Raw genomic sequence first — 72,089 nt, 5'->3', positions numbered from 1 at the left:
AACATTTGACAATTAAGTTAAGAATGACTCAATACTAAGGTGTGTTTTTGTTTATAGGGTCTTGCCTATTTGGGGGGCCTTTGACTAGTTCCGAAGGATACGTGTTCTTAATTCAGATTGTGTGTACACCCAATCAAGCTGATTGTCTGGGATTTGTTAACACAAGTCAGTGTTAAACAAAATCATCACTAATAATGGAATCAATGTGTGGTGAAGAGGTTTTCAACTAGTGGTTTTATAATCCCAACGAGGCCTGGTTCTCGATAATTTTACCGAGACGAAGTCGAGGTAAATTATCAAGAACCAGGCCTCGGCAGGTTTTAACCACTAGTTGAAAACCGATTCAACACACTTTGATTCCCATTCATAAATACCTTTTCGGTCAAAAACATCAACATTTTTTGGTCAAAAAGTAAAATAAATGCAAAAATTATAATTGTTAAATGATTTCTTTCAACACAACACCCCTCCAGCTATGAAATGGTAAAGCCTTCCGCCGCCCTCGGGTAAACAACTCCTTATAAGGGAATGCTGTGCGCGTCGCGCGTATCGCGTGATGTGGCACAACTGTTTTAGCCGTTGCTCTCGACCAATAGGAATGAAGAAACTGTCTTATAAGAACAGGTGCAAGGTCGCGTGTCACGCCCATGTTTCAACACTTTTTACTGGTCATAAACAAAGGTTTATACACACCCACGTGACGCGCTCTCCACCAATAGGAATAGCGAAACTATCTGAGGTTTGTATGAATGTAATTTGAAAGCACAGTGTTCTCCGTGGTTGGGGAAGGTGGGTATGGCCCTCAAGCTCTCAGTTGAGAATCAAACCCACGACACCAAAAAGGTCTTTAATCAGATCAAGTTAAATATTTTACTATTGTCGTGACTGAGGCGATACGAGCACTTGACTCAAGTTCTTGTGTTTCTGTTCAGAGTGCGGATTCAAGTCCCGGTCGTGGTATATCCTCAAGAAAGACACTTACCAACTACTGCTGTGTCCTTCGGATGTGACGTAAAGCCATTGGTTCCGTGTGTTGTGTATAATGCACGTAGCACATCTCGTAAAAAGTAGGGGTTCGCCCTGGTGTTTCTAAATTGATTGGCCGTATTTTGCGACACAGCACTTTATGGTGCTAAGCAAACAAATTTGTCTCCTTACGGGAAAATACTGAATGTTGAAGCGTAACTGAATGAAGGATCATAATATGAGCGCTATAAAAAAAATACATATTAATATACTATTACGAGCACAACCAAAGGGCAAGGAAAACCATCAAGAACACGTGTCTGCTTCATAGCAGGCAGTTTCCATCCAACCATTGGAACGAAAGACAAATTGTTTACAACTATTCACTCAGACGAGAGATTGTCTGTAGTGTTTGGTTCGCCCCTCAATTAACGCCGACCAGTTAACACGAAGAGCAATTGTTTATAAAGACGGCTCAGGAAGAAGCCTTCAGCTTAACTCAAGAGTTAAGTATAATCACTGTTACAGAATCCCCCCCCCCCCGGACGAACTCCCCCTCATGCGAGTAATCACACGCTTTACGACAGCAACGACAACATTATAAAATACGACCGGGACTGAGGAGCAAAAGAAGATGGGTTGAAATAGCGCTCAGAGCGGGGCGGCTGACACGGTGGAGAGAACCTGTCACGCCACATCTAATCACGGACTGCGACCCGATCCTCAGATAATCAGGCCATAACGTATACATTTCTACGGAATTACTATAAGGATGCTATGGATAGTGCTTTGCCATTACCCACCAGGGACAACTGGCGAAGAAGGGTAGAGGGGTAGCTGGTCAAACTGTGACATTAGCCGTTTCAAACCCTGTCCCATTTTGTAGATGGTTAATGTCACCCGATGTTTATGTAGCACAATATTTGTTGTGTGGAAAGAAGACACCACAGCATGATGCTGACATGATCCGACACTCACACAAAAATGACAGTCGGAGCCCTGAGAGTGAAGCCTGGACTGAACTGTGTCAGGGAAAACCCAACACCAAGATGGAAAAGATACACTGAGACAGACATACAAACACCCGACATACAGAAAACCAAGCTATAAATCACAAACAACTAAAACAACTTTTGCGAAAGTCGAGCTGCGCAGAGTGTCCCATGACGATCAGGTTTTCTGATAGTGCTACTTGGCCGGTATTTGTTCTCTTTCTGTTCTCAAACATTCTAATGTTTCTCAAACATTCTTAAGATAATCCGCCTCTTCAGTACTTAATCAGCATGCAGCATCTGAGTCCAGCTTTCTCCGGCAGACGATCAGAGCATACTGATCGAAACATCAGGTTAAAAAAAAAAGCAGTTCTTTTCAGAACCACCCTAACTCATTTAGAGATTACCATTAGAAGGTGTTACCCTCAAACCTTACTCTATAATTTGTCCACAATGCAAAGCTTAAAACTCTACTCATTCTCAAGTAATCATGTTTTTTTACTACAAAGGTACACGTTAAAGACCTTTAACATGGAATCATCTAATCTAACACCCGAAAGGATGAAGGCCTAAAATAAAGCCGACTTTGAAAGAATGGGATTTGAAGCTATCATTAGCCCGATGAGCCATCAGACCGAAGTGCGTAGACACCCATTAACACCGTACATCAATATTAGGAACACATTGAAGGCAGTGGACACTATTGGTAATTACTCAAAATAATTATTGGCATAAAACCTTTCTTGTTGACGAGTAATGGGGAGAGGTTGATGGTATAAAACATTGTGAGAAACGGCTCCATATGAGATGCCATAGTTTTCGAGAAAGAAGTAATTTTCCGCGAATTTAATTTCGAGACCTCAGATTTAGAACTTGAGGTCTCGAAATCAACCACCTGAACGCACACAACTTCGTGTGACAAGGGTGGGTTTTTTCTTTCATTATTATCTCGCAAGTTCGATGACCGATTGAGCTAAAATCTTCACAGGTTCCGTTGAGAAAACACCAACTATGAAGGCTAGTCTTTGACGATTACCAATAGTGTCCACTGCCTTTAAAGACATTTTACATGGAATCATCTAACTACAGAAAGGGTGAAGGCCTAAAATAAAGCCGACTATGAAAAAATGGGATTTGAAGCTATCATTAGCCCGATGAGCCATCAGACCGAAGTGCGTAGACACCCATTAACACCGTACATCAATATTAGGAACACATTAATGTTAAACACCAAACAAATGTGTTTAAAAGGCACTTGTCACTATTGTTAGTTGCTCAAAACGTTATTGTTAGCATATAAATTTATTTGGTGGAGCATAGGGAGCTGTTATTAGTACACAACATTGTACAAAACGGTTCCCTCTACAAAGTCACCGGTAGTTTCCGAGAAAGACCAAATTTCTTACTCGAATATTAAAAAGCTTTAGGCCTGAGGTATTTTAATATTTCCATCTAACTAAACACAAAGATCAAAAGCACATTTTCTTCGTCATTATCCTCTTGCTACTTTGATAACCAATTGACCCAACAAGGAAATCTTTGGTCGACATGAACCCCAAAAGGAATTAATAAAACGATTACTAGGACAATCACAGCAGGATCACACGAACAAGACCTGAGAGCGTAAGATTGTGAGTGTTGCAGTCACTCGGAAAATAATCTGATACAAAACTGTATATAAAATGCACTTTAATGTGCGTAATCAGGACAGTACAATCAAACTAGCTCTAAATATGACAAAATGCGACAAGACGATATAACAGGTTCCCTTTAAAGCCCAAAGCCAGTTCCCCAGTCATCAATCGACATGGGTAGCTGGCAGTGGAGCCGAACCGTGGTTAATTGCCCATGGTTCGGTGTGGGCCATTACTACGTCTCTTGCGTAGCAACCCATTTATGTGTACAAGAGTATACTGCAGCATCTGACGAATGGTCGTTACATCTGGGAGGATGGATGTGTGGGCAACATGCGTAGTAGAGGATAGATGTACAGCCCCCTTACGGAGAGGTTTTATTCCCTGAAGCTCTGCCGTAGACGTTTAGCACTTTTTGAATTCGGCCTTTGGCGCAGCACAGGTGGCCCAATTTCATGGTTCTGCTAACCGCCGAATGCTGCGCCGACGATCACCATTCTACGCTTGCACGACAAGTGCCGAACTAGGGCCGGATCCGAATTGGTGGCTACGGCCCCGGCTACGGCCGGATCGCCGCGTCATCATGCATTGAAGTATAGGACACCCTTAGCAACACCCCTGGCAACGGTCGTAGCCGCAGCCGTAGCCACCAATTCGGACACGGCCTAGGTGCGTAGAATGCCTAACGTGTAGTATGCACGCGCACAAGCCAGAGAAATACGCTTGACGTAAGCGCAGAACTCCCCACTCAAAATTCTTACTCACCCTCTCCCCCTTCCAAAATTACATATTCGACAAAAGGAGGAAACAAACATGCATTAAAGAAGGGTTTGATACGTAAAAAGCCCTTTAAACTGGTCATGTATAAATTATAAACATGATTGTGTCTTATTGCATGCCCCCTTTGGGCCCATGAAAATGTCTAGTTCAATTAAAGTTCACTTCAAATGTCATGTCCAGAAAATTTCCCTTGTTGATCATGCTCATAACATCAAAATAACATTACATTACAAAAAAAAACGGAATAAAAAAAAAATACGCAAAACAATTGCATTATTTTGCACCCAATAAAACTTCCAATCTAGTTACATTAATTTTATCTGATTACGTGCATTTGACTCCACCTCAATGACATGCACTCGTAACCACAGAAACATCAACTGGCATTCCTCTAACATGCTCGGTACTCATCAAAATGCACTCGAGTGCACTCAGAGCTGAAACTAAGGACCACAGAGTGGTCGATACCTCATTTCAAAAGCTCAACATCTTAGAAAGTTCGTGTTTGAATGATGCTCTAAATGCTCGTAACTCATCAACGTGTACTTGTGCGTTGTTGTGGACTCTAAACTTTTTCTACTCAGACCTGGAACATTGTTATTGTATTTTAGATGTTTAGATGTTCTGCACAAAAGCTTTTTATAGAAATTGGAAGGTATGTAGGAATCGAATATGAACAGCACATTTGCCCTCATTGTAGTTTGGAGGTTGAGACTGAGATCCATTTTTTACTCAATTGTCCATTATATACAGTGCTCTTAGGGAACAAATGCTTAACTTTGTGAGTGGAAACAATGCAAATTTTCAGCTGTTTACTAACAGTGAACAATTTGAACTTCTTATGAGTTCTACAGATGAATCTATTATTAAATGTGTTGCCAAATTCGTCTTTTTATTTATGAATTTAAAAGAAAAACATAATGTCTGATAGCCCTTGTTGACTTTATTTTTCTCCTGCCAATGTATATTAAAATAGTTCACGTTTAAAATGTTGATGTACTCTCCCCGGGGTTAAGGGGTGTGTTCCAAGTTGGAATAAAAAACAAATGAATGAATGAATGTTATATATAAAACTACAGTGAGCCATAGAAAGACGAAATAATTATGAAGATAAAGTTCGCAGAGTGGTCCATACCTCAGTACAAAATCTTCAAATCTTAGAAAGTCTGTACTTGTTTGTATGATGCTGCAAACGCTCGTATTTCATCAAATAATTATACTCAAGTGTTGTGAACTCTAAAGTCAATCTACTCAGAGCTAAAACAATGTCATTGTGATATACAAAATTAAAGTGTGCCATAAAGAGAATATTCATTACGAAGACTTGAACGCAGAGTGATCGACACCCAACTGCAAAAGCTTCAAATCTCAGAAAGTCTGTGTTTGATAATCTAACTGCTCGTACCCCATTAAAATGTACCCGAGTGATTTGGACTCTTAAGTCCATCTACTCCGAACTGAAACCACAGAGTACTCGATACCACATTACAAAAGCTCAAATTCTTTGAAAATCTGTGTATGGTGTTCTACCTGCCCGTAACTCCCTAAAATGTACCCGAGTGATTTGGACTAAAACGACTATCTACTCCGGGCTGAAACAGTGTCATTGTGATAATATATGAAACTACAGTGTGCCAATACTGCGGTCGATACCTCATTAAAAAAAAATTCAAATGGCAGGTAGCCTTTAAAGACACTGGACACCTTTGGTAATTGTCAAAGACCAGTCTTCTCACTTGGTGTATCTCAACATATGCACAAAATTACAAACCTGTGAAAATTTAACCTCAATTGGTCGTCGAAGTTGCGGGATAATAATGGAAGAAAAAAACACCCACCCTTGTCACATGAAGTTGTGTGCTTTCAGATGCTTGATTTCGAGACCTCAAAATCTAATTCTGAGGTCTCGAAATCAAATTCAAATATGTTAGTGGATAATTACTTCGTCCTCAAATTGACTACGTTACTTCAGAGGGAGCCGTTTCTCGCAATGTTTTATTTATATCAACAGCTCTCCATTGATCGTTAACAAGTAAGTTTTTATGCTTACCAATAGTGTCCAGTGCCTTTAATTAAGACCCCGCGTAGAGAGATAGCGTAGTCCCACCATTAATCTAGGACAGCAACATTTTTGACTATTGAACTGAGGCTCATGTTGGTTGAAAATATGTCATTGTTATTTAGTACAATGCGACACATAAAGTGTCTCATACAGTATCTTATTAAATCTCATTTAAAAATCCTCAACAACAAACCCTTCATGTTACCCGACAGTAAACCCTTGACGAACCGAGCCGCACAATATAATCAGAATAGGGAGAGAGGGTTTGAATTCATTTCCTCGGGCAATACCGAAATCATTTACATGCAAACTAATTTTAAAGCCACTCCTCCTTCTTCATGCTGAGCGAGAGAGACCCCCGAGGCAATGTGACCCGCTGCCGCCGCAGACCAAAGGCAAAGTCGAGTCTTTGGGAAAGGTGGAAATCGGAGAAGGTGACGTGCACCTTGATACAATGCCAGAACAAAATGTAGACGAACCCCTCGAAAAGTTACGGGTGAAATCAGCTGCTGACACATATTCTCATTTAAGTACCCACTTGGATGTAAGTGTTATTTCATTTTCACGGAGAAACAAATTTGATCGAATCGGTACTTTTGCGTTATTACCATTCAAATTAAAGAGTGGATCTCTGAGACCACATTGTCGCGGTTCGTGCACTTTTTATAATTTTGTTCGCTTGTTTTCCTCAATTTTTCTGCAAGACCTCCCATTGGTTTTGTATAGAAAAACTTGGTCTGTATTGCTCATTTTATAATGTCCCGGTTGGAATACGTTGGCATATCCAACCAAAAGAGAACACATTGACAGAGACTGAAATACACTTTTACAAACCATTGTAGAGTACAGTGTCATGGCTCCGTCCGGGTTTTGAACATTTATTTTGCACGTGCATCTAATACATTGGGCTTCTGTTGGTTATTCATAAAATTCACCACTTTCGTTCCGAATGGCTTAACAAAGCTTGGCTACACATTGGTTTTAACTGCTCGTGCAATTTTTTCAGTCTCTTCCATTTGGTGAGAAGCTTAAAGTTTGAAGTTCAAAAGTAGAAGAGTCACCGGATAAGTGGATTAAAGCACAAAACAGAAGAAACAAAAACACGAGTGAAGCGTTTACCAAAAAGCCAAAAGTCAAAGTGCAATGATGAAAACAGTCGATGATCAATACAAGATCCTAACAAACCAATGACTGCAAAGTTGTCAATATTATTGAGATAGTCCTGAAATAGAAACATTGTTTTTCTACGAAGACGAACTATACATGTTTGATAATAAGTTCAATAACCTGAAGCTTACTTACTTCCATTACAATGGCCAATCAAACAGTCTATAATATAAGAATCAGTGAAAGGTAAATGTGCAAGCGCATATTTTCAATCATCTAAATGTTGCATATTCCCATTAAATACAACAAAACAGCCTTGCAGTTGAACTGCAACTCTTGATTGTTAGCCCCGCAGCTAAAGGTTAACTCTGACTTATCCATTCGACTTCTACTCAGACAAGCGAGTGAAATACTATACAATTTTCATTCAATACATAAGCTGGTTGTATTTTGACCCACATACAACAACCACAAAGGATCAATCAATGTCAAATTAGAATTGTCGACCATGATGCAAGTTAGCTATCTCAAGTTATTACGAAAAGGATTTGATGTACACAAGTTTATAACGAAATAACCCCTTTCCTTTGATGAACATCTGGAGACGTTTATTATAGTGTCCGGGAATATTTCAACTGGTGGCGCCCTTCACCCTTTTCAAGGCTATAACTGTTGGGCATCCACACGATGAATCAGGCAAAGAACAACGACCACATTTCCACACTCAAATGCTACCAGTCTATACAGCAATGACCCTCATTCTTCAACCCAACTGAACCCAATCAGTGCAAGACAAAAAGAGAGAATATACACTGAAGCCTGATACATCGAAGCTCTGACATTGCAAAAAAAAAAACCGCCACAATGATGTTCTTTTCCTATTTGTGAAATATATTGCATTTTCAGTCGTTTAAATGGTCTGGGGTTACCAATTACTCTTCATTCGACACCTCGTGAACTGCCGAGATAATTGCAACAGATGTCTCTCCAATGATATTCGACCATTCATATCAGAGGCTCTGTGCACAATCACGTACTCTTAATAATTTCACTAGATGGAAACAGAAAAGAGCTATCGATTGTTTAAGAGTCATCCGAGATGCCTGCGTGTGGTTTGATTGGATTCGAGTTTTCACGTGTGTGACGCAGACCACATGTTTAACTGCCTGCGAAGTTTTATTAGCTGTCAGATGAGTTCGTCAGGGTTTTTTTTTTTTTTTTTGGGGGGGGGTGGGGGGTCAAGAAACCCTCGAAAGCTTGCAAGGTAAGTGGTGACAGTGTCGAGGCTGAAGAGACTTCTTGACCTAACTGTATAGAGGAGATAAGGAGTGGCGTCCTGTGCTCTCTTGATTACCGTCTCTTTCAAACTAGACGGCCCTCTGAATTAAAGCAGAAAGTGACAGAGAGCATAGGACGCCAGACCTGTGTAAAGACTAGATTGATATGCTGTTGCATGGCTTAAAATGACGCAGGAGTTGAACAATATTATGTTTATTTTTGGCAAATTGTGTCAAGATTATCGTTTGGTTTTACCCTTCTACATCGAAGTGTGTAAGCACTTTATTCTCGCTACTTTCCCGAATTCTGTGACTTGGGATTGGGTGGGATTCGAACCCACAACCCTCACAAATTTAACGCAGATGTCTTACCAACTAGACCACCGAGATTGCGCACAGTGGCCATAGGCGTAAGCCACTTCTCACTTTCATCGACGTACACTTTTGACTGAAACTGCTAAAGAAGAGACGAAAATGGTGGTCACATTAAACAGTTTCGAAATTAAGCTCCCGGACCCCTTTTACAGTTTGCAGGGTACTGGAGACAATTACGAAGCTCTTCATTTTATAGCCATGCGTTGCATGCAGACCACTCTCCGTTGGTTCATATTTCAGGACAATGTGGTCTGCACGAATCCCTCTTGTCCACCCTTTCACCATGCAAAACCTGGACCCAATTTCATGAAGCTGCGCAATGGGCAAAACATTATTGCTCAGCCATTTTCTGTTGAGCAGAAATTGGGCAGGATACCAGTCACAAACCGTTCATGTGACATAGTATTTTGGCTAGTAACCCTAATCTGGTTAGGTTAATAATTTGGTTGTGTTTAGCAACGTTTTGTGCTTAAGCAGCCCTTAATTTGGCACGGGGTGTTTAAATTATGTGGGTGCTATATTATAGATACCGAATACAGAATGGAAATTAACATCTCAGGGTGTTTAAATAACAACACCAAAGTAATTTTTTTATTTGTTTAAAGTTAATTTTATGTTAACACCCTTATGTTTATTCGTTTTTTTTAAATATTATATGTGTGACAAAATCCATGGTTTAATTTTGTTTATACACCTCGTTTTACTGCAGTGCACTGAATAGTGAATTGGTATTACTGCACGAAGTCCCGGTCTTGCTGACTACGTTGGTCTGCACTGCACATTATTATAATAAGCAGGATAAGGTGACTGTTGTTAACATTGCAAACACAAAGTATTCATCGATTGTGTGAGATATCCTGGTATCTTAAGGTTTTACCTCAAAGCTCACTACAAAGTTATATTTCCAAAACGTGGACGATAGAATGTCTGAGTAGGCTGAATTATTCATACTCACGTCCGCGTAAATGTATACTTCTATTCTCGGACGAAGATAAGATTCTTTATGCATTGTATTATTATTATTCCTTTGATGCGATAATGGCCACATTGAATAAATGCCAGCCAATCCCTTATCCTCAAAATAGATGAAGAACAACTTTCACTTTTTCAGTGCACAACTTCAGTATTATATATATTTTTTTTCTCCACAATTTGCAAACTACGCCACTGGTGTTGACTTGCGACCAAGCAAGTCCTTTTGGCCAATACAGAAAAACAAAACTTTTTACTGGAAATCACATGATTCGTTTATTAAAGGAACATTACATAATTAATTTTGCTTGAAAAGGAGTTGCTGGAGTTGTAAGCACTTTATGTAATGTTAAAAACCGAGTCTAAAGCCAGGTTGCAAACCTTTGGTTATAAATACATATTATGAATATGACGTCATCCTGCCATCTTCATAGAGGTAATTCAATGGCGAAACAATGGAAAGTGTGTACGTTTCAGTGCACAGAATGGGCAAATGAACTCAGAGGGAATTCGTCCTGTTTCTTTGACCTCCTTATTAATATATAGAGTCGATGAATGTTGATATTAAACGTCCAGGTAGGTATTGTGCAAACTTGTTTAAAGATTCCGAACCAGATACAAAACAAACCCAAAGGCAAGTAGAAGACAGCAAAATGAAAGTTCATCAGTCTATATGCATGCTTTTCCATCCAATCATATGTACACTTATGTAACTATATCCGCATATTAATTGCCACCCAACACTACATTTGAAAGTTAATAATGTCAATTGTTATGCTTACTTATGTCAAAAGTTGGTTTTCCTTGTGGTTTATATAACCTGACATTTAAGACAGTCTTCAGGATAAACGAGGTTACTGACCTGCATATCTATAACGCTACAGGCTTTCTTGCAAATGTCAAGTTTTAAGGCCAGTTTTAACATTGTTTATTAGAGGCAGTGGACACTATTGGTAATTACTCAACAAAATTATTAGCATGAAATTTACTTGGTGACTAGTAATGGGGAGAGGCTGATGGTATAAAACATTGTGAGAAACAGCTCCCTCTGAAGTGGAGTAGTTTTCGAGAACGAAGTAGTTTTCCACGAATTTGATTTCGAGACCTCAGATTTAGAATTTGAGATCTCAAAATCAAGCATCAGAAAGCATACAACTTCGTGTGACAAGGGTATTTTTTCTTTCATTATTATCTCGCAACTTCGATGACTGATTGAGCTCAAATTATCACAGGTTTGTTATTTCATGCGTATGTTGAGATACAGCAAGTGAGACGACTGGTCTTTGACAATTGCCAAAAGTGTCCACTGTCTTTAAGATTCGGGTTTCATACCTAGGAGAAACTCAAATGTTGGAGTCCCTTGGAATGAATCTAGAGTCTTATAAGATCGCACATTAAGAGAGAGCCGCCCCAAGTGTACCCTCTGCAAGAGGGCATAGTTGGATAGATAGAATAAGGGATTTATTAGCTCATTATCAACTGTCAGTTTTCTTTTAAATTGGAATACGGGGCTTATCAAATTTAACAGTCCAGACAAACAAACAAATAAACAATACTGAGCCATTCTGCGATAGCGAAAGGCATCTTCGGGACTACGCACGGCGTAACGAGAAAGTACCCCCAAATTGGTTCTGCATCATTCAACCATCACTGCTGAAGATATAGCTTCATCCCATTAAAATTCCCCATAGATGTTAGTTATATCCTAAACCTTTCTACACCGTCTCACTCCTAGCAATCAGACAATTAAGAGGTCCCCCTCCCCAGTGATTAGTATATTGGATTGGCGAAACTGAATCTAAACTTATTCAATCCTCCACTGTGATTCGTTCCCTCAGCGAGTTCCTACGCATTGAAGTGCACAGTGTGTTATCCACACAACTCCCCAGTTAGACCCTCTTCGATATTTTGTCGTAATCTAATAGTATCAATTACGTTTATGCCTAATTTGTTTCTCCTTGAAAGTTGACGTGTGCGAATTAAGAACGCATTCGCTGCTTGCTTCGTAATTGGCGTAATGATATTAAATGGTATCTCGCCCCGGGCCCGCACCGATCGCACTTGCTGGAACTTAACATTTTGGCGGGAACTACGCTCTTTTTGCATTTCCAAACATTGCAAGTGTTAAAAGGGTTTTGTCTCAATTCCAGTTAGGAGTAAGCAGACAGTTGCAGACATATATGCAAAACATAAGCACAAAATAAGCAGCTGTCAATTTCACCAAACTCTCCCTGACTTGGGATTGATCTTAGGACTTAGGACGAGTTCAGTTCCGCATCCAAAGACGTTAAGATGCATTGAACACATCTTAAGATAAGACGGGTTACTCGTCCTAAATCGAGTTAGGATTAATCCTACCGTTTCGTGAAATCGGCTGCCGGGGTACAAAATGTTACACGTTATGACCTGTAGTATTTTGCCCAAATTCTGGTATTAACGTAAGCATAATTGTTTTGTGTTTACAAGCAGTGCTATAAAATGAGGCAATGGGCCCGATTTCAAAGAGCTGATTAGCAGACAACTACAGACTGGACCAATAGTAGTTTTCTGCTAAGTGCAAACAAGCAGGAAAACCAAACGGCACACGGTGATGACTTGTGGTATTTTCTCACAATCTGATTATACTTGTTTTGTGCTATGCAGCTCTATAAATGAGGCACATTGGCCGAATTTCATAAGTTGCTTAAAAGCACAAGCAGCTAAGCATAACAAAACTATGCTTATTGGTTATGAATCCCAGGCTAAATACAATGTCAATGACGATGATTTAAAGTCAGCTATGTGTTTTTGTGGTTTTGTAAACAAACAAAACAATCCGAATAGTGCGGCCAAAGAAACATCTTATTTAGAACAACCACAAGAGACCACGTGGTGGTCCTCTTTTTTTTAAACGACCAAACAGACCACGTAATGTTCTGCAGACGAGTTTCAGACGCCACAGAGAGCAGAATGTACCCGTATAGGGCCTACCAGATAAAAGCGAAGACGTGTCCAGCCAAAGAAAAAAAAACAGCCGTCAAAATTATGACGGACAGGTGGGCAAGATGACGGGCGGGACGAATGAAAAGACCGGGAATCAGCCACGATGAAAATGCAACATGATTGGAAGCCTGAACATGTGACGTCACACTTTGTTGCTCATGAATAACGCCAGAGAGTGGCCTCAAGCCTAGGTCAATCCCCGTTCATATTCACCTTCAACGTAGATTCAAATGCAGACGACCGCTATAGTGTAGCTGTCAAACGTCACCTCGGACCAATCAAAACACACATATTGAAAGCTCACGCCACTACACGTTTATCAAATGAAATGATTTTATCCAATGAAATCACCGCTTCTGAAAAGCAATCACCTGTCTTTATCCGTGTGGATAAATGCAGGGGACCAGTCCTCATGATTGGTTAGTCTTGGTTCCAAGACCATTGGTGTTGCGTATCTTGGAACGTAAGCGTAACTTGACATGGGATTGAAAGCGTACCTTTTGATATTATAGCGTAACTTGAAGGAACGTAAGCAGATCTTGGAATGTAAGCAAAGCGCGGAGCTGAGTAGCTGCGACTATAGTCGGGTCATAAATTCCTTTAGTTGCCCATTTTAATCATTACCTCAAAAATAACTCTTCATTCACAGAATTAAAAAATAATACTTTGTTTGACAAAATTATGCTTTGAGGGAATTTTGTTTTATCATTATTTTTATTTCAACCTTTTATAAAAACTTCTCATAATTTGTTTAAGCTACTCACACAACGATGTCAATATAACAAAATGCGGTATTCCTACGTTTTGACATCATCAAAATTACCTGAAAACTCATAACAAAAACAAATTAGGGGGCCATGAAACAAAATGGAGCAATTGGAACGTTGCGATCATAAGAAACAACGGATTAGACACCCGCAAGCTGGGAGTTATAGCGCCCGGGATTTAACACCTCCGACCCCCACGAGACACGGCATGGGCGGTACGTGATATTCCACAAGGCTTACGTTCCGATTGCCCCACGCTGTGGGGCCATACAAGCGTCCGTTACACGGACTCTCTGAATGCTAATCTTACGTTCGATTTTTGACCATTATTTACGATTTCAAATCGTCACGTATCCATAATCTGAATAAGTAGTCTATACTTGAATTTCACTGTTTTCCTTTTAATATAGGCCTAATGACCACGGAATCACTTTGAATCGATCTAGTTTGAATAGTCATCTTCAATTCGTCACGTGATATGAATATTGCATACATTAAAAGTCATTTACATAGTCTGGCCACGCCTTCAATTTGCAAATGTCCAAGACCTTGGTGAGCACAGACTCTAGACATGATGAGATCTAAATCAGAGAAACAGAGCGCCCGCTAGCGTTCGTTCATTACAAGCGTGTACAGTTTTTGCCGTGCATAATCGGAACGTTGGTTGTGTGTGACCGCGCAACACCAGGTCTTGCAACCAAGGCTAATGATTGGTTGGCGTGCTGACCCACGCAACAACAGCGTATAGATAGAAGAGCACTTTATACGTGCACGATACAATCAACATTGCACTGATGTGTCCTTGATATTAAATACAACAAATGCACTAGCTCCCCAGAGCGGTCAATACGACAGCGATAACATCAAAGGACAGTTCAGGGTAAACGTGTTTAGTTCAAATCTAAAATGCAAAAACTGCCAGGTTTCTCGATGAACAAACTCAATCGCCTCATTTATTATGACTTCCCAATAATCGAGACGGAATATTTCCCGCGGGACATTCTTAAAATAAATATCCGATAATTGTATGCTCCTATAGCATCTTTTTAGTTTGACTGTCACTTCAGATATCTTTGTACAAAGGAAGCGTTCGGGAAAACAATATGTTTTTATTCTATTTTTGTTTTAAAGGCAGTGGACACTATTGGTAATTACGCAAAATAATTATAAGCATAAAACCTTACTTGGTGACGAGTAATGGGGAGAGGTTGATAGTATAAAACATTGTGAGAAACGGCTCCTTCTGAAGTAATGTAGTTTTCGAGAAAGAAGTAATTTTCCACGAATTTGATTTCGAGACCTCGGATTTAGAATTTGAGGTCTCGAAATCAAGCATCTGAAAGCACACAACTTCGTGTGACAATGATGTTTTTTCCATTCATTAATATCTCGCAGCTTCGACGACCGATTGAGCTCAAATTTCACAGGTTTGTTATTTTCTGCATATGTTGAGATACACCATAAGAGAGGACTGGTCTGTGACAACTACCAATAGTGTCCAGTGTCTTTAAGTAAGAAGTGCTGCATCCCAGCGACCGGAACGATATTAGATTAAGCGTCTTTTATTGGCGGGCAGGCGTGATTCCAAAATTGTATTGGTTCACACGTTGACGACGAGTACATTATTTCTGGGGTCGAAGTTACGTGCCACGTGCAAGCGGCACGAACTTTTAAAGCCATTATACACTTTCGGGACAGAAAAAAAAAAAAAAAAAAAAATCAAAAAAATATTTTGCAGGGTTTACAGAAGGTAATGGTGAAAGACTTCTCTTGAAATATTAATCCATGAAATGCTTTTAATATGCGAAATGCGAATATTTTGAGAAAGTTTATTCCAAAGGAGAGGGCCGGCATTAGAGAATACTCGATCCCCCAGGTATTGTGAGTGAGAGAGACAACAAGCAAGGTCAGATCTGAAGATCTTAAGCTTCTAGCAGGCTTACTTTCAGAGCAGATATTATATTTGGGCGGAACCCGAACCTTGTCAATGGATGAAATAAGAACACAAGTAAGGGCAACTTAAAAATAAGACGATAACGTACTATTGCCGACTACTTAAACCTGGAAACATAAAGCACACAATTTAGGCAGTTGCCTGTCTGTATGGATATTCGTCGACATAATGTCATGGAAATATGCAGAGACAGTTTCTGAACATCATCATGATCATCACTAACACACCATTTAGATAACTTGAGGCAGACGGGTTTTAGTCAGACGTGATACAAACAGAGAGTTATGTCGAAAATGGAGTGATCAATTTGTCATAATACAAAAATCAAAAATCCATAAACACTCTCCCTACATTAACATGTCATCAACTGACAATGGTTTCCAGAATCAAAGAGAGGCTGAAGATGAATCACAAATCTCACAGACTGTTTCCGAGTTAAAGGCACTGGATACCTTTGGTAATAGTCAAAGACCAGTATTCTCACTTGGTGTATCCCAACATGCATAGAATTAAAAAAAAATGTGAAAATTTGGGCTCAACTTGTCATAAAAGTTGCAAGAGAATAATGGAAGAAATGACACCCTTATTGCACAACTTCGTGTTCGTTCACATGCACAATAATAAGCTTTCAGTGAACAATTACATCATTCTCAAAAACAATGTTACTTCAGAGGGAGCCGTTTCTCAAACTGTTGTGTAATGTTAACAGCTCTCCTTCTCGTTACCATAATAATAAGTTTGCTGAAAATGATTTCGAGTAATCACCAATATTGTCCAGTGCCTTTAAGCGACTTCGGCTACGGCTCAGGCTGTATGCAGAATGGTAGTTTTTGGTATTCCTGCCGTAACCATAATATTCATCAATTTCGACATTGAATGTTTATTAGTCATTGCACATTATGGAAAGTATACATTCTGTTTTTGGAACCGTTCGAGAATAATCCTCCTGGTTTCGAAAACGCAGACCGTTTCATTATCATACGGGACGGCAAAATGGCTGACCAAAGACAATGTTCCGTTCAGTCTTACTGTGGATTATCAAAACTACCTTTAAATGTCGACTACCTTTACTTCCAAATATAACATTTGACAAGGAAGCAACTCAGACTATACCCAGAGTCCTCATCTCAACGTGTTTCGAGGCAGCCCGACTCGCCCTGGAAGATTGTCCGCTGTAAACTATTTAATTCGGGATACCTCATAGTTCAAGACAAGACAGGACTGACTTCTTAAAGGACCCTGACCAAGTATTCAATGATTAATAAATTGCCTCCGCAGCAAAAGATAGCCTCGAAAGATAGTCACAAATCCACGTATTCCGCAAAAGGTTTGGTCCAAAAGCCTGTACTTATTCAAGATCGTGTAGTGTCAGGGCGATGGCTTATGCTAAATAATGAGCCATGGGAGAAGTGGGTACAATTTTACATCCCACTGCCTACTGATGTACCCTTAAAGGCAATGGACACTAATGGTAATTACTTAAAGTGATTATTAGCAGAAAACCTTTCATAACGAGTAATGGGGAGAGGTTGATAGTATGACACATTGTGAGAAACGGCTCCCTCTGAAGTAATGTAGTTTTCGAGGAAGAGGTAATATTCCACGAATTTGATTTCGAGACCTCAAATTTAGAATTTTAGGGTCTCGAAATCAAGCATCTGACTGCACACAACTTCGTGTGACAAGGGTGTCTTTTTTCTTTCATTATTATCTCCTAACTTCGACGACCGATTGAGCTTAAGTTTTCACAGGTTTGTTATTTTATGCATATGTTGAGAAGACTGGTCTTTGACAATTTACCAATAGTGTCCATTGTCTTAAAAGGTATTGTATAGGTTTAGTAATTTGAACCCTCTGTTTGTTTTAATATAATACATTGTAGATATATACCAGAAAACTAAACCTGTGAAAATTTCATTTCTAAATGTGGTAGTTTTTGTTTTTTTTTGATCTGGAGCGGTAACAACCATGCAGGAAGATTAATCTGCAATGGGAGACTTTCCAACGCTAGGTGGCAGCAGACTTACCGGTTAAATTACCATTGTTTACGTAGTTCTGAACATGCGCATAATTCTGATAACAATGGATTTACCCGGTAAGTCTGCTGCCACCTATCGTCCCAGAAAGTATCCTATTGGAATACACGATATGAGACACCTGAACATTATTAGCATCACATGGTGATATCCACTGGTATGACTTCCCATTACAAAATCCAGACAAACTCTCCTTCTCTTTATATTCAGATTTATCATGTAGATGTGGGGCAAGATGCTAACTGTTCCTTTGAACCCAGTTAACTCTGCACATTCAACTAATTTATTAAACCAACCAACCAACTTTATTTCCACACCAAAGGTACACATATTTACAATACATCAGTTGAACATTACGTTTTGATGTAAATAAGACACGACCAACGGTATAATTAGAACAGAAGATCATCAACAAACATTATAAACCATTCTCAACGTTTCACCACTTCCTGCAGTTCAGTGATTCTATTGTATGATAGACATTACACTATACCCGAAAATGGGAACTTATCATCAGGCATGCATATCCCGATACTCTACATAAATACATAGTTATTACATGTATATGGCAAATATAAGAATAAACTTGTGGGTTATAACCATGTTATAATTCTTTTTTGAGTGAGTGTCGGCTCAAACCAAGCCAGCTCTTTCCAGAGCAAAGCTTTAAACCTCACATAGGGCAAAATAAAGATTCACAGCAAAATCATTTTCATCAAAGTCATCAGATTGTGTTTTGAGATCTTCAGGTAGAAAGCATTGACCAGAAAAAAACTAGCATTCCACGACTGCCTGCGTTCCTAATCCGATCGGACAAATCAAGCTTTTTCGCAGCCAGAGACACAAAGTTAGCCAGAGCCTTAGCCGTAAGCCTTTAGGGACCTACACATAGCAGTGGGTTGTTTACCCAACTATATCAACAGCCACGGGGATTAAACTACCAACAGGATCTATTGGTTACCAGCCACATTTTTGCGAACAGCAGAACTTGTTTGAGAGACTGTTCAGAGTGACATTAATGCGAGGTTTACTGAACGGCATGCGGACTATATGACCCAGTGGGAGGGGGAAGAGAGAGAGAGAGAGGGGGGGGGGGGCAAAACTTGTTCCTCCTTCCGGTTAAAAACTGTCATCGCAAACAAGAAGATGTCAGGAAGAATTATCGTGCTTCATCGCGGAACATCGAGCTTTGACATCTTCCCATAATATTTAGAGCGATGTCTGGATGTTTTAAGTGCTTATACGGGAATGTCAGGTGATACAGTTACTTGTACAAGGTAACTCAATACACGTGTCTTTCATTACACACAACTAAAAGCCATTTAATATTTTTTGTTTGGGCTACCTGTCGATAAACAAACCAAGCGAGAGTTGAGCATTTATTTGGATTGAAGCAAACATGATGGTTATTGGAAACCAAGGGCGGTGATGTCTTTTCATCTTTGGAGAATCTTTGCAGACCCAACGGTCAGGAAAAACTTGCATTTACTTCGGCCGTTTGTTAGAGTGTTAATTTTTATTTTGTTGATTTTTGGAATGATGCATTTTTTCACAAATTGGGTCAAAGGTCACGATAACATATTAAAGATCACGGTACTTGTACAAAAATAGTCATAAAGTTGTATATTTTGAAGAGCCCAACTGTTTCTTAGTGGATTCTGATAGAGGAAGACATGCTCTATCAAGAGATTTTTATTTCATTGATTTTTGGAATGATACATTATTTCAAAAAACTGGGTCAAAGGTCACGATAACATATTAAAGATTACAGTGATCTACATTTCAGAAAATTTATTTTTGACAAAAGAACTGATTTGAGCATGCAATTCTCATCATTTTGATACCAAGTTTGCATATATGTGATGAGAATTGACATGGTTATGACATATTTTTACCAAAAAGGTGATATTTTACCCTAAAAATGTCAGATTTTTGTGGTTTCTGCCCTGACCACATGGTACGTCCGATCTGGCTAAAAATTGCTGTGCATTCATTGCTCATAAGGATCTACAATCACAGCAATTTTTATCAAAATCGGAAGACATGAGGTAAAAAAGGTCGTTGGTCTGACATGGAATGACCCATATGGAATGATAATTGTCACGAGTTCATATTGCATAATGTTCTACCATTCCCCGTACCTTTAATTTAGATGAATTGGCAATGCCGAACTACCTCAACACGACAACATTTATGCAGTGGGCGAACCAATCCCAAAATAGTGGAAAATGCTCTTCCTAAACGTGCATCAACGGAAGTAATGTGTTTCTGATAACCACATTGCAAACGGTTCAGTGAATACGACTTTATTACGGTTGTTTCTCGCGTTGCTTATTCCGTGTTTTTTTTTCTCCAATTTGTGTCCTTTGGTTAAACTTTTTGTTCAACCATGTGCAAATCGTATTTCTTAATATTAAGGTAGTTAATAGTTATAGGTATACTAAACGAAAGCAGACGGGGTTGAGCCAAGATCACGTTTGCATTTTGGGTATTAAATTCAGGCAATTTTGTCAGTGTTTACACCTCCTGTAATTGAACATGTTCTCCTTTCGCACATTTTCACATTTTATTTCCTAATCAATGATTTAGTCGATTTAAAAAGGGTAGATGTACTGAAATAAAGCAGAAGAGACTAAGCCAGGACTCATTTGCATTTGGGGAATTATTTTCAGGCAATGTTGTTCTGTGTTTACACATCCTGTGGTTAAAAATGTTACCTTTTAACACATTTGCAAATTTTGTTTCCCAATAAAGAATGATTAACTTTTTTAGAAAAGGGTAGATGCACGTAACGAACGCGGAAGGGATTGAGCCAATTACCTTGCAATGTAGGTATATTAATATTCAGACAATTTTATCGATGTTATCAACTCTATTGGTAGAACATGTGTTCTTTTCACACATTTGCACATTTAATTTGTTAATTAACATGATTAATCTTTAAAACATGGGTTGAGGTACTGATTTGAAGAAGGGAAACTTTCCATCTGTGTATTTCAGGCAGTTGTATTCATGCTTACACCTCCTTTGGTAGAACAAGTTTTCTATTCAAACATTTGCATACTTTATTTCTTGATTCAAATGATTAATATAACACAAAATGGGTAGAGGTAGGTACTGATTGTACAAGATGGGGTTGAGCCAAGTAATCTTTCTATCTGGGCATTCCGGGTAACTTTATCCGTGTTTTGAACATTTCTGTTCACACATTTGCACATTTTCATTCCTTAATAAATGTGATTAATTATTGAAAATAAGGGTCGACGCACTATGTGAGTGGAGCAGTAGGGATTGAGCGGTTGAACCACGTACGGTTTTCCGTTTGGCATTTCAGGAGGAAACGATAACTAATGTTGATCCATCGCATGTAATACGCACGCAGACGGGTTTCACACCAAAAAGGGCCCTCAACAATTTAAATCCATGTTACTATGCCATTAAATCTGACAGCATTAACGACACCACCAGATGTATTCACTTCCAACCACAGAACTCCTAATGATTCATGTGTTATTCGAGTTTGCATTAATCCATGGGGTTTAGTAGCATTAATGTAGTATCAAATCAAAGTTTAGAGACCCATTCCCCCAACTGTTTCATCTATTTGTTTGTCAATCCATCCTCACTTGGGTGACTCTTCAACAGATTGGCAATCAATTCACAGTTTGCAAACCATCCACAACTTAGGGACCCATCCACAGTTTAGGGACCCATCCACAGTCTGTCAATCCATCCACAGTTTAGGGATTCATCCACAGTTTGGTAATTTATCCACAGTTTAGGGACCCATCCACAGTTTAGGGACCCATCCACAGTCTGTCAATCCATCCACAGTTTAGGGACCCATCCACAGTTTGGTAATTTATCCACAGTTTAGGGACCCATCCACAGTTCAGGGACCCATCCACAGTCTGTCAATCCATCCACACTTTAGGGACCCATCCACAGTTTGGTAATTCATCCACAGTTTAGGGACCCATTCACAGTTTAGGTACCCATCCACAGTCTGTCAATCCATTCACATTTAGGGATTCATCCACAGTTTGGTAATTTATCCACAGTTAAGGGACCCATCCACAGTTTAGGGACCCATCCACAGTTTAGGGACCCATCCACAGTTTAGGGACCCATCCACAGTTTGGTAATTCATCCACAGTTTTGGGACTCATCCACAGTTTCGAGATCCATCATACTTAGTTGGCAACCCATCCACAGTTTACGGACCATATTACAGCTTGGCAACCTATCCACAAATTGGGAACCTATCCACAGATTGGGGACCCACCCACAGCTTGGTAATCGATCATCATTTTGGGAATCAATCCACAGTTTAGGGACCAATCCACAGTTTAGGGACCCATCCACAGTCTGTCAGTCCATCCACAGTTTGGCAATCCACCCACAGATTAGGGAACCATCCACAGTTTAGGGACCCATCCACAGTTTGGCAATCCACACACAGTTTGGCAATCCACCCACAGATTAGGGAACCATCCACAGTTTGGCAATCCACACACAGTTTGGCAGTCCACCGACAGTTTGGCAATCCACCCACAGATTAGGGAACCATCCACAGTTTAGGGACCCATCCACAGTTTGGCAATCCACACACAGTTTGGCAATCCACCCACAGATTAGGGAACCATCCACAGTTTAGGGACCCATCCACAGTTTGGCAATCCACACACAGTTTGGCAATCCACCCACAGATTAGGGAACCATCCACAGTTTAGGGAACCATCCACAGTTTGGCAATCAATCCACAAGTTGAGGAGCCAACCACAGTTTCGAGATCCATACATCAATTTGGCAATCCATTCACAGATAGGAACCCATACACGGTTTGTAGACCACTTTACAATAATTATTTGATGACACATCCATTTGGCATACATCCACAGCTTTAATATGTATTCATTAAAAGTTTGATGAGCCATCCACAATTTGGGTCTTGAATCCGGCTTGGGTATACCAACTTATGATAACCCTATTAGAATAGTTGACGGCATCCACATGGGATACAAAGTACCACAACGTTGAAAGTATAACCAGCCACGAAGCGCACTTTCAAAAACATTTTCTTTTCAATAATTTAGCGGTGGATAATGAAAACCCGTCGGCGTTTGAGCTGATGCCTACTTGACCCATTAATCTCACATACCTCCCAAGGCGACAGTCACAGAAGAATGACTCTCTAGATTTAGAAACCCTCCCCTATTAACTTTCTCTCCTGTGAATCAAAATTGCTTATCTCCCGATTTGAATTATATCAATCTCATTCCTATATAAAATAAGAGAAAGAATGGGGATTGCGGCTCCCATCACAGGAAGTCGGCTCTTGTGTTGGTATTAACATCTCGCGATCTGAAAACCCTTAGAGAATAAGCAACTCAATTAGCGCCAGAACATTAATGCATAACAAAAACTTAGGGCGACACAACAGAATTATCCAACGAGTAATCGAAATAGAGCGTTGAGGGGTTTCATAATTTACTAAGATTTTATTTTATTTATGCCACTAAATATACAAACACTGTTTGATTTAGGTCAAAATAGTTGAACCTCCACGTTTTTCCTTTGCAAAATTATGTTCCACAATCCCTCTAATAAAAACTTATTCAACAAATTTCCTATGCACATTTACTATTACACAATTTAAATTTTTAAGTGCCACCATTTACAAAAAAAACAGACCCAATTTCATGAACGCTGCGAGGCAAAGACATAATGTATTTCACAAGAAGAAACATAACACAGGGCTAGATGCTTCAGTAATGTTATAAGAACAACTAAAGCCTGTTACCTCTTTCTCTCTTACTATTTTCTTTGAAAACAGCTTCTTTGTAAAAGAAAAAAACGCCGATTTCACAAAGATCTAAGATTGATCGTAACTGCAAATCAATCGTAGTTGCTAAGTAAAGTGTGATGTCACAATACAAATCACTATGGTGATACTGAAAATTTGTCTTGCGATGAACATTATTGCTTTGTGAAATTGGCCCTAGACTTTCCTCGATCCTTAGTTGAAACTTTGCTTTCAAAGCAAACATGGATGTTTCCAAGAAATGCAAACATGAAATAATATACACCAATGAATAGATATGTATTGGTGTATGTTGAATATTGGATCCACAAAGCACGTCATACAGCTTGTCATGTTTCATTAAAAGTATGTATTGCGACCTACTTTTCATTTCTCATCTCGCGATTATGTTTCCAGAGCCATGTCCCTTCCAATGTTATCCGTTTCATAATTTTAGACCAGGACTGAGCATGCCGTAATTCGAACGAGGAGTGGTATAATTCAAGAATGTTCAATCGGGTATCAATTGGACGTGTTTACCCGTGCCGCTATGTAAAACTGTCAAAGTTGCAGGCTTTCAAGCGCCCCCAACAAACCTTCTATACAGCATAAACACAGAGCTATTTAGAACTACATCCAATGTAACAGGGACAAGTTTCCCTATTCAGGGAGATTTTACAAACTTGTTGACCAGAACATGGAAGATTCTTGGTTTATTTCAGGGAACTTTCTGCAGAAACAGGGGGAGTTGACAGCTCTGCAGTTACATCGTAATAATAGTTTTGGGAGGCTAATCATTTTTATACTAGTGCAGCTGAGGCCGTGTCCGAATTAGCGGCTATGGATACGGCTAGATGTCCGCGTCATTATGCGTTGAAGTATGGGACGTCCTTAGCAACACACAATAGCAACAGTCGTAGCCGTAGCTGTAGCTGCCAATTCGGATACGGCCTGAGGAAGAAGCTAAGGCCCTTTTCGAAACGACTGGATTTGGCTTTGAATTTGGCTCAGGTTAGCTTGGCCCCGCGGTTGTTTTGACAATATTATTACGCGTGCTTTGCGTATACGCGCCCATGTGGTTTCGAAAAGGGCCATAATAGACCTTATGCACATGACGTCATTTCAGTAGGGCGCCCTCACCTAGAGGTCAAAAGGAGGTTGTTCATTGGCCAATCCTGTGCGCCGCGCGTACAAATCTGTGCGTTTAGATTGTTTCGTCACCGTTTTTCCACTAAGATGGCCGCTGGATGACGTCAATGCATAAGGTCTATTTGCACAGGAGGACGTGGCTACACCGTTTTCGAGAAGTAGGCACGCGATGGCGCCTTTTGGCAGCCAGCCACATCAGCAATGAATTGGAGCGCAGCAAAGGAATCGAAAGTGTTTGATTGTTCGGGAGGGAGGATACTCGGAGGGCCCGGAGGAAAACCCTTAGTGGCATAATAAAGAACAACCCAACTCCACTTCCATTAACTGGTTATCGAACCGGGGCCACATTGGTGAGAAACGAGTGCTTCACACACAACCTATTCCACCCAAATGTAATGTAAATTCTAAATCTAAAGTTTCCTCTTTTTGTTTAACCCCCATGTTCCTCTGAACAGTTTTCATTTTCATTTAAAAGACCCTTAACACGAGAGACTTGTCTGTAGAGCATCATATAATGTTGTGTTACTGGGGTTTCTTTTGTAGTGAAAACCAACTCATTGTATTTCCAATGAGCTTTCAAAGACTGATTATAGCCCCTGTGCACGTCCCATTATAGCATGATCGGCAACCAAAGGATTCTGGTTGAAATGCGAGTCCAAGCGACAACGGCAACCATCCTAGCGCGCTTAATATGAACCATGATACACAAACTGTAAAAACCTGTGAAAGTACCCCCAACTGTAAAACCTGTAAGTGTGCATAGTGTCAATATGGGCTATTGGGCCAGTCTGTTAAAAAACGTGGTATCTAATATCAAGATAGTTCAAGGGCACATAAAGCGTCCTGGTGCCGATTTCACAAAGAGCTCAGATAGATCTCTTTACTCTGTATCGATCTTAATTGCTAATCAATGTTTGATGTCACAATACAAATCACGATGGTGATATTAAAAAACCTCGTCTTTTAAAAAAGCCGAAGTGTAGTGCTTTGTGATATCGATCTCTAGGTTCGATTACACAAAGAGCTACGATTTATCTGTGACTCCGAGTCAGTCTTAATTGCCAAGCAAAGAGTGCTGACACAATACAAATTATGGTAGTGATACTGACAACTCATCTTAAAGGATGAATCCCGTGCTTTGTGAAATCGAGGCCTTGGCCTGCAAGTGTTTGCTTATATCAATACAACCAACAAAACAAAGAAACCCTTTAAGCTTTACGATACTCAATTAGTACGGGAATGAAACTGACTGAGAAGCAACTGTCACGAGTCGATCAAAAGTCTAATGACTCAAACCACCAAACAACTTCAGATATGGCAAACCAGCCCAGCTCGTAAAAAAGAAACTATAACATGCCTTTGAAACTTCGACATTTAATAAAAAACCTCCTAAATTTACTTCTACCAAAAAGGTGAATTTTGTTTGAAATATTTGCTAAGGGACGAGTATACAAAAAGATAGGACGGACAAACCACACTATAAGCACATGAGCCAGATACAAGAATACACCCCAGTGGCAACGCGTGACAAGGACAAGATACAATAATGAGATAGTATAGTGAGAAGTAATAGACCAGAATTAGACTACAAGCCAAATGTGAGAAAAATTTACTTCGCGGGGACTGTAGTAGAATCAGAATATAGCAAGACAAGTTCTCAAAAGAACACAATCCATCCAGCCAGTGGAGTTTCGCATAGCGTTACGGCAAACCAGTATACATGTATACCTGTACATTGGTACCTCACCATGTAGTGCATCAAATCACATAGCCAAATCACATTACAACATAATGACTGGTATAACGTTAGAGTGGTACCTTCTCATTTAGCAGACAAAAAGTTTTCTTGGTCAACATGAAATGTAGCCTCGCTGAATATTCTAAAAATAAGTAAAAAAAGAAAAGAAAAAAATAGACTTTCTACAAACTTGACTGAAGTTTCTAAAGGTAATACGGTCAGAGGATAATCGCCTAGTATCTAGTTTATGGCTAAATCGAAATCAAGGGAAACCGGGTTGATGTCCTTTGAATTTGGAGCCAACTAAAACAGCAACGAAACCCCCAGCGAGGCTCTCTGGATATCATTAATCGAACAAGGACCGAGAGAACAAAGATGTTTGTGTTGATGGACGGGGATAACGTTACTCGAGATGGTTACTTTAGGGAATATCGCATGTGTGTACCCTTTTCTTGTTGAAGATTACCCCCCAGATTCCGAGAGCTCTTTGATTAAACTTGCTGACAAAAGAGGATGGGTCTTGGGACCTCGGATGGCGATTGAAATAATTTTGTATCCACATCCGGACAATGACGTGGGTAATCTGAGAGCGGGGGAAGATGGCATAAGTATCTCGTCTCAACACCGTGACTCTGCGGAAGACAATGTTCTGCACATTTGCTTCATCGATCGCTGTCTTGTCTCCGGGGTGTTCCTAAGCGTCTATGGAGGGGCGTAACACTACACCGTGGTGGGGACCTGTGGTCCCTGCCTGTAAGCAAACCCTCGTGGTATCGGCAACAACAACAAAACTCCTAACTCAGCAAATACTGAGATGTATTCCTCGACAATGAGCGGCCCAAAACGAAACGAAATGCGACTCTAAGGAAAACAAAGTCACTCAAGGACCACGTGAGTAAACTTTAATAGTCGGCATATGGTGGTGACTTTGTTTATGATAGTTTTATTTCTCTCTTTAGTTTAGAAACTTTGGGATTGATTTGAAGTACAACAATTTAACATGTCCTTATAAGATAGCTTTCGGGAGAATACTCTCCAATATTCCTCAAAACCTACAGCTTACCATAATGAACCTCAGAAAACAACAACGCATGGAATCCAACACTATGTTCCCCTCAGTGGCGTGTCGTGGCCTAGTGGTTAAAAGAACACGCTGCTTGTGGATCGGACGAGTTGGTCTATAAAAAGCGCTTGTAACCGGTTTTTTTATTTATATAAAATGCATATGGTTGGAAAGATGTTTTAAAAGTAGCATACATGATCCACACAAATTTGCCTCGAAATTGCGTGGTTTTCCTTTTAATCCACACAAATTTGCCTCGAAATTGCGTGGTTTTCCTTTTACTGTGCAAACTAACACGGTCGGCCATTTATGGGAATAATCTACTCCGCGGCAGTAGAATAGACCTTATGCACATGACGTCATTTCAGTAGGGCGCCCTCACCTAGAGGTCAAAAGGAGGTTGTTCATTGGCCAATCCTGTGCGCCGCACGTACAAATCTGTGCGTTTCGATTGTTTCGTCCCGTTTTCCACTAAGATGGCCGCTGGATGACGTCAATGCATAAGGTCTTTAAAGCAAGACAAGTTCTCAAAAGACCATTATCTAACTGGCAAGTAGATACACACATGGTGTTACCGCAAACCAAATATACATGTATATTGAAACCTCACCATGCAATGCCTCAAACCCTATAAACATACATTATGTACCTCGCTGAGAAATACTGGCCGTTGAAGCGTCTTGAGCATCACCGAGTGATGGATATGATTGCTATAAGAAGCTACCATCAAAGCGCCGAGTTCATGACGTCACGCCCTCGTCTGATCGGCTCTTAACTCGTATGTCAGTGTATAGCCTATGTTGTCAATTACAATCCAATAACCCCATTCACTGTATACTAGTTGTCATGATTTTTGGGGTCGGGTGCGTTTTGAAAATATCTGGGATAGTTGAAGCTTAGGACTGCGCTGGTTTGCATTCTCATCAGATTTTATGATATCGCGATTATTGTAAAGGGAGTACGAGTAATCTAGCCCTGCAGCGCAGCTACTGATATAGATGCATTTCTACATTTTAATCGAAACGTAGATTGGTTGGAATACAGAGACACGGGAAAAATATCGTGTCAGTTTGAAACTGTTTTCTCACCAAATATAATAATTGTAGACACTGAAGCTTTCACATTTGACTTGTATTGTACCTGCATTTAACAATCTGTCTATTGACCCATTTCACCTGACGTCATTATCAGAATAATCTTGGATGCGCCATTTTGGTGGTCAATGTCAACGTGTGTTATTCAGTGAAGTGCGACATTTTAGGTGACGCCGCGTTTACACGTAAACCTGTTGACCACCAACATGGTGAGCGTGGCATCAGTCGCCGCGTGTGACGCGCGTGCAAGGGGTCAATAAGTTGATCTTTTCTGTTTTTAAATGTTTGTTAAAGATTCTATTCCTATTTTAAGATTGGATTGATAGGCTTTCGAGTCACAGTGGTTAGGTTCACTTTATTAATCCTGGCCATCTTAGAATGGGCTTGTCCTGTATGTTTTTATAATTGTCTTGCTTGATTGTCAGTGCTCTGTCTCATTCAATCATTGGTTTACAATTGTTCTAGGTGTCATAAGTTTACATTCGTTGTTTCTTATACTCTTTAGTACGGTAATATTGTATCTTGTACTGTTTGTTGAAATCTTGGCCGAATAAATAATAATAATAATAATAATAAATCTGTTTTACGTTGAAACCCCGCCCCCACAAATTTATCTTGTACGTTTAACGTAACACAACAGTTCTCATTACTATTGTTAACTGTATAATGAATATCGCTAACCTTGGTCACAGTCCTTCAAGCACAGAACACAGGTCACACCTTGGCACGTCTCCTATTTGACTTGATCCATGTGTAATCCATCAGTTTGGAGTGACTACCGTCATATGCCGTCACTAGAGGTATCTTCAGCAAATCAGTCAAGATATCCAAGCTGAAGAAGAAACAAAATGAATTGAAAATAATAAGTAAAAATAGTTTATAAACTGCCTACTATGAAATTATAAGGAAACACTAACATAATCATTGCTATGTTTGCATCCATGTGCGGATATCTCGTGTGTTCCTTTCTAACGCCTTCCCATTATAGTGTTTGTGAACAAAATTAATCTCTTTAGAATTCCCATAAAAACTAGACATAATGTTGCTGTAATTTTCGGTCTTCCTAAGGTAGGATTTGAAACCACGACCTTAGCCATTCTAGAGCAGATGTCTTAATACTATAGACCACCAGGAATTATAATTATATACCTTTAGCAAAACATAAACCTATAATAATAACGAAGTATAAAAAGGAAAATACAAAATTTGAGGGGAAATTGTGCGGATCATTTGGCCCTAAAACTCGTCTTTTAAAACATCTGTCCAACCATCTTCAATAGTCACCACAAACGTCTTTAATAGGCCAAGTCGCCAATCTACGCCCCCAAATCAGAATATCAATAACACACAATTTTATTTGTAACACGTAAACATACCAATGTCTCACTCTCGTTCTCAGGTTTTATTTACGGAGATTACGTTGACACGGAAATATAAATCATTGCTAAAACAATTTACCCCGATCGCTGCAACATTGCCAGCATCCCTTCCAAAGTTTATTCCTTTGATTAAATTCTGATTTCTGATTAATCAAAAATGTAAATCATTCGACTGCACCCACTCGCCTGTAATAAACTCCTTTTATTTTTTTAACCCGACTGGTCAATGGCCAGAATAATGTTTATCCTTTGCTGATTTACGCACCAGTTTCTGAATACGTTTCGAGTTGAGTTGACACTACTACCACTATTCGGTTACCTACAAACAATCAGTGAGTTTGGTTATAGTCTTATTCAGCTTTAAGACCGAACAGAAAGGCCATGGTCGATTTGAATTTGATTAGTAGTCGATTGGTGAGACGTCATGGAGAAGGTGGCCTGAATTGGTATCGATAATCAGTTATTTGCTCAATGCAACTTGTAGGCGGTAACCTGATCGCTCGGCTGGGGGCTAGGTGTTATCGTTAACTCGATTAAAGGGAAAATATAACGGGAAGTAGTTATACCCCCATCACACCGACCTCGTTCTCACAACGTTCTAGAAAGTATAGACGAACTGGCTAGAACTGTGTGGCCAAACGGAGTGCAGCAGCTTTTGTTGGTCTGTTGATACCCCCATCACACTGAACTCGTTCTCACAACGTTCTAGAAAGTATAGACGAACTGGCTAGAACTGTGTGGCCAAACGGAGTGCAGCAGCTTTTGTTGGTCTGTTGATACCCCCATCACACTGAACTCGTTCTGACTGTACGTCCTGTTGTAGCCAAACGGGCATAGACTGTGTGCAAACGGAGTAGACGTTGTTACTAGCAACCTTTAACGGTCTTTTTATACACCCGCCACACCGAACTCGTTCTCACTGCGTCCGAAAAATGTAGCCGAACGGACCTAAACTGTGTGCACAAGGAGTGTAGCAATTTTTGTTGGCCTGTTCATACCCCCACCACATCGAACTCGTTCTCACTGCGTTCTGAAAAATGTAGCCGAACGGACCTAAACTGTGTGCAAACGCAGTGTAGCAATTTGTGTTGGCCTGTTTATACCCCCACCACACCGAACTCGTTCTCACTACGTTCTAAAAAATGTAGCCGAAAGGACCTAAACTGTGTGCAAACGCAGTGTAGCAATTTGTGTTGGCCTGTTCATACCCCACCACACCGAACTCGTTCTCACTACGTTCTGAAAAATGTAGCCGAACGGACCTAAACTGTGTGCAAACGCAGTGTAGAGACCTTTGTTGGCATGTTCATTACCACACCGAACTCGTTCTCACTTGTTCTGAAAAATGTTCGCGAACGGACCTAAACTGTGTGCAAACGGATTTGAAGTTGTAGCAACTGTTTACGGTCTGTTGACGAACTTCATGGACGGGCTCGGACGGGTTTGATCGGAATTGTGCTCCAGAACTTTGAGCCTGCTCCAACTTTTTGGGCGTCTATCCCGATTTGCAATAAGACGGCGTGACAGTGTACTTAAAAAGAGATGGACGTACTACGAACGAAATTGCCGTACTTGGATGATACTAGGGATGTGCTATTATAGACGTGGTGCGATCGGGAATCATGTGGATGTACGTGTGCACACAAACCGGGTCCGTTTATAGCACGTTCATCCCCTTCACAAACAGACCCAACTCATTACCAGATTTTAACTAACTAAGTCACTAGGATGAGTTCGGACGTTTTGAGAACTAGTTCGGTACAACCCATCTTTTACGTCTGGAATCTCACCATAATTAAATTTGCATGCTTACATGGGGCCGAATTACGTTGATCTTGTGTGATAAGGACACATTATTGTACGCTCAGCTCACCACAATTGTGTGACAGAAAATAAATTGGATGCTATATTCATGACCAGTAGAGTTCGCTAGGCCACCCATTCTTGAAGACTTAATGGTCGGCAAATTTGCAACGGATACGACAGGGTAGAGCTTCCCCATGAATTTCAGATCTTGGTCAGTGGCATTAAGGATAGACCTGTGGATAATTCGTAAAATATTTGTCACGGGTATGGAACAGCACGCTCTCGACTGAACATATCTCGACATATAGCGCATGAGCAGCAGTCTCGCGAGCGTATATTATAGTTGTGAGAGAGCCGTTACGATATCATAGGTGCGACAAATATTTAAACAGCGGACTTGCGAGAGTGTAGTTGAGATTTTGTTGTAACGCTATCAACGTTTAACGAGTTGTCAAAAAGACTACACGGGGTGATGTATCTTACAGGCAGTGGACACCATTTGTAATTACTCAAAATAGTTACTAGCATGAAACCTTACTTGGTAGCGAGTAAGGGGAGAGGTTGATAGTATAAAAATGGCTCCCTCTGAAGTGGTGTAGTTTTCCATGAATTTGATTTAGAGACCTCAGAATTAGATTTTTAGGTCTCTAAATCAAGCATCGGAAAGCACACAACTTCGTTTGACAAGGGTGTTTTTTTTTCATTATTTTCTCGCAACTTCGATAACCAATTGAGCTCACATTTTCACAGGTTTGTTATTTTATGCATATGTTGAGATACACCAAGTGAGAAGACTGGTCTTTCGCAATTACCAATAGTGTAAACCGTATCTCTAGTCAGTGTGATGTCCAAGACTGGCCAAGGTTAGAAAACAATTAGACTATTGACAAAGACTGGGTATATGCGCCCGGTAGCCGTAATGATGTTCATGCTTGTTAAATGAAACAATACACCAGCAAGATGTTCTACGTAAAACAACATCGTCCCCAAGGGTGATGAATCTCACAGCGTCAGGAATGCCTTGCTCGCTCATAAGACGAGTTGTACACGGTGCGCTGCCCATAATAAATAGTATGACGAGACTGTATTTAGCACTGACTCTCTGTGCTGAACACAGTGCGAAAGTTAACGACCTCCGGTGCTAGACCTAGACCAGCAATGCATTCACCTCACTCCATGTTTAAAGGTAGTGGACACTATTGGTAATTGTCAAAGACTAGCCTCCACATTTGGTGTATCTCAACATTATGCATCAAGTAACAAACCTGTGAAAATTTGAGCTCAATCGGTCATCGAACTTGCCAGATAATGATGAACGAAAAAAGCACATTAGTGACATGAAGTTGTGTGTGTTTAGATGGTTGATTTCGAGACCTCAAGTTCTAAATCTGAGGTCTCGAAATCAAATTCGTGGAAAATTACTTCTTTCTCGAAAACTACGTCACTTCAGAGGGAGCCGTTTCTCACAATGGTTTATACTACCAACCTCTCCCCATTACTCATTACCAAGTAAGGTTTTATGCTAATAGTTGTTTTGTGAAATTACCAATAGTGTCCACTGCCTTTAAAGAAGGTACTTGCGAAGATTGAACCCACATCTATTTAGGACCTTTATGACCGGCCGAGGGCGCCACAGCCATAGGCCCTTTTCCATGGCTTCGGCTCTGGATTCGGCTCATGCTAGCTTGGCCCCGCGGTTGTTTTGACAACTGCGCGTACATTTGCCTAAGAGCTTGGGCTTCAGACGAGAAGACGGAGCCTGAAGCCGAATCCAAAGCCGAAGCCAAGGTTTCGAAAATGGCCATTGAATCATGCGTATAACAGCATCGCTGCCATGGACGGCACACAAGATCGATACCTCTCGTCACTAACCCTTTGTATACGGATGCACTGAAAAACAACGCTGATTGGCGCATTATATTGATAGCGAAAACGTGTGAGCAAGCTTCCAATTCAAGCGCTTTGTATTGGGATGCTTAATTAGCACGCTGTGTCAAAATGCGTGTATTTGAAGCGATCCCACTTCACAATCTTAGCAGTAAAAGGACGATGAAATAAAACAAAAACAAAAAACAAGTCTTGATGTACGCGCGGGGCGAAAAATACACCAATGCACAACCTTCTTTTCATCTAAGAGAGGGCAACTGTCTCAAATGACGTCATGCACATAAAGTCTTTAATGCTTTAAAAGTGGTCATCCTAACCTGCATACGATCACTCCTGGGAAAGGGGACCTGTTATTCTATGACTTGGTGGCTCTTTTGCAGACTACCAACTTGTGCCACTAGGTTTCAAAATAAAAAACATATTAATAAATAAAATCATTTAGGTTTGATTAAAGCAAACTTGACTTGAGCAGCAACTTAGCTATCGTGTCCGCGGTCTAACTAATTGTTAATATATGGTTCGGGGATGCCAGTCTAAAGGCATACAACCATTAGCGGCCGTGTAGCCAGCTACAGCCGATTTCACGAAACGCTAAGATTAATCCCAACTCGAGTTAGGACGAGTAACCCGTCCTAACTTAGGATGGGTTCAATGCGTCCTACGTTTTTGGATACGGAACTGGACCCGTCGTCCAGAGTAATCCTGAGTTAGGGAGAGTTTGGTGAAATCACACCTTTGTAAGATACAACATGGAAAGCGACAGCTAGGAGATCACCTCACGAGGATGCGACTTTTTAGTATTAAAAATCAAGTAACAAGCCACAAGGGAAACTGATTAAATTTTTAATTCAACAAAAAGGCAATTACGCTCAAGATTTGCACGGTTTGATGACACAGGTCGCGCCGTCAAAGAAAACTTCATAGTGTAAACTGCACAACATCAACAATGCATCAAAACTAAATAATTTATTGTACAACATCATGCAATTAGTATAGATTTATGTCACAAGCTAATCCACCCCCTGGAAACAAATTGCACACTTTAATACGGCTCCCATAAGGGTCAACAACCCTTACCAGGTGCATAAAACGCATCTCGGTAAATCCCCAGTGACGTCATTCTTTATCAGACCTAGGCAGGATTTGGGTAAAATCCATTTGACATTTCGAAGTTTTCTTAAATTCTCCTAGAGAAAGGCGCGGTCCATAATGCACCCAATGTATTGCAAGTAATAGCCTGTTAAGGAGACGGTGATCTGGCGAAACGTAAACCCTCGTCATGGGCACTATACATTATTGATGATTATGTTTTCGCCACTCTGAATACATATGCTGGACAGTCGTGATTTTACAAAGCAGGATTAAAATTTCATATCAGCTTTCTGGGCAGGTGTGTAAGTTGTTTTTTTTGAGAGGGTATTTGAAGACAAAGCCAGGCATTTTGAAACAGTTTTCTTTCTGCCCAGAACCGTATCACTGTTGGACAGAACTTTATCTTCTGACCAAAACTGACAACTTAATAATCCCGACCCGCTTCTTGTTTTGGATGAAACAAGATCACATTGGAGGGTTTGGGACACTTATTGCGTTCGATCGTCGGTAAATATAGAATGATAATTCAATTAAACAAAATGAAGGAACAGGACGCCTTCTTGAAACCAATTAGAGTGGGGAAGGAACAAGTAAACTGTATCAATACTAAACAATATTAGATGCCCACAAATTACCTCCGTTTTATTAGGAGACCCTGTTCGCTATTGCACAACGTTATAAATCAATAATATAATTTTTTAATGACATTTTGTGCGTTGAACATGAACAAAGTATTGTGTAGAGTCACAATTCCACGCCGGTCATTCTGATGATGAAATCAGATAAACCTGATTCAATTCCCAGTTCTTCACATTTTACTTCAGATGTTGTCTTTTTTATTTCATTTTCATCAGAACTGTGCCGAAGACATGACCCAAAGGAAAATATCAACGATGTGTGGTTGCTATGACCACAGTAACGTCATAATAGCGTCACCAGTGAATTGTGGTCATCAAGTTGCAGAGGGATGTCTTTTTAACCGATACCTATTTCCGATGGCTGCTCGTCGGTCAACCGACTCCCCAGAGGGGTTAAAGTGCTGGACGCGAGAAGAGCACTTTGTTTTTGGACAAAAGCCATGGCACTGAATGAAGATATGATAGTGGTTTTAAGATTAGAATCTCATAGAAAAATGACTGAATACAAGAACAAAAGAAAAACAAAACTGATCACGAATTGCCTGAGCAATAAACAACTCGTTGCAAGGAGTTTAAAGACCCTGGATGACACTACTGGTAGTATTTCTCAAAATAATTGTCAGCACAAAAACTTGTTTGGTGACGAGCACTGGATATAGCTGTATATAAAAAGTATAAAACATTGTGAGAAACGGCTCCCTCTTAAGTCAGGGGCGTCAATCCGTCTTAAAACGTGGGGGGGGGGGGTGCATAACATTTACGGCGTGGGGTCCGGGGCCCGCTTTAGGGCCCCTGGAATTGTTTAGGCCGTACATGCTCTCTGGTGCAATCTAGGGAGTCTGAGGGGTGATGTTCCCCCTCTCAGATGTTGGAATTTAATGCCTATTTCAAGCTATGATGCACCTATTTTTGCTTGCATGGTTATTGTACCTAAAAAACAACTCAATTATAGCTTCGTAATATCCATATTGTTTCTGCATTATAATGCTCAGACGGCAGTTCATCCTTGGTGGGTATTAAAGATGGAGCCTGCTATAAAGCGGAACGCGAAGCCTTTTACGGCCTTGGGTCCGGGCCTAAGGGCTCAGAAAATCTTTGCATTCTAGATGCTCTGAGGTGCAATCTTAGGCCAATAAGAGGCATACAGAATGGCACAGAACATCTGTAAAATGTGAGCAGCAGTAGAACCTTTTGAGTTAACAGCATCTTCAAGTTCGGACCTATGAACCAAGTTTTAGGGGGAAAATCTGTCGAAGAGTGAGCACGCGAGTGTGAAACCTTTACGGCATGGGTCCGGGCCCGCTGAAGGGCCCGGGAAAATTGTGCATTCTAGATGCTCTGTGGTACAATCTTTAGGCCAATAGGAGGCTTACAGAATGGAACAGAACATCTGTAAAATGGGAGCAGCAGTAGAATCTTTTTGGTTAACAGCATGTTCAGGTGTTGATCTATGACACAAATGTTTGGGGGCAAATCTGCCAAAGAGTGACCACGCAAATGTGAAACCTTTACGGCATGAGTCCGGGCCCGCTTAAGGGCCTGGGAAAATTGTGCATTCTAGATGCTCTGTGGTGCAATCTTTAGGCCAATAGGAGGCTTTCACTTATAGAATGGAACATAACATCTGTAAAAATGTGAGCAGCAGTAGAATCTTTTTGGTTAACAGCATGTTCAGGTGTTGATCTGACACGAACTTTAGGGGGCAAATCTGCCAAAGAGTGAGCACGCGAATGTGAAACCTTTACGGCATGGGTCCGGGCCCGCTTAAGGGCCAGGGAAAATTTTGTATTTTTAGATGGTGCAATCTTTAGGCCATTTAGCGGCCAAATGGCAAACGAAACAGAACAATGAGCTGTAGGAATATTGTGTTCCAGTGCTCCACAGTTCCAGAGTGCAAAACATGAGTTTCATGATAAAGGTGGTCAAAAGACACGGGGAACAGTTGATTCCGTGTCCCCCACCCTTCGAAAATGGGGTGGGGGTTCACGTTCCTTCCACTCTTTCAGGGGGAGGTGCAAATCTGTCAACGATGGACCATGCGTGTGGGAAGCCTTTACGTTGTGAGGTGCGGGCCCGATTAAGGGCCCGGGGAAATTTTGCAATTTAGATGCTCTGTGATGCAATCTAGGGCCAATTTTGAGGGGGGGGGGGGGGACATTTGATATAGTGTCCCCCACCCTTCAAAAAATTGTGTCATCCTTTGCCCACAGGATTAATGCCCATAAGGACACCGGGTTTCGTCTTACACAGTGCAAAACTTGGGCTTCATGATAAAGGTGGTCAAAAAGGTGGGGGGGGGACATTTGATATTGTGTCCCCCACCCTCCAAAAGGTGGGGGGACATGTCCCCCTGTCACCCCCCTTGATTGACGCCCATGTCTTACGTAACGTGAATTTTGAGAAAGGGGTAATTCTCACTCAAACAACAAAAGGCTGTAGGCCTGAAGTATTTTAACACTCTTTTAGTCATGTGGAAGCTCACAGATTTTTGCAACTAGGGTGTTTTTCTTGAAAGGGTTTCAGATTGGCCTTCAGTTTACAAGTTTAAAAGTCGGCAATCAAGTTTTTTCCGACATGATTTATTAACAGTACTTGTCTTTAAACTTGACTCTAAATTTGAAGGTCTTTATGCAGGTGACTTGTTTTACGTTGGTTTCGATTAGTAAAATTTAAACGTAATTAAAGGCACTGAACACGTTTGGTAATTTTCAAAGTCCAGTATTCTCACTTATTGTATTACAAGATATGCATAAAAAACAAGCCTGTAAAAATGTGGACTCAATTGGTCATCGAAGTTGCAAGAAAATGATGAACGAAAAAACACACGCTTGTTGTACACAAAAGTGGCTTTCAGATAGGAATAAAAGGCTTCTGGCCAGAACTAATTTACCTCTTGCTTCAAAGCTACGTTACTTCAGAGGAAGTCGTTTGTTATACTTTACTCGTTACCAAGTAGGGTTTTATGCTAATATATATTTTGAGTACTTACCAAACGTGAACAGTGCCTTTAAGTTATGAAAACAAAACACTTGTCAAGATTCAGGCGCTGAATTATATTAAAATATCCAATGTCAATATTTATTTAAAATGTATTTAAAACTAAAGCCCTAGCACCGCAGCAAATCCACTATAATCCGGATAAGCCCCTTGGGGTAGTACCACCCCACATCAAGTATTTAAAAGCTCCTTTAGAGTTTGTTTTCTTATGAATTGTTTAGCTTTAACACCGTTAGTATTGTATCACTGTGGTGAACCATTTAACAAACACTAAAAATCGAAGAGATTAAAAACTGCTCTTGAAAAAAATCCATCCAAAACAAGTAACGATCGTTTAAACGTTCATCACACAAAACAACACGAAACAACAACACAAATAACACCTGAAAAAAACATAAACAAAACATGGTCGGCCATTTTATGGGAGTCAAAAATTTGACTCCCATAAATGGCCGACCGTGTTAGTCGACAAGGTAAAAGGAAAACCGTGCAATGTCGAGGCATGTTTGTGTGGATCATTGTATTGTACTTTTAAAACATCTTTCCAATCATAATTATGCACTTTATAACAAACGGATACAAACGCTTTTTTATAGAACAACTCGTCCGATCCAATGCAACGTGTTCCTTTAATTTGCACACAGTTTGCCATATGGGGGAACAGAATCTCTTGCCATACCTGCTCCCTATTAAAGACATTGTTTTGGCAAGAAGCTCAAATTTAGGCACTGGCTAGCCAAAGCCGAAGCAAATATGTTCTAAGATATTTGCGATGTGCGATGTCCCTTTAGGGACACCATACTAAGAGGACCGACAGTGTGGGTGAACCAACGCACTCGTTCCCAGGTCAACGCAAATAATTCTCGGGGTGCTTTTTTTCGGCATCATGGTTGCCGAAGCACTCTTGTGGTCTGCCCTCATTCAATGGGAGACTTTCTGGGACGATAGAGGGCAGCAGACTTACCGGGTAAATCCATTGTTCTCAGAATTATGCGCATGTTCAGAACTAAGTAAACAATGGAAATTTACCCGGTATGTCTGCTGCCACCTAGCGTTGGAAAGTCTCCTATTGAGGCATCAGCATTGTTTGTGTCCGAAGTGAAACAAATCTGTTTGTATTGATGGGAAGTTTATGTAGTTCCCATTCTCAAGTGTCCCTTTTAATGCCGACTTTACGTAAGGGCAAAACCTAACGCAATACGAAGACGCGTCCAGGGCCCAATTTCAAAGAGCTTCAAGGCTCTCTAAAAAAAATCCATGCTTAGCAACGATGAACAGGATACCATTTAAAAATTGTACGTGAGAGGTGATATTTTGGCTGGTCACCTTATCCTGGTGAGCATAATTTTGTTTTCCTTAAAATAGCTTATTTTTTTGCTGAAGCAGCTCTTTGAAATTTGGGAACTTTTGTTTTTGTTTAGTCAGATGAAAACCGATGTGTGATGTGCTTGGCAGCGATGACCTTAAAAGGTCTATCGTTATGAGAGGATATCGCTAGTAAAACACAGACCGTGACCGAGGGAGCTATATCAACTCAAATGTATGTGTCGACATCACGTCTCTTCTTTATCCAATAAAGAGGCCCCAAGTAAGTGATACTAAAAAAATGATAGTACCACATACCCACACACCCTCCAGGTTACAGCCCAAGTTTTCATTGCGGCGTTCATGACGACACAGTTTCGTCTTACAAACATATTTCTCACCAACTTGCGTTTGTGTTCTTCAAGACAACAACACGAGTATCGGCGTAGATTGAGTTCCCGAACTAATTGGAAATGTTTATATGATCTGTACAATCATGTTCAGTAAGATGACCATCGGAATTGAAAAAGCTTCAATTATTTAAACTCTCGTTTTCATCGCACACATCGTTGTCATAATAACCCGTCACGTTTTCATACAGAATAAACACTTAGATCAAGCATAATGGGTCAAGTAATAACAGAAACAGATCGTATAACGGTCGTTTGTTCCTCTGTATATATTGCGTTTTATACAAGATTTGCTTGGGGTTGAAGAGGTTTTTGCAAGGTGGATTTCATACAGCTATCAAGTTATACCAAAATTAATATCTACAGTAGAGGGAAAATAAATCTTTTGTTTTGTAAAGTTTTCGATTACTTTAATCATAATCTACATAGAGGTGTATACAATCCACCCGAACCTGTAAACATTTCGTTTCAACACGTTGCATTTTTTGAGATATCGCCGAAATTTCAATTGAACAATGTAAAACAGTCAATAAACCACACTTTAATTTCGTAGTTTGTATATAAAGTTGAAGTTTCCCTCATCAGGTGATAACTTTCAACCTGCTTAAAGACACTGGATGCTATTGGTAATTGTCAAAGACCAGTCTTCTCATTTGCTATATCTCAACATTAATTTGCATAAAATAACAAACAGGTGAAAGTTTAGCTTAATTGGTCGTCTAAGTTCCGAGATATAATTATAAAGAAAGAAAAATCACCCTTGTCAGACGAAGTTGTGTGCTTTTAGATGCTTGATTTCGAGATTTCAAAATCTAACTCTGGGGTCTCAAAATTAAATTCGTGAAAAAAATTACTTCTTTCTCGAAAACTACATCACTTCAGAGGGAGTCATTTCTCACAATGTTTGATACTATCAACATCTCTTCATTGCTCGTTTAAATATGCAAATAATTATTTCGAGCATTTACCAATAGTGTCCACTGCCTTGAACGTTACAGATAACCCCACAAGGTGCACGTCTCTTCGATCAGGCTGCATATAGAGGCGCCCATAGGCCTGTACCTTTACTATAACCCTCTGATGTCCTGGGGATGATGTTATTATGCGCACAGTCAAGATTGTATCTTCGCAAAGCTGATCGCATTATTTGGCTAAATTCGTTCCCAAGGAGTCCAAGAACTCTTGAAATTGGGACAAGGGTGTCTGAGGGGCTTAGCGGGGACGAATCAGTCGAGTGCGAGGCCGCATTATTAAGGACTTGATCCCGATGCGAGGTGATGGTGCAATAGGTGGTAGAGTCACCTGGCGTGTAAAAGAAGCAGGGCAAACAGGTGTAAAAGAAGGGTTTGACGATATCGGGGCTGACAGGATATTAGGCTGACCCCTTCGCGTAGGCCTACTGACCATAAGGACGTCATTGCGATTGCGTGATGGTATGCGGGGAACCAAACCTTTACGTAATATAGCTTGCCAGGAAAATGTGCTACCCCCACCCCCCCCCCCGAAATTAACAAACAATAAATTTTTACGCTAGTGTTCGGAACAATTATTTAAGAAAAATGCACATTTTCAAATGTACAACTAAAGCTCAACATCATGCCTAATGTAGACATACGAGGTTTCTAATGATGTATGATGTATAAGTGTATGTATGGCGGGTCCATTGAAGACAGTGGACACTATTGGTAATTGTCAAAGACTAGTCTTCACAGTTAGTGTATCTCAACAAATGCATAAAATAACAAACCTGTGAAAATTTTAGCTCAATCGGTCGTCGAAGTTGCGAGATAATAATGAAAGAAAAAACACCCTCCGTCACACAAATTTATGTGCTTTCTGATGCTTGAGACCTCAAGTTCTAAACTTGAGGTCTCGAAATCAAATTCGTGGAAAATTACTTCTTTCTCGAAAACTACGTCACTTCAGAGGGAGCCGTTTCTCACAATGTTTTATACTATCAACCTCTCCCCATTACTGGTAATCATGAAAGGTTTAATGATGATAATTATTTTGAGTAATTACCAATAGTGTCCACTGCCTTTAAACTCCTAAAAATAAGCCTCCTCGGATGGTTCACAGCGCGCCCAAACCGATATGAATCATACGCAACAACACAGGGGCCAAAATGAGACATTAGGGCCAAGTTCGATTAGAAATTACATCGTCTCACGTCGCACCTCAATGCCATAAAACCATTTACAACTTGAACCCTTTTTCAAAATTTTGCATCATGTCCTCTGGTTTTTATTTAAACTGGAACGGCTGGTTTACTCCTGATTAACTGATTCTAATATACAACACTATACAACTTACATAAATAGGCCTTCATTTGTACAATCTTTTTTGCTTTTGAATTACAAAACATAACAGTTTTTTTGATGTTTTTATTTGTTTATATATTATCGGTCACGGATTACCGATCATACATGCGTTGAGCTGAAAGGGTCAACCACGCTAACAATTTTAACATGATAATATGATGACTTTTAACAATCAGTTAATGGGATCTTGGCCACCAAGTCACGCGTATTCTCGCGATAACAATTTCCAGGTCAACTGAAACGCGAGGGGGCTTTAACTACTGTGATTTATCGTATAATCTCGTATGATCGCGATAATTATTGAGGTCAAATTGCATGCTCCAGTAAACAACCACTTTCTTTGACAATAAAGAAAATATTAGCCTAAATATTTACACTCCATGTTGGATGCTTCCAATTTCTATGGGTGCGTTCGTTTAGCTCCCCCGGGTCGACCCCGGTGTGTGGCGTTTTCTTTTTCCAGGACGAGCGTGTTCAGATAATTACCCACGTTCGTCCTGGAAAGAAAGAACGCACCCAGTAAAGATCTCGGAGAGAACCTTCTAAAAAATATCCTAAGATGAACTTGTGTAACTTATAGAATGTTTTACATAAAAATAAAAAATTGTTAATGACTCGGGACATATCTTCACTGTGCCAATGCTATTTTAGGCTTAACTCATCACAACACAGTGTTCGAAAATAATGTGTTATTTTTGTACTACCGCTTTAAGTTTATTTGCTATTTCTGGTGTGAATCAAGATATCAATAAATAAGTATCCCCTGTTATTAATTAACATATATTTTATATGAAAAAAAAAAAACACACACAAACAAATTTCGTACGGAAAAGCGTTTTAGAGATAGTAGTGCTGGTGTCGCATGCAATTATTTCCTCTATGCAATACTATCCGAAGGACATTATTGCATATGCACGGCGGACATTATTGCATATGCAATAATGTCCGCAAGACGGTTTTGCATATGCGTTCGTGTCCGTCCGGACGCTGCTGCATAATGCAATTATGGCCGCCCGGACACATTTGCATATGTAGTTGTGTCCGCCCCCGTGCAAAAACGTCCTTGCAGTAAACTAAACACCATTGGTCGACGGACCACGTTTGCCATTTTTGTACAAGCTAAGTGCATGTCATGAATGACATGGGAAATGTTCGGCCGTTGGGTATTCGCTGCAATCACGTTAAGGTTCAGACATGCACGCTGGCTTGCGCGCAGTCATGTACATGTCCACCCATCGGTTTTTGCAAAGCCCCGCACACGATTGCATATGCAAAAGTGTCCGAAGCGGACAGTATTGCATGGCGGACACAATTGCATCTGACACGGAGGGGTGATATCCCTTATAGTAATAAACATACTCTTACATACTCGCAATACCGGTAACGCTTCTTACTCAAATTTTGGGGATCCAAAGCGAAACATTTTTCCATAACCAAAATGCATTCTATCCAAAAATCTTGTTCTTCTTTCCACATAAGTTTTTCTTATTGACGATCATTTTTAGAGTCATTACCAATAGTGTCAAGTGCATTTAATATTACTCAATAAATGACCTGTCACATTAGATTGAGAAGTCACCACCTGGTCACAACTTCCAGAAAGAAAAAAAAATATTCAGAAAATACAGTCAAGCTGACCTGCGTAGCCCTGGACAAGTTGTTTCTCATAATTATGTTCCACAACCCTTGTAACTTTTTTAGAGTGTTAAAAATATACACAAAAGCTTTTCAAAGCTTTTTTATTCAAGGCCCAACGCATTGCTAAAACACAAATGACAAACACAATTTCGCGTATTCTGTTGAGTAAGAGATAAATGATTTCATCATTCTATTGAGTGAGAGCTAAATCATTTCATCATCATTAACGTGGACAGTTTACAAGTCAACAATGAAGTGGGAAATAGGCATGATCAAACAACTAGATTGCTTTATCAATGCGTACTATACTAATGACTATCATGTTTTATATAACACCCTAGCAGATCCTTGCCATTTGATTGGAGGATTGTCCGTCACGTGACAGCAAATAAAAGTACCATTGCACGCCAAGTCACTCGCCGTGCTTTTTCGTTCCATCCGAAAAGTACCATTGCACGCTGGCACGCTGCCAGCGTGCAATGGTACTTTTCGGATGGAACGAACAAGCTGAGTAAAAACATCACTGCGTGCGCGTGTCTTTGGTAACGCAGCAGGTGTTACTGCAAGAAGGCATAGTAAAATTACTAGCATTCGGCTTCTACAGTTGAAATTGTTTGTTTTGAAAGTTGTTTCTTTCAATCAAAATGACAAAGTTCTACTTGGATGTTATATAAAACAAATAATGAATGTTTTTCATTCGTGCAATGTTGCGAATATGTTCATTCGTTGAAAGCTGGAATGTTCCATTCAGTTCGGCTCCGCCTCGTTGAATAGAACATTCCATCTTTCAACTCATGAACATATTCGCACCATTGCACTCATAAACATTCATTATGTGTATACTATTTTGACAATCCTTTTTGTTGTTGACATTATTATGTTTCCTTAACTACACTACTTCGAAGTCAAATGCATCTAAAAATGCATTATATCCGCGGATGTTGTACCACATAAGTTTGTATTCTCTGGCACCTTACAACTATCAGAGTCATCATCAAACGTATACATCTTTAATTATACTCAATAATGACCTGTCATATCAGGAAAAAGATCAGGAAAAAATCAAACACTTTCGATCTTGGCTGTGCTGTTGGTCATAATGGGTTGATGTGGCTGGCAGCTGAATGCGCCCTTGCATGCCTACTTCTCGAACACGTTGTAGCCGCGTTCTTCGCAATTCAGCTCTTAGCGGCGAGTAAAGACGATTAGCCCCCCAAATTATTATTATATAGATTGAGAAGTCGCCACCTGGTCACCAAAAAAAATTCAGAACACAGTCAAGATGACCTGCCAAGCTCTGGACAAGTCGTTTCTCATATCTTCCACTTCATGACTTCAGCAGAAGGCTCGTGCCAACCCTCGTTACTCGCCGTATTGAATCCCTGGGCGACAGTGCCATTTCTAACTCGACCGGAAATTTATATGGTATTGTTTTTACGGATGTGACTGCATAAGGCAGTGTCCCCAGTGTGAGCATTACAATCAGTTTTTGATTATTTGGCGCCATGCTGTTTGGCAAACCTTTTTTGTACCCAAGAGACAACTGATTGTTTCGTCGTTGTGTATGGAAGTGCTTGGTCAACCGCGGGGTAAATGGAGGCAAGATCAGGGGTACAACGGGGATGACGCATCTTCAGTACAAAATAATATCGGAGGATATCTTGAAGATGGAACGACGTCCTCAGTTCATGAGGGACAGTACCACAAGGTTAAAATCAAGAGCAAATTATATGTAGAAATGTGCAGTTCTTTATATCAGTTAACTTCGTTCCGATGGTGTACACTGTCGAATAGACCGTGTGCTTTGACGTAATTAAGCATGGCAGGGGCGAGACCAAGGGTACGACGGGATGGACGCATCTTCAGTACAAACATCGAAGGATATCTTAAAGACGGTACCACATCCTCAGTTCACGAGGGACAGTACCACAAGGTTAAAATCAAGAGCAAATTATATGTAGAAATGTGCAGTTCTTTGTATCAGTTAACTTCGTTCCGATGGTTACACTCTCGAATAGACCGTGTGCATTGACGTCATCAAGCCTCCACCTTTTTTTTTTTTTTTTGGGGGGGGGGTACAAGGGCAAGACAAAATATCGAGGGATATTAATAAGATGGTACCACGTCCTCAGTTCTTTAAGGAAAGAAGTACCGGGTCAATAAAACCAAGCGCAAAACATATGTAAAAGTCTACAGATATTTACACCGGTTAACTGCGTTCCGATGGTATATTATTTTAGAGACTTTGTGCATTGACCTCATCAAGCCGCCATCTTGGAGGCATATAACGCGATCAACACGATAGGCCTACGCGGTGCCGCCACTGAATGTGCCATTGTGTAACCTTCTTTTAACCTCTCATAGCTTAGTCTGGTTCCCAGACCCAAAAATCTCCGACTAGGCACTGTCGAATTGAGGGTCCGGTATCACCCGAAATCACGTGACCAAAAATGAGGAATTCCTCCTTTTTCGAAGCTATCCGAAATGCTCTGAACGTGTTGTCGTCAATATTCGGACAGTATCGTTGATGTTCGGTATGGAATCGTAATGTCAGTCCTGTCGGCCGTAGATCCAGGAGTTTTTATGCCAGCTATTGCCAATACAGGCGTTGTGATGTGCCTAAATAAAGCGTTTGCAAAGCGATGCGACAAGTTCAAAATATATAAACCTGGGAAATCGCTCCGGGATCTGGTAAGTTTTTATCCTTTTTCTTCAAAAATATTTTTTTTCAGAGGTGTTTTGACTTGAGTGCTCATTAATTAGACATTGATTGAGGATTAAGTTTCATGATTTTTGAAAGTGGTAAAAATGGGGCAAATCTGGTGACTATCTGTCGAAATTATACGTGTTGAACCAGATTGTCATTAATTGCCGATCAATATAATCTCGTTACCCTCCGGCCTGGCGGCCGTCGGGAGGAGGGTTACGTTATCGCAACTAGTACAGACATGGTTTCCCTGGAGATGACCCCCCACCCTGACAAGTTGCGTCATGCTCTATTTTTAACCGTGGGTGATACCTGACCTAAGATTTTTAACAAGAGACGTCAAGGAATGTTTGGTCAGGGGACCAGACTACTCATTACTGAGCGCCAAAAAGACGTCATGAACATACGAAACATTGAGATGGGACTAATAACAATAGACCTTCTCCCCAGTAAACTGCTTATACACATAATTTTACACGAGAAAAAGCACTGACTTTTTTTCGATTAGGAAAACACATATAACGACACATCAGTAGCATTATTACTGTACAAAGGGGTTCGACCCAACACCCCACTTTGATAACACATTTCAACCATTGGCACATTTCAGAATTGACCCGGATAACAAGAACTGACCCGTTTCTGGGTCAAGTTACTGCGTGTAAAACTGGAATTTCGACCAGAATTCTGCGTCATGGATGACTGGGTCATGCGACACAAATTCTTGGTCTTTCTAACCCGAGAAATGGGTCAGCCCCCACGGGGACCCAGATCAGGGTGTACTCGACTAGTACACATGACAAAAATAATGGTCAAACTGTTTAATTTAGAGTTCATCTGTCAACAGCATTTTGCATTACTTTCTCATCCATGCCAGACGGTCTTGCTTAAAAAAAAAATCCCCACACAACCGATTCAACATCTTGGAGTCATGTTTTGAGAATGATGTATGGACCCACTGACTTAGCGAGACGAAATGGCGTTAAAATCAATTACATGCCTCCCGAACTACTTGCTACAACTCATTCGCTAGTCTAATGGAGCAGTGAATGAGTTACTGCTATCGGCGATGATGCGATTATTACAAACCCCGAAAGCATACATTATGAATGTAGTGCCCTGTAACTGTAAAATAGTTAGAGGTTGGAGGATAAAGAACTGTATATTATAGCCCCGTAGTCGATTTCACAAAGATAGTCCCAACTTAGGACATAGTTCCAGGACTCTTTGATGATTACAAACTGAAGGCTTGTTCTAAGTTTGAACGAGTAATTCTTCCTTACTCGAGTTAAGACAATGCTTAGTTTTTTGAGAAATCAACCTATTGACTTGTTATTTAGTTAATGTCGATAAAGGTTTATTAAAACGTGGTTTAATCTTGCTTTTGAATTTTAAGGGATCGTGCTATCCACTCAACCTTCGAGTTGATTATTACAACCTCCCTGAACGCATATATTATGAATCTAGCACCCTTCAACAACAGAAAATCAGAGGTATATAGTATAGACAATGTGACCTGCGACATCACAGTTTACAAAAGATCCTGGACTTCATGCAGGCATGATTTGTACACAGCTCAACGGAAGAAAACATTAAATTTTATATTTAATTGAGATTGCACTGTCTAATTCCTGTCAACTTTTGATTATGATGAATGGGAGCTCATCTCAAAACTTGTCCAGCTCTTACTTTCATAAATCTTGGTTTTAAGTGGAAATTATGCCACAAAATGTGAAATTTCCCATAGGACCAGTGTATTATCTTGCCTGCCAGAATACTGAAAGAATGTACAAGGTCACACTTATGTAAACAAGGTTCACATGGTCTATATAGGCCCTGGACTTGTTATAGTCATTGTCTATGTAGGTTACTAACGCTTACTTCTACGATTGGTTAGCATCATTGTGTTGTGCTAAGCTACCTTTTTAGCCGAAACAGCTCTATTTGTAAATTTGTTGAACGATTGATTGAACTCATTTGGATAAAAATACAGCAAGAACATGCAAAAGATACATACAAACACATCAACAGGAGAAAGGACAACATTTGTCCCTGATTGGAATGGTTTAAAGCCATTGGACTCTTTCTGAACAGGACAAAAAATAAAAGTTCACAGATTCACAAATAACCTACAGGGTATACAGGAGGTAATACTGAAGGACTTCCCTTTAAATATTATTTCATGAAATGCTTTACTCTTTGAGAAAACATTAACGCAATTATCAATTATCGATATCGAGAATAACGGATTTATTTTAAACACATGTCATGACACGGAGAAACGTGCGGAAACAATGGTGGGTTTTCCCGTTATTTTCTCCCGACTCCGATGACCGATTGAGCTTAAATTTTCACAGGATTGTTATTTTATATATTATAAATAATTGTGATACACGAAGTGTGGGCCTTTGGACAATACGGTTAACCGATGACGTGCGATTGCTTTAAAAACGCAGCGCAACAACGTTAAGATCCAAACTTTTAAACAACATAAAGTGTGTATTATGAGAAAGCACCGTATTAGTGACAGTAAATTACTTGTCATTCAGTTCAAGGAAGAGCGGTTGAGCAGCCTGTGGCTCAAGCGAGACGCGCAGCTTAAGGCCATCAAGATTTAATTAGCGATGTCAAGATGCGGCCACGCGTGGATTTCTCCAGACAGAAGTCCGCCTTCAAGGCTCATTGGTTTTCTTTCAAGTCATTCGTCTTCTTGGCCTTTTTCTTCTTCAAATTGTATTCATTGAGGTTTGATAAATATGAAACATGTGCAGTTGTTTTTGGCAATGCTTAAGTTTTTGTTTTAATCAAATTAAACAAACCGAAAAACCACTGTGCACAAATAGGAATGTAAATTTACAATCAATGTTCCAAAGGCCAATGCTTCACTGTAAGACTCCAAAAGCACAACGGTGTTCTCGCTATTAAATTAGCCGACTTAGGCCATAACCAGTACAATATTTTTTGAGAAAATATTTGAAAAATATGCATAAAATAACAAACCTGTGCAAATTTGAGCTCAATCAGTTGTCGAAGTTGCGATATATAACAATAAAAGAAAGACAAAAAAACCTTATCACGCCAAGGTCACACGAAGTTGTGTGCTTTCAGATGCTTGATCTCGAGACCTCAAATTCTAAATCTGAGGTCTCAAAATCAAATTCGTGGATAATTATTTCTTTCTCGAAACTTCGTCACTTCAGATGGAGCTGTTTCTCACAATGTTTTATACCATAATATATCAACCTCTCCCCTTTATTCGTAATCAAAAAAGGTTTAATGATAATAATTATTTTAAGTAATTACCAATAGTGTCCACTGCCTTTAACGCTGATGTTAATAAAATAACCAGTCTTTCCCGGTAATTGTGTTACCCTCCCCCTAGGACCATTGTTTACCCCGTGCGTATTTCGTTCTTAGTGCAAGTTAACACTACTTGCACCTCAATACTGCCCATTTGGGATTATAAATCTGAAGGGTATTTTCTCGCTGCTTCTTCTGACTTCGCCTGCCCTTTACGGAGCGAGATGACTCCAGCAGCCGTTATCCAAAAATTGGATAAGGACGTCCCGTATCAGACTGTGCGTTGACGCCAGCTGGATGTACCCAATCCGGCCGGATGCAACAAAATCATCCTCTGGGGGGAAGCGCGTTAAGGAAACTGTCGCCTTGGGCACCAGGTGGAGATTGCACTTTTTCCTCCCCCTCTTATGGCGATTTGTTTGGTTTTGCTGGCATGTCGATCCGGGGTCATGTTCCGTCTCGGAGCGAAATCCCAAACCGGATCAGATTCGGAAAACCTGGCCTAGGCAAGAAACGACATCGGTAATATTATACTTTGTATCGGGAGATGACTTCGCGCCACCCCGCCAGCAAAGAAAGAAAAAAAGAAAAATTGACGAAGAGGAAATCACAGCCTGCATTTACATTTGTCCGGAGTGTCATATTTTAGGTGACATGCAGGTCGGACCGATGCTCAGAAACAGAAAGAGGTGTGAACTCTCAGGTATCAGCGCAAGGTACATATAATGCGGTAATGTACCCAGGAAATCGTACTTTCTTCTGGTTAATCACATTGACTCTGTGAACTCCAATATCGGGGAGTGAATGTCTGACCCCCTCTGACAAATTTAAAGGGAGTGGACACTATTGGTAATTACTCAAAATAATAACAGCATAAAACCTCACTTGGTAACGAGTAGTAGGGAGAGGTTGATAGGACAAAACATTGTAGAAACAGCTCCCTCTGAAGTGCCGTAGTTTTCGAGAAAGAAGTAATTTTCCACGAATTTGATTTCGAGACCTCAGATTTAGAATTTGAGATCTCGAAATCAACCATCTAAACGTACACAACTTCGTGTGACAAGGGTTATTTGTCTTTCATTATTATCTCGCAACTTCGATGACCGATTGGGCTGAAATTTTCACAGGTTTGTTATTTTACGCATATGTTGAGATACACCAACTGTGAAGGCTAGTCTTTGACAATTACCAATGGTGTCCACTGCCTTTAATAGACAAAGTCAAATTTGTGCATTGTTTTCTTCTTTCCTTTTTCAGAAACTTTTAAGCCTTTTTTGGTCAGTCTGTATGATACAGGATAGTCTTATCAGATTGACTGCTGACCGGAAGACTGCTGACCAACACGGTTTAAATTAGTATATAGGTCTGTGCAAAACAAAATGAATTGTCAATATCTGGTAATAACACCAAGGATGCATCACAAGTGACCTTAATCACTCTAGCTCCCAAGCCCGAGGTAACCTGTAAACAAGGGTGCTTGGTGCTTGATAATGTGGACCGGAAACACTTTGGTTATAAGTCACCTGGAAGTGGTATTTTACTCAAAATAAAGGGTTTTTTTCCACAAAGATAATGTGTTTTGATGAGTAAAATGTGAATAAACAGTTAACTAAGGCACTAAAAAAATTACTTCTCATTCTAATTACAAAATTAAGAGTAGGCCCCGACCCGAGAGGGCGATGTTCAGGACAAACGTGGGTAATTATCTGCACACGTTCGTCCTGGAAAAAAAACCGCCACACACCGGGGTCGACCCAGGGAAGCTAAACGAACGCACCCAAAAAGAAAATGTGTAGTCTGGCCCCGTACACTACGTCTGGGTACCTGATCGGTATGATGCCTACACGTACAGAACTACGGTCACGGAGCAGACTGCATGCAGTACGGCTGTTGTGCGGACGGTTCACTCGGATTACCCTGCACGGTGATTCGCAAGCTAAAACATGCCCTCAAAGTTCAAACTTTCACCGTTTACACGGTGAAGTATCTCGGTCAATATGATACGAGCGCCATTATCCATCTGACCAGAAACAAAGCTTCAGTCGGGAGAAATTATTAGTACAGCCCCCTTGATCTTTTATAGTTTTCACCATTTTAAAGTTCCTTAACAACATCGAACATTATGTTGACCATAATAAAGAGAAACAAATATATCATAGGATCCTGTCCGAGCTCAACCCCTTCTGAGATCCACGACAATCCACAATACTGATTGATCCGGTAGCATTAATGAAGACGATCAAAGTACACCACTTCATAGATTCGTTGATTAAATAAATGTTTTTTTTTAACCAAAAACTCAGAAGTCGAGGTTGTTTGACCACCATGTCTTTTCAGAACAACCACTTTTACAACTCAACATTGGGGCAGATACCCATGTATTTGGTCTAATCAAATATATTCAAGACCTCAGTTGTATAAAGGTAGTGGACACTATTGGTAGTTACTCAAAATAAGTGTTAGCATAAAACCTGTCTTGGTAACGAGAAATGGGGAGAGGTTGATAGTATAAAACATTGTGTCTCCCTCTGAAGTAATGTAGTTTTCGAGAAAGAAGTAATTTTCCACGATTTTTATTTCGAGACCTCAGATTTAGAATTTGAGGTATCGAAATCAAGCATGTGAAAGCACACACCTTCGTGTGACAAGGGTGTTTTTTCTTTCATTATTATCTCGCAAATTCGACGACCGATTGAGCTCAAATTATCACAGATTTCATCATTCGTTTCCCCCCCCCCCCCCTTGTGTTCCGTCTTTCAAACGCACGTAATTCATCGAGACTGGAAGCAAAAACGGTTTATTGACATTTTAAAACAATAATAATGGTAAGATAACAAAATGTGCCTATAAATGTGGGGACGAGAATTTTCCTCACAGTTAAAATTTATGATACTGATTACAATGATTACCATCAGAAGAAGACAAAAAACATTCCCCATTGAAAAGCACTGCGAGAGTGGCAATGTTGATGAAGAAAACCAAAATCGCATCCCGTCTTTTTGAACCTTGCAAGTTCTTTCCAATCTAAAAGTAAAATACGATACACGACAATGCCTATGTCGCATATATGCCTAATATTGTTGTTAAGGTCAGCGAGTGTCAGCAGATATTTATTTATTTATTAATTTATTTATTGCAAGAAAAAAATTTACGTTTTGAAAATCGGGGTTTAAAGTGCTGACCTATGGCACTTGTCAAAGAAGAGTTAGCAGTATGGACAAATTAAAACAAACAAGAATAACTTCCGTCACCGTTTCAACCCAAAACCTAAGCATTAGTAAAAATGTCCATGCGGGCTACAGTTGCAAATGAATAAAGCAAAAAGTGAAAATCAAAGTCATCTATTACCAGGTTACATGAGGTGTCCTATAACCTCAAAGTGAGCGCTGATAACACAAGTCATGGCACATTATAATTATGTCACTGTTTTATCCAAAGTGCAATTCCCTTGGGGAGTTGAAGCCCATCCTAGATTGGACCGCTCCATATATATCTATAGAACGAGATCAGGTTCAGAGTTGTGTTTGCTGTGTATATGTACACACATTCAAACCGAAGACCTATAACAAAGGAGGACAATTGAGTCCACCGTTCGGGAAAGGTCCACAGTTGGAAAACGTTTACAAAACCAATGGGAGCTGTTGTCGGAGTATTAACAAAAGACAGGAACAGTATAAGAGGTTCACGATTGCAGGCGTATACAGGCTTGCGTCAGTTTACAGACATACAGACCTACCCAGGTCTAACCATTTGAAAGTCATTGATATCCTAGAATGGACCACTCCACATATCTAAGAGGGGTGACCAGGTCCCAGAGTACTGTATTGTTTTCTGTTGTTGTTTTAAGGGGCTGCGTTTTTGTTTGTTCACTCAAGAGTTTACAAACAATCATACAGACTTAACCAGATCTGCTCATTTGATTAATGGAGTCACTGTTCCTTGTAGCAGGCTCCCAAATGTCTTGCTGACAGCCCGTGTTGTTCCGAGGCTTCACCCCTCCCCCACTCTGCAAATCATCATTTTTGATTTCTGTGTAGACAATAACTATAGTTGAAAATTGCATTTTGTGTAATTCGGGGTTACTCTTTTACTGGACTGGACACGTTTGGTTATTTGAAAACCAGAATTTTCATATCCCAACATGTGCATTGGGCTCAGTTTGTCATGAAAGGGAAACCCCGTTTGTTGCGCACATTTGTGTGTTTTCAAATGCCTGAAAAGGGCTTCGAGCCGAAATCTTTTCAGATTCAAATATTTTAGTGAGAATTTATACGTATATTTCTCACAAAAACTACGTTATTTCAGATACTTCAGAGTGAATCGTTTCTCACAAGGTCATTAGCTCTCCGTTGCTCGTTCCCAAGTAAGGTTTTATGCTAAGAGTAACCAACGTGTCCAGTGCCTAAAAGGGTTTAATGCAAACCCAACAGATTGTTATTTAGGTTTTTGGCAGGAATGCACAAAAACTACGTTATTTCAGATACTTCAGAGTGAATCGTTTCTCACAAGGTCATTAGCTCTCCGTTGCTCGTTCCCAAGTAAGGTTTTATGCTAAGAGTAACCAACGTGTCCAGTGCCTAAAACGGTTTAATGCAAACCCAACAGATTGTTATTTAGGTTTTTGGCAGGAATGCACAAAAACTACGTTATTTCAGATACTTCAGAGTGAATCGTTTCTCACAAGGTCATTAGCTCTCCGTTGCTCGTTCCCAAGTAAGGTTTTATGCTAAGAGTAACCAACGTGTCCAGTGCCTAAAAGGGTTTAATGCAAACCCAACAGATTGTTATTTAGGTTTTTGGCAGGAATGCACAAAAACTACGTTATTTCAGATACTTCAGAGTGAATCGTTTCTCACAAGGTCATTAGCTCTCCGTTGCTCGTTCCCAAGTAAGGTTTTATGCTAAGAGTAACCAACGTGTCCAGTGCCTATAAGGGTTTAATGCAAACCCAACAGATTGTTATTTAGGTTTTTGGCAGGAATGCACATTTTGCACACTGGCGATGAGATTTGGTGCAGCAGTTTCAGCAGCGGGTTGTACGTTAACCTCATGGGTCATCACGCTTTCTCCTGCAGCATAAGGGGCTCTTGCTAACACTATGTAGGATTCCCCTTCGGTAACCATTGTAGAGATACAAAGCCCTCCTACATATCCGAACCTGGACACGTTTACTCCTTTCGTGATCGGTAGAGACGTTTTGTAGACACAGTCGACTTCAAACTTGACCGTATACAGCCCATGGGATGGTGGTGGTTGTGGCATGTGGATAACTCTACCCTTGAATGCAATTTCAGCTTTCTCCATTCGGGTAACGAAGTCTTGTGGACGCCAGTTACTAGCTATAGAACAAGATGCGGCAAAGTGTATCCCGATTACCATCAAGGTACAAACAGCGAGTCCACTCAGAGCCTTCATATTGGAAATCTAAAAACGAGGCAAAATAATGGTTTTGAATAGTTAACATGAACTGGTGTTCAAATTTGTATAAAGCTCAATGAGATCAGATACAGAAAACTTAGTTACTTTTTGTGGGTATTTAAAAAGCAACTGATGAAGCTTTTGTAAAAGTTTCATTTGTCTTGCGACCCGAGCTATTTTCGAAGCTCCATAATACACAACGTATATAATAGACGTAGACCGATTGCTCTAACCAACGTCACGTGACGTGAGATGGGTATGACACATCAACAAACGGCGTACTGCATATCAACGTGCCTTAAAAAGACAACTCCTTCAAAGTTGATCAAACTCTAGGGCTTAAAGTTGCCATGTCAGATTTTTGGCCGATTTGACCCCAAAATGTTGATTTAAAATTCAATGGGTATTTTGATGGGGGTCGAGAAAGTTACAAGCTTTCATTTGAGCCATTGCTCGAAAAAGTCCGCCAATTATTAGTAGCAGTGAAATAAAGTGCTCAAAATTAGTTTTTGTCGGGATACCACAATATATCACGTGACCAATTCTTATGTGTTTTATAAGAAACGTTTTAAGTTGTTGTCATGGTTCCTGACCATTAAAAGTAAAAGTTAAACATTTTTTCGTTAGAGCGGGTGATACTCTTTTGAAATACCATTCACTCAAAACAATCTATTTTTTAATGTTTGGGGCCAAAAATCTGACATAGCATCTTTAACCACAAACCATCAGTATTTCTTATGCTTAGAAAATACTTTGATTCAGTCTCCTGTAACATGCCAGAGAACATACCAGAGCTTGCAAACCAAATGAATGCGAATCGTATTTTTGTTCGACAACTGATGTGATGTGTTTATTTCCAAATGGTACAATAGATTGCACAATTACTGTATAACTAAATCTGGCCAAAAGAATAAGCTCAGGACATACCGTATTTTCAAAACCCAGTTTGAGTTTGAGTTATAATTACAATGTGTTAACAAGCCTTCTTATCGCCATTCGTTGGCCCATTTCAGATGCTCTTCACACAAGCTACTTATTGAAATAGGAAGGTACATTGGGTTAGAGTCAAGCCAAAGAATTTGCCCGCATTGGATCACCTTGATGTTGAAACAGAAATCCATTTTCTAGGAATACTATGTTGGCTTACATTATTGATCATTGTAAGGCTTTGAAACTCTTGGCAGGGAAGACAGGTTTAAGTTTTTGATGGACACTCCCGATGAAGCTATTATTATTTGCGTTGCCAAGTACGTCTTTTTATTTCCTGCTTTCAAATTGTGTGATTATTAGTTTTTGTTCTAAGTTAAATTCCTTTCCGTATGACTTATTCATTCGCTGTATTTTGTTTTTATAGTATTGTTACCCTCCCCAGGGTAATGGGGTGTGTTCCAGTTTGGAATAGAACATAATACAATACAATACAATTATTGCGTTGCATTGCTTTTTGTTCAATCGAGGCCTTCTTTCATTCATTCGTTCATTCATACAACATTTATTTCAATATCACAGAAAGACAAAAATACAGAAGTGCATGCTGAAAAAAGACAATTATATTAAGTAATGTAACAAAAGAGAAATAATACAAAATGTCCATAGTATCTCTTCTCTTGAAGTTCTTGTTTATTATATTATAATAAACAAGAACTTAAAGAACTATGATTTGAACACCTGCAGCCTGCCTCAGGACTCCATTTTATCTGAGAGACCTGCTTGAACAAAATTGTCAAGTCGTGAACTTTGCTGAACTTCACTCAAAATGTTTTCAATGAATAAGGAAACCGAGTCAACTGATTTTAAATAGATTTCAATTGTGTGAAAAAACAATAATTTCGAATACCCTTATCCAGCGCTTTTCTGAGAGATTTGTAAAAAGCCCCGTTACGTAATCAAAACGTCAAAACGTCATAGTTGGGAGCTCCAATGTGTAAAGCCGCTTTGTTACAGCGTGGAGGTATAACAAAGCAAACTCCCATAGATGACGTCAGCGGCATTGTCCTTTGACGCGCGCCGTCAATGGCAGAAGTGTTTTTAGTTTTTCAAAACCTTTAGGTTGGGGTCTGATTTTTTAATCGATAATTACAAACAATTCAGAAATGTACGCATATCAAAATTACATTAAAATGATGAACAAGTGCATTATAAAAAAGTTAAAATAGCATTTCCGTTGAAAATATTCCGCTCAGTTGTAGTTTGGTGGCCCTGAAGAGACATCGCATGTCGCAAACCGGCGCGAATTAAGTATGGAATGTTTAATTAAATTAATTGCAAATACTATGTTCGCAGTTGTAACTATGCGATGTCGTGAAATTGTTGGCAAGTGTGCGCAGACGCATAGCAATAGTGTGAAATGTTTTGCAAATAAGTATGTGCGCAGACGTGCGATGTCGTGAAATTCTCCTCAAAATGCGCGTCGATGTTTGAAATGTTAAATTAATCACAATAGTTAAAAAATCCGCCAACGTTGGCGGCAGTTTATTTAAACCATCAATTGAATTATTGTCCGGAGCCCTACCAATAAAGGAAATGTCAACCAATGTAGTTGTTTACAATAAAATTAACCTGTGCAAATTTTACGTTAAAATTTGATCGCGTTATTGAAATATCGCCAATACTCTGTATCAAATAATGTCCACACAGGAAGAATACTCAATGAATATACACGCGGAGAAGTATAACCATACACAAACACTTCTTGTATTAACATTTTGGGGATGTGAGAAGTTACCTCTTTCTCAAAGACTACATTACTCCAGAGGGAAATATTTCTCACAAAGTGTAAAACTATCAACAGCTCTCCATTGCTGGTTACCAAAGTTTTTAAGCTCGTTATTATTTCAGGTATCAAGAAATAAACCAAAAAGAAAACTGACTGGATACTTGTTCTTTGTTCAAAATTTACCCAGTCAGTTTCTTTTATGTGTAGTAAAATAATCACACACTATGTAAGTAATCTAAAAGGTCCGACTGACCTTTACCGGTACGTTAGCGCTACAGATATCATTCAGTCTTGATGTAACGAACTTTGGTTGGTTTAGGCCGAAGTGATGCCCTTTATATACCCTGGTTCACAATGTCTTCATCAACTCACGACCATCTGCTATATTGATACTTAAACCCGTGATGTCAGCTGATGACTGGTTGCAACTATATCAACCCCTATAATTCATGGAATAGTTGCTCAATTAAAGTAAGAAATATCCCTATTTTGATAAACAGCTTGACGAAAACATTTGGTCCACCAGACTGGGTTTCAAAAGGCCTTTTTCACTCTGTCCAAAGTCTCGGGGTCGGACCGGTTCCGAACCATAGATTTTGTTCAACCCGTTACACACTATTAAAATTTCAATCCACCTCCGATCCGGGTAGCATGCTCTAGCCGGATCAAAATCAACCCTGGCAGGGACCAGGGTTGAAAATCTCAATCCGGATCGAAATTGCATTTTTCGGGATGGACCATTTTACGGTTCACGCATTAGCCGGTTCACGTAAAGACCAGTGCAAATGTTGTTTCTCTCTAATCCGAGTCGAAAAGAAGCGAGGCTGAACCGGAGAGGACCCGGTAGGTTTCAACGCGGTTCGAAATGGAGGTAGTGTGAAAAGCCTAAAGTTACGCTTATAACTTCACACAATTTTAACTTGATTAGATCATAGATCAGATTGTGATAAACTTTCGTAAAGATTTGTTGTTGACAAAAAGAACCCACGGGTATAGTGTCATCACAGCACGACAATCCCACGCTAACCCGGGTAGAGTGTCATCAAAGCACGGCCACAATCCCACGCTACCCCGGGTAGAGTGTAATCACAGCACGGCCACAATCCAACGCTACCCCGGGTAGAGTGTCATCACAGCACGGCCACAATCCGACGCTACCCCAGGTATAGTGTAATCACAATACGGCCACAATCCCACGCTACCCGGGTAGAGTTTCATCACAGCACGGCCACAATCCCACGCTACCCCGGGTAGAGTGTCATCACAGCACGGCCACAATCCCTCGCTACCCCGGGTATAGTGTCATCACAGTACGGCCACAATCCCTCGCTACCCCGGGTAAAGTGTCATCACAGCACGGCCACAATCCGACGCTACCCCGGGTATAGTGTCATCACAGCACGGCCACAATCCCACGCTACCCCGGGTAGAGTGTCATCACAGCAAGACCACAATCCCACGCTACCCCGGGTAGAGTATCATCACAGCACGGCGACGATCCCAAGCTGCCCGGGTAGAGTGTCATCACAGCACGGCAACATTCCCACGCTACCCCGGGTATAGTGTCATCACAGCACGACCACAATCCCACGCTACCCCGGGTAGAGTGTCATCACAGCACGACCACAATCCCAAGCTGCCCCGGGTAGAGTGTCATCACAGCACGGCAACATTCCCACGCTACCCCGGGTATAGTGTCATCACAGCACGGCAACATTCCCACGCTACCCCGGGTAGAGTATCATCACAGCACAACCACAATCCCACGCTACCACGGGTAGAGTGTCATCACAGCACGACCACAATCCCACGCTGCCCCGGGTATAGTGTCATCACAGCACGGCAACATTCCCACGCTACCCCGGGTAGAGTATCATCACAGCACGACCACAATCCCACGCTGCCCCGGGTAGAGTGTCATCACAGCACGGCAACATTCCCACGCTACCACGGGTAGAGTGTCTTCACAGCACGACCACAATCCCACGCTACCCCGGGTAGAGTGTCATCACAGCACGGCAACATTCCCACGCTACCACGGGTAGAGTGTCTTCACAGCACGACCACAATCCCACGCTACCCCGGGTAGAGTATCATCACAGCACGGCAACATTCCCACGCTACCACGGGTAGAGTGTCTTCACAGCACGACCACAATCCCACGCTACCCCGGGTAGAGTATCATCACAGCACGGCGACGATCCCATGCTACCCCGGGTAGAGTGTAATCACAGCAAGGCCACATTCCAACGCTGCCCCGGGTAGAGTAGGGACTTTTCGCTTTCGACGACGGATGGTTCTGCGACGGTAAAGATGACATTTGGCGTCATCTGCGCATGCGTCGGCTTTGAGGACGGTCGTCCCTCAATTTCTACGACAGTACTTGGGATGAATCTTCGTTGTGCTGAAAACGACAACGTTTAGAGCTGAACAACCGTCGCAAAACCATCCGTCGTCGAAAACGAAAAGTCCCTGCCGTCATCACAGCACGGCAACGATCCCACGCTACATACCCCGGGTAGAGTATCTACGTAGGTTAAAATGCCACGGTCTTGTGACAACTTGTTAAAGTTGGAGTACTCAGTGATACATCAACTAGTTCGATAATAAAAACGTTTGATTGATAACGATATCTATTAAAGCACAATGAATGATTGCATGTAGATGGATTAGGTTTCGAGATAACTTTACTTCAGATATATAAATCTTTACAGCACTATATCACATTCTAATAACTATAATCTAATCAAGTGAAACATAATCTTGGACATGTGTTCAGTTTTTGGCGTAACTTTGAAACCCAGTCTGGTGGACAAGATGTTTTTGTAAAAGTATTTGCTGCTATTGCTTACTTTATTTGAGCATTTATTCCATGAAATATATAATAGAGGTTGATAGAGTCATCAATAGAGTCATCAGTAGACATCACGGTCGAAGTGTCAATAACAGATGGTCGTGAGTTCATTAGCGTTGGACGACGAACTGCACACATGACTGGCACGGTACTGGGCAACAGGTATTGGTACCGTGAGGTCGAAGCACAGTTTTTCGAGGTTTTTCAACCTCGTACAACGAACTCGAAAACAAAGCCACAACAATAGACTGGGCCCCTGTCTTTATCTGCAAGGATAAATTCACTACCTGCTACTCAGATCCAGTGGTTCCATTGAATACAATGATAATATCATTGGATAAAAAATGTGCACAGTGACATGAGCTTTCCATAGATGCCCAAATAGTCCGCCATAGAACTTGACTGCGTATCTCTATGTAAAATGAATGTAGGTCAGAGGTGCATGTACACGCCGGCAGGAGGCCAGTCTCTGGCGTTATTCACGAGCCTGAAAGTGTGACGTCAGATGTTTAGGCTACCGCAACAGAGCCCTTTTCCTACTGTAAACAAAACGGCGACGTTGGGACGAGGTTGAAAAACCTCGAAAACCATGCTTCGACCCCCACGGTACCAAGTATTGTAATTAAGTGCATGTCCACGAGAGGACCATGCAGACCGTGATAAGGTGGGGGTGAACGGAGTTGGCTGAAATTTGGTTTGTATGTAGGTCATAGATAGCCTTGAGGTTTTGTACAATTTAAGGCAAATCCGACCTCCCCAGCAGAAAAAAGAGCCAAAAATGTGTTGTTTTGAGAGAAAAATTGGCGATTTTTAAGATTTTGGGCTACAGCAGAACGATGACATTTCCAATGTCTAAACGTTGTATCCTGACCTCAACAAGAAACTCAAAATTGGGGAAAAAATCATCTTAAAGACACTGGACACTATTGGTAATTGTCAAAGACCAGTCTTCTCACTGTGATGACACTCTACCCGGGGTAGCGTGGGATTGTTGCCGTGCTGTGGTGACTCTACCCGGGACATCTAATCTATGATCTAATCAAGTTAAAATGAAACATTATTGGTCATTATGGGAGTCAAATTTTTGACAAACTCGTCCGATCCAACGCGACGTGTTCCTTTAAAAGTTGGAGTATACAATGATACATCAACAAGTTTCCAATCTATTCCAATCATTCGCTGTAATTTTAGCAATATACAATTTGTTCGTGGTTTTGTATTGTGCTTTACATTTTATTGTTCGGTTTTATGAACATGTTTATTATAATAATAATAATAATAATAATAATAATAATAATTTTTTAATGTCTCCAATTGCCAATGGAAAACAATTATCTGTATATGTTATGCGGACAATAAAGAATTATAATCTAATCTAATCTAAAGTTCGATAACAAGTAATACTCAGTGATACATCAACTAGTTCGATAATAAGTAATTTTCAAAAACTTTTGATTGATTATGATATATATTAAAGCACAATGAATCATTGCATGTAGATGGTTTAAGTTTCGAGACAACTTTACTTCAGATATATAAATCTTTACGGCACTATATCACATTCTAATATTAGAATCTAATCCAAGTTCAAATGAAACATGATCTTGGCCATGTGTTATTGGCGTAACTTTGAAACCCAGTCTGGTTGACAAGATGTTGTCGCCAAGTTGTTACCTGCTATTCCATGAATTATATAGGTTGATATAGTTGCAACCAGTCATCAGCTGACATCACAGGTTTAAGTATCAATAGCAGATGGTCGTGAGTTGATGAGGACATTGTCAACCAGCTTTATATAAAGGGCATCACTTCGGCCTAAACCAACCAAAGTTCGTTACATCAAGACTGAATGCTAACTGTAGCGCTAACGTACCGGTAAAGGTAAGTCGGATCTTTTAGATTACTTACATAGTGTGTATTTATTTTACTACACATAAAAGAAACTGACGGGGTAAATTTTGAACAAAGAACAAGTATCCAGTCAGTTTTCTTTTTGGTTTATTTCTTGATACCTGAAATAGGAACGAGCTTAAAAACTTTGGTAACGAGCAATGGAGAGAGCTGTTGATAGTTTTACACTTTGAGAGAAATATTTCCCTCTGTAGTAAGGTAGTCTTTTAGAAAGAGGTAATTTCTCACATCCCCAAAATTTGAATATAAGAAGTGTCCGTGTATGGTTATACTTCTCAGCGTGTGTATTCCTTGAGTATTCTTCCTGTGTGGACATTATTTGATACGGAGTTTTGGCGACATTTCAATCAATCAATCAATCAATCAATAAAACATTTATTTCCACATTCACATCACATGGAGGCATCATCCTAAAAGCCGAGGCTTGTGGCGGATGTGCCCGTTACAAGATTACAGAACAAAACAGGAATACAGCACTAAATAGACGAATAAATAAATACATACCACTACGGTAGATAACTACACAAAGGTTTGACCATGGTTAAACAATGTAAATATAACTATGAAGCAGAACAATCCATGTAAGTGAAGTAAACAAAGGGCCAACAATAACGCGATCACATTTTAAAGTGAAATTTGCACAGGTTAATTTTATTGTAAACAACTACATTGGTTGACATTTCCTTTATTGGTAGGGCTCCGGACAATAATTGAATTGATGGTTTAAATAAACTGCCGCCAACAATGGCAGATTTTTTTTTACTATTGTGATTAATTTAACATTTCAAACGTCGACGCGCATTTTGAGGAGAATTTCACGACATCGCACGTCTGCGCACATACTTATTTGCAAAACATTTCACAACACTGCTATGCGTCTGCGCACACTTGCAAACAATTTCACGACATCGCGAAGTTACAACTGCGAACATAGTATTTGCAATTAATTTAATGAAACATTCCATACTTAATGCGCGTACATTTGCGACATGCGATGTCTCTTCAGGGCCACCAAACCACAACTGAGCGGAATGTTTTCAACGGAAATGGTATTTTAACTTTTTTATAATGCACTTGTTAATCATTTTAATGTAATTTTGATATATGTACACTTCTGAATTTTTTGAAATTATCGATTAAAAAATCAGACCCCAACCTAAAGGTGTTGAGAAACTAAAAACACTTCTGCCGTTGACGGCGCGCGTCAAAGGACAATGCCGCTGACGTCATCTCTGGGAGTTTGCTTTGTTATACCTCCACGCTGTAACAAAGCGGCTTTACACATTGGAGCTCCCAACTATGACGTTTTGAAAGTGATTACGTACCGGGGGTTTTCGCAAATCTCTCAGAAAAGCGCTGGATACGGGCATTCGAAATAACTATTGTTTTTTACACAATTGAAATCTATTTATAATCATATGACTCGATTTCCTTATTCATTGAAAACATTTTAAGTGAAATTCAGCAAAGTTCACGACTTGACATTTTTGTTCAAACAGGTCTTTAAACTACACTCAGATAAAATGGATTCCTGAGGCAGGCTGCAGGTGTTCAAATCATAGTTAAGTTCTTGTTTATTATAATATAATAAACAAGAACTTCAAGAGGAAGAGACTCTATGGCCATTTTGTATTATTCCTCTTTTGTTACTTTAATTATAATATTGTCTTTTTTAGCATGCACTTCTGTATTTTCGTCTTTCTGTGATATGGACATAAATGTTGTGTGAATGAACGAATGAATGAAAGACAAACAAATGCAACACAATAATCATGTCTTTTTAACGCAAGTTGATATGCAGAACGCCGTGTTCGTTGATGTGTCATACCCATATCATGTCACGTGACGTTGGTTAGAGCAATCGGTCTACGTCTATTAGGACTACGTTGTGTATTATGGAGCTTCGAAAAATGCTCGGGTCGCAAGACAACAGAAACATTTACAAAAACTTCACCAGTTGCTTTTAAATACCCACCAAAAGTGACTAAGTTTTCTGTTTCTGATCTCATTGAGCTTTATACAAATTTGAACACCAGTTCATGTTAACTATTAAAAACCATTGTTTTGCCTTGTTTTTAGATTTCCAATATGAAGGCTCTGAGTGGACTCGCTGTTTGTACCTTGATGGTAATCGGGATACACTTTGCCGCATCTTGTTCTATAGCTAGTAACTGGCGTCCACAAGACTTCGTCACCCGAATGGAGACAGCTGAAATTGCATTCAAGGGTAGAGTTATCCACATGCCACAAACACCACCATCCCATGGGCTGTATACGGTCAAGTTTGAAGTCGACTGTGTCTACAAAACGTCTCTACCGATCACGAAAGAAGTAAACGTGTCCAGGTTCGGATATGTAGGAGGGCTTTGTGTCTCTACAATGGTTACCGAAGGGGAATCCTACATAGTGTTAGCAAGAGCCCCTTATGCTGCAGGAGAAAGCATGATGATCCATGAGGTTAACGTACAACCCGCTGCTGAAACTGCTGCACCAAATCTCATCGCCAGTGTGCAAAATGTACATTCTTGCCAAAAACCTGAATAACAATCTGTTGGGTTTGCATTAAACCCTTAAAGGCACTGGACACGTTGGTTACTCTTAGCATAAAACCTTACTTGGGAACGAGCAAAGGAGAGCTAATGACCTTGTGAGAAACGATTCACTCTGAAGTATCTGAAATAACGTAGTTTTTGTGAGAAATATACGTATAAATTCTCACTAAAATATTTGAATCTGAAAAGATTTCGGCTCGAAGCCCTTTTCAGGCATTTGAAAACACACAAATGTGCGCAACAAACGGGGTTTCCCTTTCAGTATTTTCTTGCAACTTCGATGACAAATTGAGCCCAATGCACATGTTGGGATATGAAAATACTGGTTTTCAAATAACCACACGTGTCCAGTCCAGTAAAAGAGTAACCCCGAATTACACAAAATGCAATTTTCAACTATAGTTATTGTCTACAAAGAAATCAAAAATGATGATTTGCAGAGTGGGGGAGGGGTGAAGCTGTGCACATTGATTATGGATCCCTTTATCGTTAGATCAAAGCCATTCATATTTCATTGATCAAGTCTTTGTAAGAGTTACGGTATGAAATAAATACGAAATGAAGCCATTAGTATGGCTTCATTTCGTATTTTTTTTTTCAATCTCCTTTTTAAATTGCTTTGGTGTTTCCATATTTTAGCAATAACTTCGTTATTAAGTTTGGAGGAATTCGGCGTAAAGCTCAAAGACATCGAAACTTACTTGTTTGTGTTTATTTATTATTTATTTTTTATTTATTTCTTGTTTATCCTGGGAAATCCATTCAGTGAGAAAAACTCACTGATCTCCCATGGATCCCAGCTAATAACAAACTACAGAAGTGAACTTAAGATAAAATATTACAAATTTACACAGAAAAACATTGCACATTCATTAAAAAAAAAAACACTAGATCCAAGCACACAAACATTTTGAAAACTGCAAAAAAACGTTTTTAAATAGGACGAAGAAATTTAAAAGGGGGAAAAATACAAATCCATTAAAAACACACAACCAAATACAAAAAAAACAAACAGATGAACCACAATGGAGTAATAACAACAGCCAGTAAAATCTGTGTTATCTGAATTGCTTCAATGAATGTCATAATTCCTGTCCGGTCACTATGGTAGTAACCGTGCAGGAATTGCACACGACAGTTTCCTTGATTATTTGAGGCTTCGTCGAATTGCTTTAACTGACCATGTCATCTGTTAGTTGCTACTGGTATATGTTAGTTTAAAGGCACTGGACACTATTGGTAATTACTCAAAATAATTGTTAGCATAAAACCTTACTTGGTGAGGAGACCTGCTGATAGTTATATACATTGTAAGAAACGGCTCCCTCTGAAGTAATGAAGTTTTTGAGAAATAAGTAATTTCTCAGTAAAATATTTGAATCGATTTCGAGATTTTTCTTGTAACATTCTCTCGCAACTTCGACGACCAACTGAGTTCAAATTTTCACAGGTTTGTTATTTTATGCATAAATTGAGATATACAAAGTGAGAAGACTGGTCTTTGACAAAGGTGTCCATTGTCTTTAACCACCTCCATCAAGTTTCTGAGATAGGGTTTCATTTAACGAAATTAAATAGTATTCGATCTCATGAAGACTGTGTCAGTTTGTAATGATTTAGTGTGCGTTTGTGACTAATCATTAGATGAAATAATGCCGATAACAATAATTATGCAGAGTTTTATGTAGCTCTCTATCTAACCCTGCAGAGAAAGTAACATTCAACAAAAAGAGGAATATCACAAGAATAAGCAAAAAATACGTAAATTAAACAAGTGACTTTTGAGAGACTGGATGAAAACTGACAGTGAGTGGTGGAAACCGTACGGTACGGTTTCAGTTTTTTTGGCTCAATTGCTTGGGCTTCTATGGTGGTGGGTTTTGGAAACAACGAATAATAATGTTGTTATTCATATATAGATGATCGGAAGCTTCTTGTTGGCTTGCACAGTTGAATGAGTTTGGTAACAATGGAGTTTTGGGACATTTAAAAACCACTGTTTTGTTATATTTTACTTCAACATGCTGAGATTCTTTTAATTAATTTGTTGGTTTTAGCGTTTGGCATTGGTTGATAGTAGGCTTTATACGTATGGTGCTCCATCGATTCTTGGTCTAAAGCCCGGTTCATACTTCATGTGAATGCGAATGCGAAGCGAATCTTGACGTCACAAATTCCAAAATCTGCTCTACCCCTTGCGAATATCGCTGCGAAAGGAGGGTGTGACGTCAAATTCACGTCAAATTCGCTTCGCATTCGCATTCAGTATGAACCGGGCTTTAGTGAACGGGAAATAAGTATAGGGAAACCATCAACAAAATTGCGCACAATCCACAACAATGCTGGTAACCTGATTCTGCTAAGCAATAACGTTCGGTGTTTAGCGAGTTTTGTGCTTACAGGCTGTTTGAAATTGAGGCAAGGAGCCTTGCATATCACATTCCAGTTCTTGGGCTTGTTTTAAACATATTGGATGAGTCTCTGGGCCTGATTTGACTTTTGAAACACCGCTCAAACCGACACTGCTCAAAAATTGATAACGGAGCCCAAGTCATGACTGGAGCCCAAGCTGAGGTTTGGGGGGAAAGCCCTTGTTTATGCGTATGCGCATGCTCTGCATTTAAAGTTTGACTGTTTCATCAGCTTCCAAACGTTTCCGCCTATATAGGAGGAACCAAGATACGTTTGAGGTGCTGTTGAGGGTCATATTAAAGTTTGAGCCTGGGAATCGAGGGGAGGGGGTCTAGTGTTTTTTTATACTCTGTGACCCATTGAGTTCAAATTTTGACAGATTTGTTGTTTCATACATTTGTTGGGATACACTAACCTGGTCTTTGGCAGTTATCATGCCTTTAATATGTGTGAAGAACACGTACATGTACCTTACACAATTGGTGTATGGGGTTATCTAAACCTCGCTCATACTCTCTTAATGTAAAAGAGTGAAAAACCACTCGTTTTGTCCGCCATACCACTCTTGCAAAGAAGCCGTATGGCGGACAACTCTTTTAAGTGTGAAAGACGGGTATTTTCCACTCAAATTTAGAGTGAACTTCGTTCCTAATTTTACTCAAAAGGAGTGACACAGTGTGACTTTCACTCTTAAAGCCATTGGACACTTTCGGTATAGAAACAAAATAAAAGTTCACAGATTTACAAATAACTTACAGGGTAAACCGAAGGTAATAGTGAAAGACTTCTCTTGAAATATTATTCCATGAAATGCTTTACTTTTTGAGTTGACAAAACATTAAAACAATGTAAATTCTCGATATCGAGAATTACGGATTTATTTTAAACACATGTCATGACACGGCGAAACGTGCGGAAACAAGGGTGAGTTTTCCCGTTATTTTCTTCCGACTCCGATGACCGATTGAGCCTAATTTTTCACAGAAGTTGTGATACACGAAGTGTGGGCCTTGGACAATACTGGTTACCGAAAGTGTCCAATGGCTTGAACAGAGCGAAACTGACTCCACTCAGACAAGAGAGGGACATTTTCACTTGTTTACATAAGATAGTAAGAGGGGTACCACTTGGCTCAGGCAGGAGATAAATGTATTTCGCCAGCAAAATGGAAAACAAACAAGGTAAAATTGAATAGTCATCTCATGTGATAAGATGTTTCGATACGGTACGCTGCAAACAAAGCACTTTGCAGCCGTTTTTAAAACGTTATAAATTCCTTGATATTCTACCCGTTTATATTTGACAACAATTCGAATATGTGATGGCCCTAGGGGAGACTGTGCAGGTCTGCGAAATACGTTTACGCGTTTAAAAGCGTTTCTGCTACAGTTAGCACGAAAACTTGCTTAACCTTTGCGATTTTTGTGTGCATGCAATGCTTAATACAAATGGGCCCAGAACATTAAACAAGGAAAAAAAAAAAAAAAAGAGGAATTGGTCAAGATACAACAGAAACCAGTTTTTCCATGGGGTTCACTTAAAAGATAGGAATCCAGGGATGCGATAATATTAATTGAATTCACAACGTCTGATAATATCTCTTCAATTCTATGCACACAATAATAAGCTTCTTCGTTTTATTATAGTTTTTTTTTTTTTTTTTTTCAGAAACTCGTTTGCGAAAAACTGCCTACAGCATTCGAACCTTTCCATCCACCGCTCAATGACTGCTACCGAACATATTAACTGAGTAATTATGCTAACAAAGAATGCTGTAGTAGAATCCGTGTACCCCTATACATAACTAATGCGCTTTTGATTTGGTTACCTTTCTATGCACTGACAATTTTTCTTGAATTTTGAATTATTTTCAAATTGTCCATAAAGTATATGGAATAAACGTCAAATTTTATTGAATTATTGAATTTAACCCCGGGCAGAGCATAATAGCGAGATGAATTTATCGTCCTTCGGATGGGACGTAAAGCCGTGTGTCCCATGTGTTGTGTAACGCATGTAAAAGAACCCAGTGCAGCTATCGAAAAGAGAAGGGGTTTGCCCTGGTGTTCCTGGCTGTGGCTGCTGTATGCGCCGTAGCACTAAGGTGCTACATAATTGGGTCTCAGAATTCATCACTGATGGAATAACCTATCTTTCTGAAAGTTTGTATATACTCAGCGCCTTGAGTTCCTTGTTTGGTAGATACGTGCGCTAACTTATAATTCGATATTACTATTACTATTAAAGTACTTCCCATTTTCCCCCAAAAAAACCTCACACTCAAGTCGGCTACTTTCTCGCAAAACAAGCTGAAATTGTTCGTATTAAAACTGCTTTACAATGCCAATGACTCTTAATTATAGTTTACTGACCCCATGTAATTGGTTAACGCTTTTTGTATAATTATCGGTTTACAAAGGTCAACACACTGCATAATTATATACACCTGTGTATAACTTGCAGGCATTTTTGGTTGTCAGAAGTTAAAATCGGGACTCCAAATTAATTTTTGACCGCAGGCCTTATTAGGTCAGTGATTTCACCGTCGGGCCCAAACTGGCCACCTGACGAGTCCACCTGTCTTGTGGGTTACTGTTTAATTGAATAATTATACCTCGCAAGAACAATGTTCATTATGGAGTCTGGTTCAGATAAATATTTTTCTCGACAATTCTATTAAAAGCAGTGGACACAATTGGTAATTACTCAAAATAATTATTAGCATAAAACCTCACTTGGTAACGAGTAATGGGGAGTTGTTGATAGTATAAAACATTGTGAGAAACGGCTCTCTCTGAAGTGACGTGGTTTTCGAGAAAGAAGTAACTTTCCATGAATTTGATTCGAGACCTCAAGTTTAGAATTTGCGGTCTCGAAATCAAGCATTGGAACGCACACAACTTCGTGTGACATGGGTGTTTTTTCTTTCATTATTATCGCGCAACTTCGATGACCGATCGAGCTCAAATGTTCACAGGTTTGTTATGTTCTGCATATGATGATATACAACAAGCGAGAAGACTGGTCTTTGACAATTACCAATAGTGTCCATTGTCTTTAGGTGTATGTATTTAATTTTTCATCGAGTATCAACGTATGACTAACAACACAAAATGAGGGATCGCTTGTCGTAATGCTTGGTGAAATAAATACAGTGAATGTCCGTCTCATTTAGATTCTGGTTTTGAAAAATGATTGAGCTTTAATACAAGCCCATTGGTCATGTTGGTCCCCCCCCCCCTCCCATATCCGAGCCCCGCAACAAGATGCTGGGTCGGACCCTAAAGTGTTTTTTTATCCGAAAACATATTACGATGGATTGTAATCGTCCCATGCATTTGAATCTGATCCCAAGATCGCCCTCAAGCAAGAACCAGTGTTCTCATTGGGGGTCCATCCCAACATATGCCGAAAAAAATTAAACCTGTGAAATCTGGACCATTGTTGCACAAAATTTGATTGGTTTCTTATGACCCCAAAAGACTTCAGAATTTGGTCAAAAGACTTCAGAATTGAAGTCTTTTTACTCTTTTAATATTCGAGTGAGAAACTACATCTTTCTCAAAAACTACTTTACTGCAGACGGAGCCGTTTCTTTCCATTGCTTGTTTGCCAGGTAAGTTTTTATGCTAACAACTGCTTTGAGTAATTACCAATAGTGACCAGTGCCTTTAAACTCTCTTGATGTTAGTTAATACCGTGACAGTGCCTCGAGATTTTTATTTTATTCTATTTTTTCTATAAGTATGCTTTTCGTCAACGAAAAACAAACGATGACCCCATACCTTTAAAACTTTCAACCGCACAGTCCGCAAGGAATATCACTTCACAAAATGATCATAATGCAAAATTCCAATAATAGCTCCCATAATATATAGCTTATACAATGTCTCTCAGAATCCAGTAAATTCAACCGAATTGGAGAAAACATGTAGAAACAATGAGACACTCTGGAGCGCGTCATCCCCAGACGCTCTTTCAAATCAATCCGCTAA

General features: G+C 40.0%; 2 protein-coding genes across 2 annotated transcripts; one reads left to right on the top strand and one right to left on the bottom strand.

The window, feature by feature from the left end:
* Positions 1 to 54,775: 54,775 nt before the first annotated feature.
* Positions 54,776 to 58,676, bottom strand: LOC117294514. Its single transcript, XM_033776960.1, has 2 exons — positions 58,619 to 58,676; positions 54,776 to 55,655 (listed from the first exon to the last, which is right to left on the bottom strand). Exon 2 carries the CDS (start codon positions 55,644 to 55,646, stop codon positions 55,191 to 55,193), a length of 456 nt encoding a protein of 151 aa, XP_033632851.1. The 5' UTR covers positions 55,647 to 55,655; positions 58,619 to 58,676; the 3' UTR covers positions 54,776 to 55,190.
* Positions 58,677 to 62,996: 4,320 nt separating this feature from the next.
* LOC117294513 lies at positions 62,997 to 65,772 on the top strand. Its single transcript, XM_033776959.1, has 2 exons — positions 62,997 to 63,100; positions 65,210 to 65,772. Exon 2 carries the CDS (start codon positions 65,219 to 65,221, stop codon positions 65,672 to 65,674), a length of 456 nt encoding a protein of 151 aa, XP_033632850.1. The 5' UTR covers positions 62,997 to 63,100; positions 65,210 to 65,218; the 3' UTR covers positions 65,675 to 65,772.
* The last annotated feature ends 6,317 nt before the right edge of the window (positions 65,773 to 72,089 follow it).

This window comes from Asterias rubens, chromosome 9 (assembly GCF_902459465.1).
Source record: "Asterias rubens chromosome 9, eAstRub1.3, whole genome shotgun sequence".
Classification (NCBI taxonomy): domain Eukaryota; kingdom Metazoa; phylum Echinodermata; class Asteroidea; order Forcipulatida; family Asteriidae; genus Asterias; species Asterias rubens.
Note: the sequence above shows the minus strand (reverse complement) of the source record. Positions and strands in the feature narration are given on the sequence as shown.

Excerpts from the sequence above, each read along its gene's own strand:
- LOC117294514 (XM_033776960.1), bottom strand. The coding sequence starts at position 55,646 with ATGAAGGCTCTGAGTGGACTCGCTGTTTGTACCTTGATGGTAATCGGG.
- LOC117294513 (XM_033776959.1), top strand. The coding sequence starts at position 65,219 with ATGAAGGCTCTGAGTGGACTCGCTGTTTGTACCTTGATGGTAATCGGG.